Source organism: Mytilus edulis, chromosome 11, assembly GCF_963676685.1.
Source record: "Mytilus edulis chromosome 11, xbMytEdul2.2, whole genome shotgun sequence".
Lineage (NCBI taxonomy): Eukaryota > Metazoa > Mollusca > Bivalvia > Mytilida > Mytilidae > Mytilus > Mytilus edulis.
In genome coordinates this window covers 58,385,952-58,446,899 of record NC_092354.1, presented here as the reverse complement: position 1 = coordinate 58,446,899, position 60,948 = coordinate 58,385,952, and the positions used below count along the sequence as shown (strand labels likewise).

General features: G+C 32.1%; 5 protein-coding genes across 7 annotated transcripts in view; 2 read left to right on the top strand and 3 right to left on the bottom strand.

Annotated features, from left to right (window-relative positions):
* Positions 1 to 954: 954 nt before the first annotated feature.
* On the bottom strand, positions 955 to 4,406 carry LOC139495917 (elastase-like). Its single transcript, XM_071284325.1, has 2 exons — positions 4,202 to 4,406; positions 955 to 2,937 (listed from the first exon to the last, which is right to left on the bottom strand). Exons 1-2 carry the CDS (start codon positions 4,242 to 4,244, stop codon positions 1,100 to 1,102), a joined length of 1,881 nt encoding a protein of 626 aa, XP_071140426.1. The 5' UTR covers positions 4,245 to 4,406; the 3' UTR covers positions 955 to 1,099.
* A 5,581-nt stretch (positions 4,407 to 9,987) lies between these two features.
* LOC139495915 (cathepsin L-like peptidase) lies at positions 9,988 to 17,284 on the top strand. The gene is made up of 8 exons (XM_071284324.1): positions 9,988 to 10,118; positions 11,382 to 11,521; positions 12,042 to 12,147; positions 12,729 to 12,887; positions 13,633 to 13,756; positions 15,673 to 15,773; positions 16,285 to 16,562; positions 17,042 to 17,284. The coding sequence occupies exons 2-8, from the start codon at positions 11,382 to 11,384 to the stop codon at positions 17,139 to 17,141; spliced, it is 1,008 nt and encodes a 335-aa protein (XP_071140425.1). The 5' UTR covers positions 9,988 to 10,118; the 3' UTR covers positions 17,142 to 17,284.
* A 3,121-nt stretch (positions 17,285 to 20,405) lies between these two features.
* LOC139495914 (procathepsin L-like) lies at positions 20,406 to 27,731 on the top strand. Of its 2 annotated transcripts, none has more exons than XM_071284323.1 (8): positions 20,406 to 20,481; positions 22,280 to 22,419; positions 23,186 to 23,291; positions 23,676 to 23,834; positions 24,646 to 24,760; positions 25,337 to 25,437; positions 26,484 to 26,755; positions 27,535 to 27,731. In XM_071284323.1, the coding sequence occupies exons 2-8, from the start codon at positions 22,280 to 22,282 to the stop codon at positions 27,632 to 27,634; spliced, it is 993 nt and encodes a 330-aa protein (XP_071140424.1). In that variant the 5' UTR covers positions 20,406 to 20,481; the 3' UTR covers positions 27,635 to 27,731. The 2 variants fall into 2 exon arrangements, with proteins under 2 accessions (XP_071140424.1, XP_071140423.1); XM_071284322.1 differs by lacking the exon at positions 20,406 to 20,481 and adding an exon at positions 21,019 to 21,124.
* Positions 27,732 to 29,514: 1,783 nt separating this feature from the next.
* On the bottom strand, positions 29,515 to 50,924 carry LOC139495913 (angiopoietin-related protein 7-like). Of its 2 annotated transcripts, XM_071284320.1 has the most exons (12): positions 50,218 to 50,924; positions 49,104 to 49,172; positions 40,278 to 40,352; positions 39,461 to 39,535; positions 38,616 to 38,690; positions 38,317 to 38,391; positions 37,334 to 37,408; positions 36,830 to 36,922; positions 35,612 to 35,769; positions 34,395 to 34,491; positions 33,645 to 33,806; positions 29,515 to 29,902 (listed from the first exon to the last, which is right to left on the bottom strand). In XM_071284320.1, exons 1-12 carry the CDS (start codon positions 50,459 to 50,461, stop codon positions 29,649 to 29,651), a joined length of 1,452 nt encoding a protein of 483 aa, XP_071140421.1. In that variant the 5' UTR covers positions 50,462 to 50,924; the 3' UTR covers positions 29,515 to 29,648. The 2 variants fall into 2 exon arrangements, with proteins under 2 accessions (XP_071140421.1, XP_071140422.1); XM_071284321.1 differs by lacking the exon at positions 38,616 to 38,690 and having other exon boundaries at positions 50,218 to 50,671.
* Positions 50,925 to 55,031: 4,107 nt separating this feature from the next.
* LOC139495912 (angiopoietin-related protein 7-like) overlaps positions 55,032 to 60,948 on the bottom strand; it is an 18,288-nt gene continuing 12,371 nt past the window's right edge. The window contains exons 9-12 of the mRNA XM_071284319.1: positions 60,707 to 60,864; positions 58,887 to 58,983; positions 57,783 to 57,944; positions 55,032 to 55,847 (exon numbers count right to left, since the gene is read on the bottom strand). Coding sequence (XP_071140420.1) covers positions 55,594 to 55,847; positions 57,783 to 57,944; positions 58,887 to 58,983; positions 60,707 to 60,864 — 671 coding nt within the window. The 3' untranslated portion in view covers positions 55,032 to 55,593. The remainder of the gene's footprint in view (positions 55,848 to 57,782; positions 57,945 to 58,886; positions 58,984 to 60,706; positions 60,865 to 60,948) is intronic.

The window sequence follows — 60,948 nt, the reverse complement described above, 5'->3', positions numbered from 1 at the left end:
AGGCTGCTAGTTGGTAAGATAATCTTTCAATTTTTTTTCTCAAAATTATTACTTCGTGATCTATCATGTAATAGAGGGGCGAAATGTATCAGATGGACATTCATACTCATAGATCAAAAATAAACTAACAGCGCCATGGCTAAAAAAGAAAAAGACAAATAGACAAAACAATAGTACACAAAATACAAAATAGAAAACAAAAGAATAAGCAACAAATACCCCACCAAAAACTAGGGGTGATCTCAGGTGCTCCGGACCTGCTCCACATGTGGCATCCGTCGTTTTGCTCATGTTATCACAAATTCGGTAAATAGTCGACGCATAACAAAGCAGCTTATATACATATCCTTATTACATATCATTGTCCTGAATATTCTTGTAATATTTGCCACTGAACGTCAATCAGTTATTCCTATGAAATGAATTAACATTAGAATAACATTTTCAAAGGAAAATTTGGTCAAAACTGGTTTGATGTGTTTGACCTCTCGATTTTGACATGTTATCAGTAGGGGACTTTCCGTTTTGAATTATTTTAGAAGTTCGTTTTTTTTTAATCATTTTTTCTATATTAACAGCCGTATTTTATAAATGAATGTTAAACCCAAAAATGTATGTATAACATCTACTTTTATTTTTTTTCAAAATATGTATTCTTATAATGGAGTATCGATATAGTATTTCTTATAATGAATTATCGATAATTGACGAGTCAACTGATTTTTAGTTTGTTCATTAAATTTTATGCTGTTACATCCCAGAAAATGCGGGTAAGGCGCTTGCACTAAAAGGTTTAGGCTGAATTGTAGGTCAAATAGTGGTAATGCATACCCTGAAATATGTCAGTGAAACTACAAAATATGAAAAATAAGTTAAAACAATTGTATATGTCATTCATAAGCCATGAGTAATGACAAAATTACTCGGCCAAAGTGAATGAAAATTACAAAAACATGTTGTTACAATTAGGTTTATATTCACATAATTACAAAACAAACACTAAAATTGCCGGATGCACAAATGCATATATAATTTAAATCATCGTGTCACATTTAAATTCTACATTGGTTGTTTACAAACTATGCAAGGTCAACATCAGCTAGCGCGCAATTGTTGTTAAAGTAACCCCAGAGAATGATGAATGTTTGGGAACCAAATGAAGAAATGCAGATTGCATTGTTTTTCTGTCTATAAACAAGACTTCTGTATTGCCTTTTCTAATTGAACGATACACATAATCCTCCTTTGAAATTGTTTGATAAAAACTGACATACATATCAACGTCCCCTTCTCCCCTGCTCGTCGTGACTTGGATTCTTTTCACATCGGAACCAGATAATTTATGTAATTTCTTGAAATCAAGCCGAAATAATAGAACGTTATTTGCTGAATTCACTTTAAGGTCTTTTATCTCCATATATTCACTGACCATACGGATATGGTCTTCTACACTACAAATTTCTATTCCAACATTTGAAAGAGCATGAACGATATGAATTAATTGATAACTAAGATCGTAAGCGGCCTTCAAAAGACCACATCCAGCATTATTAAAATCCGAGGTTTCATGCCAGAAAAATCTACTGGCATATGTAAATAAAATAAAAATATCTTTCCATTCTAAATTGTCCCTAAGAACACAAGCAACTCTGTTAAAAATGCCACTAGAATAGTGAACGTTTAAATCTTCAGTGAAGTCTTTGACATGAACAATTGAACGGCCATCTTTATCCTGGTCACATAAATCTCTTACAACCAATTGTTGTTCGTTTGCTACGATTCCATCACCAGCCTTGTTATCCGTAGTTTTTGTTATATACCATTCTGCTGCCTCGCCAATAATGTCAGATATTGATTCACATATGGCTCCTGATTGTCCGCTGTATTCAAGATTTGTATGTTCATCAGTAAACGCGTGACCAATTTCATGACCAATGACGTCAATAACGGCGTACGGATAAAGGACAAATGGTATCCCGTCACCGATTTCAACAGCTACGTTATTTGGGTCAAAGTGCGCAGTTTCATTTTTTCCATAGTGTACACACACTTTGACTGGTGTCTTTGCTACGGGGGGCAAATGTATCCAGTCTCGAAACATTTGAAATATCCTTGTACTATAGTAGTAGACATCACTCAGTGGAGAATATGCATCGTTCACTTCGTCCTTAAATCCATCAGAACATCGAAATGTAAAGGGTAACTCTGGTTTGTCTAAATTGTTATGTAAATGAAACACACGCACATCCTCATTCTGGAGTGAACACTGGTTTCCGTTTTGCTGTACGTGAAGAAATGGCATATCCACTCCGTATTTATGTTGTCCAGTCTTTATATTACCTCCGACTGATTTAAGATTGTAGGATTTTAGTTTAGGTATTTGTTTAATTATTTGCCCAGTTTCTGCTGAAATAAAAAATCCCGGAAGTGACACATGATTGTTTATTTTCAAACGAAAGGAAACATCGTAGACTAAAATTGCCCTTTTATCTAAAGTGTATATAAATATTCGGATATTCTCGCTATCAACTTCAGCCTCTTTATGAAAAACGGTAGCATTTTCCACTGCTATATTGAATGCCTGACTTTCAGAAATTATTTTATTCTCCGTTATATCATCTGGAATCTCGTGGAGTAATTTGCCGTCTGCCTGTCCTGTATATTCGTTAGTAGTTTTATCTGTTTCAATCGAAGCGTAAGCATCATAAACAGGGATTCCGTTAAATTTTTCACGATATTTAACTATGATAGTCCCTTCGGAAGTCACTTCTTTGTCAACCTGTTCGAGTTCTTCGAACTGTTCCAATCCAACAAGATCACGTGGTGATAACCGATGAAGAGATCGTCTGTCACGTGGATTCATAGAAACAGAGAGTCTTTGTGAAATACGTTGTGAAACATCTACCCACTGAACTGAGCAAACACTATCAGAGAAAACTACAATACAAAAAGTACAATAAAGAAAAAAATCTATGTATTTTTTTTATATTTCTTACTGACTTTTACGGAATCTAATTAGTGGACATGTAGTTGTTGTTGTTGTTGTTGTTGTTGTTGTTTGGGGTGGGGGTCTTTGGATGACTAGTTTACATGGATTGAAGGCCTCAAAGTGACTTAGAGATGAAGAACATCAATGACCTTTTGTGTGTGTTTTTTTGTTGTACTGATAATTTGATGAATTTTAAGTGTAAACAGACAGTCTGTATCCCTTTGATTTCTGTTTTCCTTCATATTAAGGAACAAGTTCGATGTATCCATCACATGTTTCACAATTTGTCTTATCAGGGCCTTTTATAGTTAACTACTAGAACACACCCGTGATATCGCGGGTCCGTGACTGAATTAAAGTATATAACTATGCTCAAGCATTATTTTAGTATTAGTATTGTCATCTGATAAAGTCATGCCGATTATAAGATACACAGTTTTCTCTGCTTTTAAATCTTTCTGTTTGAACCCGTCGAACTGGAACTTATCAATTATTGGTAAATTATACATGTATTAATTATTTGGAAAACAAAAGGTTCTGGAATGGAGTATTTTTTAATCAACAGCATTGTCCTATATAAGTCATAAATAAAGTTGAATTCTTTGATTCGCTGTTTTACGTCATGCCCGCTAACAAATTGAAAACTCTACCTATACGCCTTATTTTTAGTCCAGATTTTTAGTATTCGTATTGTTATCATAGAAAGTCTTATTGATTAAAATACTACAATATGTAACAATTCGACAATTTAGTAGTGTCAATCCTGTGATTATGACCCGTGTATATAGCATATTAATCCTGAATACACCGTTTGTTGGTGCGCCTGTCAGATGCGGAACGTACAGATAAGGTAATAGGTAACAGGTGAATATACTATTGGTATCGGTATCGGACTCGACCCGGAACTTCTTAATTATTGGCAATATTAATAAAATGGAAAACAAAAGGGCCTGGAGTGGTGTAATTTTTAATCTACACCTTTGTACTATATTAGTTATATATAAAGTTGAATTCTTTGATTCGTCGTTTTTACGTGATGACGGCTGACAAATTGAACCTCGTAATTTTAGTATTATATAGATGCAATATGGTATCGGCTTTGACCATTGTTGGCATATACATTGATAATTGTCTCATTGGCAATACTGCCATGTCCTACAGTATGTTTTCGTCATATCATATGCAAAAAGAATATCAAAATAAAAGTCTTACCCAAAAGGAGGTACACGCAGCTAAACATGTATATTCTCTCCATTATATATATATATGTTTTATGTTTTGTCCAAGCAGCGGCCTATTTATCAGCTTATCAGCTACCTAGTCAGCTACACGCTCTCCGCTATATATTTGCTTGTTCCCTGTCAATTTAGCTTCTATTTATACCAGCTACATTCCTATTCGTTGCAATTAACCCCACAACATATACTAAAATTGGCTTCATTATAATTCATAAATACCAGGTTAAAGGTTACATGTAGTAAATACAATTACCTCTAATGCCTACAATTTTCTGTATCATTAAGTCTGATGAATATATTATATATATATGCAGAGATGTAAGAATTATAAAGGTCAATTATTGTGAATTGTGAAGGTAACTTTTATTGAGGATAGTCAAAATTACCCATCAAATTGGTTTGAAGTGTCAATTGTTTTGCCATTTGATTTCCTGGAATTTTGCTTATATGGTAAAAAATATTTCAAATGCATTTCGAAATATTTGAAAATGTTAACTGCGCTGAAAAACTTTATGGGTATTATTTTATTGAAGTTTCGTAGGAATCGTTAGTTGAGTTTTATCCAAAGTTTCTTGCGTTTCCTTTGTGTTGTATTTCATAAATTTTTTTGTATGTGTTTTATATAAAAAAAAGATGCGTTTTATAAAGTTTCTATGTGTCTAGTTTGTATTGTGTTTCATTAGCAAATTTCAGAATTTTGATATTTTGATGTTTTATGATAAGCGTTTTGTAGTTTTTTTGTTTGTTCTACTGTCCAATGAAGTTTCTTTGGTTTCAATAGTGTTTCAATAGTGTTTCGATAGTGTTTTGATAGTGTTTCAATAGTGTTTCGATAGTGTTGTGTTTAGTAAAACACTTCATGGATTTCATTACTGATGTGTTTAAATTGTTTTTGGGGTTCGTTAGTGTTGGAGGTTTTTTTGGGTTTGAGTGTTGTAAGATACGTGTTTAATAAGATAATTTTACGTTATGTAAGTACGTGTTCTACAAAGTAGTGCGTTATACGTTGTACCTTTCTTGGTTAATGATGTTTAACTACACAAGGCCTTTTTTTGACATTTTTATGTCCTTGGGGTCAATTTTCATGAATAAGATGAGTTATTGAGACGACATATACAAACAAATTGATAACCCCAACACTCAATGATAAAGAATGTTGATTTTAGTATCTCTTTATTAATGTGATATTTATTTTCAAGATTACAAACACGGCAATTGAAAAAAAGTCAAGAATATACTACGCGGACAAACATGCTTCAAGAGGGTCCAAAGTTTTATTGATACGAGATCCTTAATGTGTCACCAACCATGGATATACTGTGTAATTTATTACAAAGACCGCTGATATATTTTCCAGTCTGCCCTTTCTGTACAGATTTTCATTGTACGCTCTTGCATGTACCTATTTTTGTTAAACTCAACAAGGATACCAGGCGTAAAATTTGGTGCGCAAGACGTGCGTGTCGTCTTGATTAAACTCGTTACTCGTTACTTTCGCCCGAATCAAATAGTCAAAAGGTCAAACTAAGGAAGATTTAAAACAGTTATCTTTTATTCCGAATAAGCTAGTTTCCTCTACACCGACGTATGAAGTTCAAGATTTATGGCAATCATGTTGCCTACCAGTTTCATAATCAGTTCCCATGTGCATGGCTATTACGTAAATTGTATGAGAATCAAGATTAACGGTAATCATGTTGCATACAAGTCTTAATCAGAACCAAGATTAACAGTAATCATGTTGCATACATCATGTACATGTACCAGTCTTGATATCAGTACGAATGCGCTTGGCCTGTGTACGTGTAAATAAAGACCACATATATTTAGTGCATATACATGTACAATATACGAACATTTAAAAGTAGTCCATAAACACATTCTATGTAGTAAGCAAATCAAATTGAACAAATGCAGTGTTCACTGTACACTTTTTACACGTGACGTAATATTAGCTTTAAGTTAACTTAAAGATATAAACAAATGAACTAAGTAAATAATTTCATAGAGAATTCGTGTAAATGTAATCGAAATAGTTTTGAATTTAATTGGACATTTGCAAACACTGTGCTCACATATTTTCGGGTTTTTCCCTTAACTTGTAAGAAATGTTTAATATGCCTTTCCGATGTACATTTGGTTTATATATGTTGCAAAAAACATTGGTGACAACAACATACAGGTGAATGACAAACACCCAAGTATAGAAGCTATAAGTAATAAATACTTAAACGGGTCAACATCAAATAAACTTATTTTTCAGCCTATAAATGAGGAATTTGTTTCTAAAAGAATTGGTAAAATAAATGTTAAAAAGGCTACTAGTATAGATGATATATCACCAAAAATTTTACACGCTGCTAAACCTGTAGTGATTAAACCTATCACACAGCTTGTAAATTTATCATTATCCACTTCCATTTTTCCAGACTCATTAAAAATTGCCCAAGTGGCACCTGTTCACAAAAAAAAAACAGTGTTCTTGAAAAGGGTAATTATAGACCAGTTAGTGTTTTACCTGCTATATCTAAAATTTTTGAAACAGCCATAGAAAATCAACTTACTAAATACTTTGATATTTTCGACCATTTTCTTGCGGCATTTCGAGCTGGTTATGGCTGCCAGTCAACAATACTCAAAATTTTGGAAGATTGGAAAAAGGCACTGGAAAACAATAAATATTTAGCGGCTATATTAATGGACCTAAGTAAAGCCTTTGACTGTCTCCCACATGATTTACTTCTTTTGAAATTGGAAAAATATGGCCTTAGTCCATCTGCTCTGGAATTACTCAAAAGCTATCTGACTGCAAGAAAACAGTGTGTAAAAATAGGCCAGAGTATCAGTCAGATGCAAGATATATATATAAAGGTGTTCCTCAGGGAAATATACTAGGCCCTGTATTATTTAATGTTTTCATAAATGATATTTTTCTTTTTGTCAAACACTGTGATTTATACAACTATGCTGATGATAACACCCTCTCAAAAACAGGTACTACTTTGGAATCAGTCATTAAACCCTTAGAGGAAGATAGTAATTCCCTAATCTCATGGTTCTCTTTCAACAAAATGCAGGCAAACCCAGAAAAATTCCAGGCAATTTCCATAGGTAAAAAAACACACACTCAAAATATTATTTTCAACCTAAATGGATTCAACATAAAATGTGACGACGAAGTGAAACTTCTCGGTGTAACAATAGACTTTAAACTGGATTTCAACACTCACATCTCAAATATTTGCAAAAAAGCTGCACGACAACTAAACGTTCTAAAAAGAATTGGCACTCATCTCACCAGACTTTCAAAACTTACAATATACCACTCATTTATCATGTCAAACCTCAGCTATTGTCCTCTTACATGGCACTTCTGCAGTGAACAAAACACAAAGAAAATAGAAAAAATACAAGAAATAGCACTCAGATTTAATTATGACGATTACACAAATTCTTACAATACACTTCTTGAACAATCCAAGCTACCAGCACTAAAAATCAGAAGATTGAGAACCATGGCATTAGAGACATATAAAATAATAAATAAATCAAGTCCAGAATTCCTACATAATTTAGTAAATATTAAAGAAAATTCATATAACTTCAGGTACAAAGGCATAGCAGATATACCACGGCCAAAAACAACAAGGTATGGTAAGAAAAGCTTTAGTTATGAGGCAGTAAAACTCTGGAACTCCTTGCCAAATGAGGCAAGGAGCTTATCAACTTTTGGCCAGTTTAAAAATTTTATCTCCACCTGGTGTTTTTCAGAAAAATGTACATGCAGTTCTTGTAAATAATGTACTTACTTGCTGCCCCATAACTTGATCTCGAAGCCTGCTGTTTGTTTGTTTTTTTTATGTTTTATCTTTTTGCAGTTATTTTTATTTTTTATTTAGCCATTTATTTCTTTTGCTTATGCATTACCTTTGCTATAGCTGCATGCAGTCTTTTGTTTGTGCTTAATGTGTTTAAGTTTGCATGTGCTACTCTTATATAAATACTATGTGCTACTATATATGTGCTGATATTAGACATTTGTTTTAATATATCTTGCTTAGCTTTTATTCTGCATGTGCTATCTATGTATTAATATATATATGTGATGTCTGTATGTTTGTGTTGTATGTGTATCTGATGTTATTACATGTATGTTTTGTTTATTAATATCAGTCGGTTAAAGAGCTCTTAAGAGCTCATGTTCTTTGTTATTATGTATATATGCAACCCGACTTTAAATAAAGATTACTTTACTTTACTTTACTTTACATATATCGGCCAATTAAGTTATATTGTTTGTTTCACGAATGTTCTGATATTTGGTACTTCAAGATAACACAAGACTTCAGTCCTATTTCAAAATACCAACAAGAACTAATGTCATCAGAAATGGATTGACCGACTTATTCATAGGAAAGCAAATTAAATTATTTATGTAAATTTCGCCATGTAAAAATAATTTTACCCTTCCTAAATGTCAAATACACTTTAAATGTAATTTTTGAATATAAAATAGTTTAAAATTAAATGGTTGTTAAAGTACAGGAGGGGATCAAGGCCATTTATGATAAACGATAACTACATTATTGTAGTATTAAAAGTTAAAATAGTTTCGAATTTCATTCATACTTATAAATAGGATGGAATGGTATGGTCGCGAGAGAATAGAAAAAAAAATGAAGCGATATAAAAGAGGCCATAATCGGATTGAAAAGAGACCCATTTTGATTAAAATAATGAAAAACGGTAAAGAGACATACTGCAATCCGCAAAACTCTACACTTTAAAGTATAGATTAAGTAATATGACCAATCAAAAATAAGAGTTGAAAACAGGTGCTCCGGAAGGGTAAGCAGTGTTACAATAACGTTGATAAGTCTGTTCCAGTCATAAAAGAAGGTCTGGGACAGAACAGAGAATATTGGGCAACACAAATATTTAAAACAACACGTTATTAATTTCATGCGTTCGAACCTGTTTTTCTGGATTGACCTTCATTAGGAACGCTCAAAGCCAAACATTTGAAATCCAAAGATGTATACGTTATAAAGGCAACATTTGGTTCGTTACAAAGAATAGTGAAGAATAGACAAAAAATTTAAAATGAATAAAAAATACCAGTATCATGAGTATGATAGGGTGCTGTAATAAAAAGAATAAAGAATATTTTTTGGGAAAATAAAGAATAGAGAATAATGGCATAACAAATTGAAGAATGCAGTGATGAATGATCCCTATCTAGACACTCTTTACCATTATACAGAATCAGAACAGTATTGTCTCTAGTGTAACTTTAAAATAAGACATAACCTAGTTTATAAGCAAACGCTAATGTTAGGAAATTCCTAAGATCTGTCGGTTTGTGAAAGTGCGCATACGATACGTCTTTAGAAAAAATCAAGCATTCACAAATTTAACGAACTCTTGGGAAAATTCCAAACGGAAAGTCTGCAAACAAATGGGAAAAAACCAAAAGCTCAAACACATAAAATGATTTGATAACAAGCATTTTCTGCTGAAGAGAATGATGGGTTTTATAGCTAGCCAATGCTCTCACTTGTATGATTCTATCATATTGAGAAACATGTCTAAAAAAAAACAAAGACATACTTGAGGTAAAAATATCAAATATTAAACCACAAAGTTCAACAAATAGTACAAGATAGTACAATCTACTTTTCGAACGAAAAAAAGTGAATTATAATATATGCAGATCATTGTTTAAACATTACATAAAAATGTCCATATTCTATGACATACATGTACTAGTATTAACGAAATCATATGAATTTTTGTACCACGTGGAATACCTCGGGATTCATCACCTATAGCGTATGATATAAAAAGATAAACAAAGTTATCTGACATTACTGTGTCTCTAAACAACCAAGGTAAGTGGATCAACTTTAGTTAAGGTTAACTCAAATTTTAGATACATGTAGTTTTTATGTTCAATATTTCTTGATGCAATTCAGCAGTTTTTCGTTTGGGTTTTATTCGCCAATTTTTTCCAATTTTTCCACATAAACTTAATTGTCAAAACTTTTGGAATAAATAAATAGTTAAACATATTAAAACATGTGACCGCAAAAACAAACTAATTAATAAATATGCGTAGCAAATGCATTATAATACAATGCTATTTGATCGCGAATTTTGAGATTTTTTTACTTCATATATAATTGCTAACTTAGTCTTTTCATTAAATGGACGATTGAATAAACAAACAAAGACAAAGAGACGTTAAAGTAGTGGAAATACGGGATTTATTTTGTATGTAAAATATAGCTTTTATATGTATATCAATGTAAAACCGCATATTCCCAAAATAAAATGTTGTTTTCTGTAGTAGTATAGCTACTTAGAGAGAAGGTTTACATTTGGAAAAATATGACCTTGGTTTCAATCTTTTTCATGAAATATAATTAAACAAGGTCAATATTTGATTATTAAATGGTTATATTTGACAACACCTGATAGGTTAAACAATTCTTTTCCAAGGAGTACTGTATGGTGTTCAGATCTTGACAATACATAAGGAATGTCAGTTGTACATTATGTAAAAAAAAATAGTTCTAAACTAACGATACAAAAATGCACTTTTATGTATGACAGTAGACGTGGCACATAAATGTACACGAAAAAGAGGGAAAGACACGATTTTTAGAATATGAGATATTGGTGGTAGAAAAATGTTCATTCGGGATGCTATATTGAGTTAAAAAAGTGGAATCTTGAAAAATGGAAACATTTTACACATAAATAAAATGCATGACAAACTTGAACAATTCACCGTGCATTCTTCTTGCACGAATAAAAATTGACCTGTCCAAGATGTAGAAATATGAGGCCCACCGAGTACTTCTATCTTGTTTTGTGTCGAGTACATGCATGTATATAATAAAAATGAGAATGGACATGGGGAATGTGTCAAAGCGACAACAACCCGACCATAGAGTAGACAACAGCCGAAGGCCACCGATCGGTCTTCAATGTAGCGAGAAACTCCCGCACCCGAATCTTTATTCGAGACTATGCCGCAGACCCGACTTTTATCATAACTATTTGAAATAAGAACACCGTGTTACCTTTCGCAACTTCAATTAATGTTTTATATACATGTACGTAATATTTTCTTTTTATTCTATCCCTAGATGTTCCGTTTGATGATAATCGCCGCTGTCACTGTTGCTGCCCTGGCCTCTACACTGGTAACACCAGAACTAGATGACCAATGGGAGAGCTTCAAAGACTTGTACAACAAACAATATGGCGAACAGGAACATTTAATGAGGTTAATATACGTTAATTTATTCACTACATGGAATGAATAAATTAAAACAAGGTCAAATATAATAGTTAAAATTATCTTTTTTTCAATATTCCAATAGGGAACATACTTTATATAATTGTAAATTGGTTTATTGATACAATTAGTTAAAATTATGTCAAAGGATGATATTGAACTAAATTTTTATAAACATGTTTTGCTCTATTTCGCCTGGGTTTAACACGTCCTTTTGTTTTCTATTTTGAATTACTCAATATTGACATGTGTTATAAATGCTGTGGTCTGCTATCTTAATCTACATGTTAAAAATTTTGCTTAGTGTTGATGGCCGCATTTAAAGGTTAATACAAAATTTGTTCAAGAATGATATCACACGACCTATTGTTGTTTATGCATTTTCGTCCTTTTGTCACGGGTGAATTGTTACCTCACTGACAATCATACTAGCTCTCCTGAACAATTTCAAAAAAATGCTGTAAATTATTTTCACCAATATTTGACCTCATTTGTGATATATTTTTAGGCGTTTAATTTGGGAGAGCAACTTGAGATACATACAAAAACACAACCTGGATGCAGACAAAGGTCTTCATTCATATATTCTTGGAGAAAATGAATATTCTGATATGGTTAGTATTATATACTGTGTACATTGGATGTTTGTTATGGGGTTAGAATATTAAACATTCAAGAACAAGACTATTAAAGTTAAATACGCTTTTCATAGTGTCGAGGAAAATAAAGCCTTATTAGTACCACAATTTATATTTAGATGTGAATAGGAAATATTAAAAGATCTTGATTTCAAAGTATCTTAAATGATCTAAAGTAATTGCCAAAAAATAAACAACAATAGAAAGGGTATGATTAGAACAATGTTTTTGCTGCCTTACATATTTGAAACATTCAAATTACATTTTGTAAGTACAAGTTCCAAACTAGGTAGAAATGTACTGAACCTAAAATAATTTAAAGTTCAATATTTCTATGAGTATATAGATCCTATGTGTAACAATTTATTATGCATAACTGCATGCCAGATCTTAACATGACACATTCTTGTACTATTTTAAGCAACATAAAATGGGATTACAGGCATGCATGTAACTGTAAAGATTGTATGACAGGGCAAATATGTAGAAAAAAATCCTAATTCAGAAAAAAACCTCTATTAGTTTGGTACAATAACTATTTATTTTTATTTTTGCAGACACACAAAGAATTTGTATCAGTAATGAATGGATATATTATGCCAAATGGTAGCAAGAAAGGAGACACATTCATGGCACCAATTGGAGTAGAACTGAAGGATGTCCCTACATCTGTTGATTGGAGAACCAAGGGTTACGTCACTGAGGTCAAAAACCAGGTATGTGTTCTTCCTCAAATGGATAAAAAAAATCACTGCATATAAACATGACAAAAATGTTGTATATTAAGTAGCCAATCTAGCAACAAAAACTTCTATCTGGCACTGTTGTAATTTTTAAAATTATTTAAGATAATCTTTTCCTTTACAGACAATTAGCTTTTTAGTTTACCGGAGTTCTACTAGATTATTTCTTTTAGTGTAGATTGATGGTATGGCGTTATTGAAACACAAATTATTTTGTTGGTACTTGCAATGACAGAATGTATACATAATGACGAGGAAAATATATAATCTTCTAACTTGAACCTTTTTAAAAGTGCTTACTCAAAATATATAAGAGGAAAACAATTACCTGCAATAATGAGCAATTCACCATAAACCTAACAAACCGTAGATAAAGTTAGGTAATTCACCATAAACCTAACAAACCGTAGATAAAGTTAGGTAATTCACTATAAACCTAACAAACCGTAAATAAAGTTAGGTAATCTAAAAAAAAAATAATCAGCAATTGTAAACTTACCTTCTTATGCGTACCTATTATAAACTGTTTGTCCTGTGAAGTTCTTGTCCTAAACATGCATGAAATATTTACCACTGAACGTTATTAAGTAACCAACAATCAATCAGTCAACCCTGTGGGATTCTCCTTTAAATGCATATGAATTTTCAAAATATTTAATTTTCCTTGTGTTTGTTATCTTCTCACACGATCTTTTAAGATTGTTTTCTTTTACCACAGGGACAATGTGGATCATGTTGGGCCTTTTCAACAACCGGTTCCCTGGAAGGTCAGACGTTCAAGAAAACACAGAAACTAGTGTCACTTTCTGAACAGAACTTAGTGGACTGCTCATCAAAAGAAGGTTAGCTTTTAATGCCCCAATTATGGGCATTATCTTTTCTGGTCTATGGGTCCGTTCATCCGTCTGTTCGTTCGTTCGTCCCGCTTCGGGTTCAAGTTTTTGGTTGAGGTCGTTTTTTATGAAGTTGAAGTCCAATCAACTTGAAACTTAGTACACATGTTCCTTATGATATTGTCTTTCTAATTTTAATGCCAAATCAGAGGGTTTCCCCCATTTTTACGGTCCATTGAAAATAGAAAATGATAGTGCGGATGGGGCATCCGTGTACTATGAACACATTCTTGTTTATCAATATGTCGTCTAACAACATTCTGTCTTCTTTGGTCGCTATCTGTTTTTTAAGCGTCACAGTTTGTTATCCTACAAATCCTTGTAAATGTCTGAAACTGCCTATCGTAATAATTACTTTATTTGCTTTGTTCACACATTGTTGTTTATATGTTGGAATTATAAGCCACTGCCATATAAGTAAGATGTTTAGCTAGCCTCCCTTTTCTACCCGAGGAAATGCATTTAGTGCTAACTATGATAATTATTTTTACCTGTTTATAAACTTTTAAACATATATCAATATGCTTTTAAATGTGCTATGCTATGATTTTTATACGCCCGTCAAAATTTTGACGGGACGTATTACGGTATACAAATGTCCGGTGTCCATCCGTCCGTCCGTCTGTCCGGCGTAAACATGTCGCACCGTAACTTGAGAACGACTTATCCAAATTTCATGAAACTTAATATAGTTGTTTCTTATGATGGTCAAATGATCTGTATACTTTTTGGTGAAAATAAGATTTAAACTTATTGAGTTACGGCACTTTGTAACTAAAACAGGGGTGTGTGTTTTTTTCACATGTCGCACCGTATCTCAAAAACGTTTCTTGATTATTGCTTAAAACTTTACACACTTCTTAGTTATATTAATCTTAATATCTGTATACTTTTTGGTGATGATTCAAAATTTCATTATTGAGTTTTTGAGTATTTTGTAAAAAAGGGGGAGGGTTTTTTTACATGTCGCGCCGTATCTCAAAAACGATTTATGATTATTGCTTAAAACTTTACACACTTCTTTGTTATATTAATCTAAAGATCTGTATACTTTTTGGTGATGATTCAAAATTTCATTTTTGAGTTATTGAGTATTTTGTAAAAAAGAGGGAGGGTTTTTTAACATGTTGTGCCGTATCTCAAAAACGATTTATGATTATTGCTTAAAACTTTACACACTTCTTTGTTATATTAATCATAAGATCTGTATTCTTTTTGGTGATGACTCAAAATTTTATTTTTGAGTTATTGAGTATTTTGTAAAAAAGGGGAGGTTTTTTTTTACATGTCGCGCCGTATCTCAAAAACAATTTATGATTATTGCTTGAAACTGTACACACTTCTTTGTTATACTAATTTAAAGATCTGTATACCTTTTGGTTTGATTCAAAATTTTATTTTAGTGATATTTGTAAAAAAAACAGGGGGGGGGGTCACATGTCCCGCCGTGTCTCAAAAACAATAAATGGTTATTGCTTAAAACTTCCTCAGAAACTATTTATGATTATTGCATAAAACTTCCACACAAGACGTCGGGCGTATCATGCGCTCATGGCGCAGCTGTTTATTAAACTTTTAACTCTGCTAGGTCAAACCTGCCGTTCCCGGATAAAAGAGGAGGATAGTCATTCAAACCAAATATTACAAAAGCGAAAAGGTCCTATTTTAAAAAGCGCAAATGTCCTATGATTTGAAGCGCAAGTGTCCAAAAAAAAAAAGAAAGCGCAAAAGTCCTATGAAAAAATGCAAAGTCCCGCCCGTGATTGATTAAGTTTTTAGTCTTTAGTCTGTTAAATGAAATGCAAAATTAAAAAAAAAAAAAAATTACTTTGTATTTTTTAACAAATATCGACATTTTTTTTCAGGTAATAAGGGATGTCAAGGAGGATTAATGGACAATGGCTTCACATACATTAAAGTTAATAATGGCATTGATACTGAGCAGTCATATCCATACAAAGCCAGGGTAACCGGTTTATACATTTTAGCGTGTCCTTTCATCGTAATTCTCAGTAAAATATTATAAACTTATTTTTTTGTTTTCTCGTTGTTTGAAAGTACATTTAATTTGTTCAGAGTTTACTCCTTTTACATGCTTTTTAGTTAGCCTTGACTTAGTTTTATTGTTTATTTATTTGTTGGGGTATTTTAATAAATATATTTATTCTTTTGTCAACTGCAAAATTACAATTTTCACAGTTATGATCTAGGATATTTATATGTAAGATAAAAGGTGGCATAAAAATTGGCGGTCAAAATTAAGAAAAATGTGCCAAAAAAACCCAAAAAACATCGGCCATAATTTACGTAGAAAAAGACATTGAAACAATGTTAAGATCATTCTTATTATGTTGATTTATAATCCAAAAGTGAACTTTCAAATTGAATATGTCGGCCATATAACTAAGGTTAAGTAATTAGCTACACGTGTACAAGTATTGTACCTTGTCTCTAATACTATTTATTCTCACTTTTAGACAGGATTTTTCTGTAGATTTAAAAAGGCTGACATAGGAGCAACAGATACCGGATATGTTGACATCAAAAGAGGAAGCGAGGATGAATTGCAAATGGCGGTTGCCACAGTTGGACCCATTTCCGTTGCTATGGATGCTGGTCACCCATCATTCCAACATTATAAAACTGGAGTATACAGTGAAGCAAAATGTAGTTCATCACAATTGGATCATGGTGTGTTGGCTGTAGGTTATGGTAGCAGTGATTCAAGTGAAGATTACTGGATTGTTAAAAACAGGTAACAAATAAAACAAGTTTTTAGCTGTTGTCTGCTCTATGATCGGTGTTGTTGTCACTTTGACAAATTCCCCATTTCCATTCACAATTTTATTTCGGTGGTATATATTTATTGATGTTTTCGTGATAAGTTATATAGTGATTTACTTTTTGTATAATAAGAATTAAAATTATACGTTTGACTTTTCTATATTTTGTTTTAAATGTATACATGGTATATGCTTTTATTTCTTTTATATGCCGATGGAGAGTTTACATTTCGGAAAAACAAAAGCTCTTTAAAGTTTCTATTTTGTTTTTTACAAACACTTTGTTGATCTGTTTTCCGGGTATATTTTTTAGGTACATTTAAACGTTTGATTGGTTTTCAAAGCTGACTATGTTAATGCTTTTTTCTAAAGATATATTCAAATGTGCTGTTTTTAAAGATTTTGTAATATACGTTTTTATTAAGGCCTAATCTTTTTTTTTACTTTACAGTTGGGGTACTACCTGGGGTATGAAAGGATATTTTGAAATGTCCAGAAATAAAGAAAACATGTGTGGAATTGCAACCCAAGCCAGTTATCCTAAAGTATAGAAGACTAGTTACTGCAATGCACAATGTCATATATCATACTAGTGCCATTTAGTTTCGAACAGCAACAAATAGTGTTATCTTGAAAAGGAGCAAAAGAACATAGTTTTGCATGTTCATAATACGACGAAGAAATAAATGTTTTATGAAGTGAAATGTATTGTTTATTTTATTTGAATTAAAAAAGTTAAACGAACGAACCAATTATAAAACAATATTTCAAAATTACTTGCATTATAACTATTAATGTTAAACATGTAGGCAGATCATTGGTTGTCTTCGTTAAATGCTTATTCAATTAGAGGAGGAAGGGAAACATAAATGGTTGATAATGTATATTGTAGTCTACATGTCTTGGCTTACTGGATGTATACCTCGGTCATGCATGAAATTCCAATTAACAAAATGATATATCATAAACTTGTGCCATGCGTTCTGAAATTGGTATTATATTCTGATGCTTAGGTATAGCAATAATAACTGTAACTTACACAAAACAGAAAGACATAAAGGACAAGTAGTCAAATGAAGCTTTGTCTGATAAAATGATAGGATTGGAACAGTTAGTTTACTTCATTTTCACACACATCTGCGAATATGGTTATTAGATATAAGAAGATATGGTTTGAGTGCCAATGAGACAATTCTCCATTCAAATCACGATTTGCAAAAGAAAAACACATTATAGGTCACAGTACGGTCTTTAACACGAAGCCTTGGCTCACACCGAACAGAAAACTATAAAGGGCTCCACAAATGACTACTGTTAAACCATTCAAGCGGGAAATGAGTTTGAACTAGAACTATGGAAATCCCATACTTTTTATCCAAAGCAATGAAAAGAGTCCAAACATACAATCGAATGAAAACAACTGTTCTGCTGCAAAAACACAGAATTGTTGATTAATGTTCATTAGATCCTTGTTGTGCTCAACGTTTGTAATTATGCATAACTATTTCTGCTTTGATGTTATAATACAAAAAGGTACATATATGAACTAACAACTTGTAGCTCATTATCCATATGGAAAAATATGATTGGTTGTTAGTTTTATCAGTATCTATTCGAATTCCCATGTATAGCAGTAAAGTTTATAGAATAACTGTTCTGTTGCACCTGAATGTCCTACTTATATCAATGTCGATCAATTTAGGTAATATTGTGCCAAACCTATTCTATCAATATGGTTCATGAACTAAAACCAACAACCGTATCGTGCGCTAATTTCAACTTGAAACGAATTTAGAGGAACGTATTTGTATACTGCTTACATTGGGCATTTTGATGCTTTCATTAATGAATCATTTACGAATTTTCCTTGAACTAGTATTTTACCGTAATGAAACACCACCGACTATTCAGATATAATACGATGTTGTATGAGTGCCGATGAGACTACTCTCCAGTCAATTCTCAATTGGTGAAACACAAACCATTATAGGCTAATGAACAACCTTCACCATGAAGCATTTTCTCACACCGAACAGCAACCAATAAAAAAAAACAACACCACTAGTGTAAATCTACTAATATTTGACATCAACTGCCTAATCTATATGAAAAATGAGAAACACACATGCACCAAATCAATACAAGACAACCACTGAACAACATGTTCCTGATTTAGGATAGATGCAAACAAATGCTGCAACTGGTTTAAGCGTGTCAATAGGCGACAACCGTCACCTTTAGCTGAAGTTGTGGTGTAACATTACAGTATAGAAAGACTATAAAATATTAATTAAAATGGGTTACCTCAAATAAAAACACACATGTGCCAAAAAACTAAAAATACAGTACTGTTTACTCTGGCATTGTTTTATTGAGCAGGTCAATTGCAGCGAATATACATTTTTAGACAAGGACTGTTAATTGCTGGTAGCTAGCTACGTCTATCAATTTATTGCTCCACATTTTTAGTGCACAAATTAAATAAACATGAATGTTCTTGCATGATTATCTGTTGTCTATGTTTTAATTATCTAAGATTCATAATTTATGTTTGATTTAATATTAATATCTAAAACTTTATTTTGATGTTTTCTGAACAATTGCAAATCATTTGGAATTACAAAATTATCTTCGTCACGCAAAATGCAGATCACTTGTCCGCGTGTTGTCCTTTTTTATTATATCAACTCATCAACAGTTGGATACATTTAAAAGGTGTTTTCCTCGGTCAACGCCCTAAAAGACATGAATTATCGTTATGCGCATATGATGCAGTGAAACGAATAATTTAAATGTATTTAATGAATGTCAATAACTTATTTTGAATTTATTGAACCATAAAATTAACTTTTGACTCTTCACATTGAATAATCCGCGACAATTTATTGCCATTCATTATAAATAAATTTCTATCAAAAATAAGGCTCAAAGAACTTTTTATATTATTTATATTAATAATAAGAACGTACATATATGTTGGCGTATGATTACAAAATGTCAGAGTGGGCGTGTCGCCATAAAAATTGACAACATTGAAAATTAAAGTAATACTTTTAACCAATCGGAAGTCATAAAATACACCAAATTTATTTATTTTATGATATTGTCAGTATACAACGTTTCATTTAACGTCAGACGGTGTAAACTTCCTTAAGTGTATTTTAAGTTGAATCCATTATACGAAGGGGTAAAAATGTGGTATTCAATAACACAAAAAGAACTTCTTTAACGTTTATGGGGACCCTTTGATTAAAATGGCTGACTTTACAACACAAGGTTATACACCTCTGCATTTGTACAAGTTTTAAAGCAAAGCATGCTCCATAACTATAAAGATTCAATGCATTTTTTATGTTTTAAATATAATCAGCTCTATTTGCTTCTTTTAGAGATAAACACAGTTATTTCTTTGGAAATACCTATCCTTTTAACAGACTTTTCTAACTTTTATCAACATTTGATTCAAAAGATAAAAAACGGTAGTTTTTGTAAAAGCATATGAAATGTAGTCCAAACAAAATATATATAAGAAAATGTTTTTATAAGTGCCAATAAAATAACTCTCTATCCAAGTCACCATTTGTAAAAAGTAAACCATTATAAATAAAAAAAAACAGCCTTCATCACGGAGCATGGGCCCACAACAAACAACAAGCTATGAATGGCTAAAAATGACTAGTGTAAACAACAAGCTATGAATGGCTAAAAATGACTAGTGTAAAAATAATTCAAAAAGAAAAACCAACTCTAATATAGATAAAAAAAAAAGAGAAACGAAAAACACTTAGGAACCACACGAACAAACGACACCCATTTAACAACAGGTTCATGACTTAGAACAGGTTCACACAAATGCAGCGTGTTTTAACAGGAACTAACATTCACCCTTAAGTAAGTATGCTATAAATTTGTGTAACATCTTACTGGAAAAAAACTAATTCATATAATTTAATTGCCATTTGATTAGGGACTTTCCGTTTTGAGTTCTGTATTTTTGGGATTGTACATTTCATTAAAAAAACCAGCAGTTTGTACTATATATTTATTTATTTAAAAAACATTCATCGGAAATTTGGTTCTACATGTATAAATTGATACATTAAAATGCTTTCACAACCAAGCCAAATGTAATGTTTAGAAAGAAGGAAACATCTGTTCGTTGTCGGGCTCTTTGCTAAATCAGTTAAAAATGTATCTTATCCCGATATTAAACAGTTGGACGCCATGATAAAAACAATTTTACGTTAGCAACGTCATTATCTCCCATGTAACTGTACCGTATACCCTTAAGCAACATAACATTACTAACCTAAGACGTAATATTATTTGATGTTTGATATCTAAGTAAACAAGCCTTGACAAACCTGAACAACTTTGTCTCACGAAACATATACATGTACATATATGTTGCACTTTTAATCGCTTCAATATTAAAACTATGTAGAACGACGTTTGTAACATCTCATATTGTATACATGTAGTATAAATAAACGTCAAAGTAGATCTGACAAACCAGTTTATCTTTAATACGAAGGTAAGCGTATCATGTAAACTATATGTTTGTTCTAAAATTGATAAATTTAATGTATGTACCAAGTCAGAAATATGACAGTTGATATCCATTCGATTGATGTGTTTGAGCTTTTGATTTTTCTATTTAATTACGGACTTTTCGTTTTGGATTTCCGTAGGTATTCGGAATTTGTAAATTTACTTAAAAAAAGAATACACTTTTAAGTGAAAAACATATTTAAATCTGACTGAAATGTCGTTTTGTAATTCGTAGTAACCTTAGATGTATATCATTTATTGATGTCCCAATTGCTAAATTGTTTTTTAAATTTTGTTAAATAAACGAAAAGTGTAACAGAAAATATATATTTTAATGTTTGTTGTTTCCGTGTTATCACAATGAAGAAAGAAATTGTTCTTGCTCATTCTTTGTCTAAGTGTATTAAACATGCAATTATTAAACATACTACCATCATGAACAAAATATATAGAAATATATAATAGACTTATAATTCATTGAAGCAGCAATCAAAAAACCCAATAAATTCACACAGATATTTAGATTTTATCACATGGTATGCAGTACATAGACACATTTCGACATCACATGCCTTCCAGTTTTAGGATCTTTTAAATTTAGTAATGATCTGAAGATAAAATTAGGACAGCAGATTCTTTTGAAACACTGCTTTGAAGCTTGCAACAAAAATTCATAGATTCACCAAATATTCGATCATTGGTCATAAGTTGTTTACATATATTAAAGCTAGACTAATCACCTAATCTACAGGAATAAACCAGCATACCCTTTACACACGTAACACTGTAGTTATGGCTGCCATTCTTCCGAACAAAAATCATATATCAACACAAATAATAGTTAAGGAAAAATACTTCTTAAATCTTTTGAGATAATTATCTTAAGTAGTATATTTGAAATTGTTTTCATGGATTCATATTTATATTTAAAGGCTACAAACTCAAATTATTCAAGCCGTAACAAGTAAAAAGTAAAACTGAACTGAACTCCGAGGAAAATTCAAAACGAAAAGTCCGTAATCAAATAACAAAATCAAATGATAAAACACATCAAACGAATGGACAACAACTGTCCTAAATGGTCCTTTGAAATAAAGCATAACTTGATAGGATTTAGATATTTTGTTTTATTTTGTAGATGTTTCGTTTGTGTATACTGGTAGCAATCGGTGTTGCAGCTCTGGCTTCTTCTCTGATCACACCAGAGCTTGACAATCAATGGGAGGAATTCAAATTGACGTACAAGAAAACATATAGTCCTTCGGAACATCAGCAGAGGTACTTTTCCAAGATTTCTTTAAACGATTATATTTCGGTTTGTTTGGTCTTTAAAAAACCAACAACCAATGCTTCTACCATAGTTGTAAGTTATGTAAATGAGTTAATTTAGCACTCTTTAATTCATATATCTCTGTACATATCATTTGAAACACTATTAATTTTGTTTCCTATTTTATATTACCAAGTACAATATTTTTTTATAAATTGCAATACATGTATGCCATAGATAATCATTCTCAAAAATCGGTTACATGTGATAAACTTTTTATTATGGCACGGTATAATCCAAATTATTAAAGCGGTAACAATTTTACTCATCAAAAAATATTTCCGCAAATAACATATAATAATATTTCTGTACCGAATCTGTGTTTCTAAATTAATTATATTGCGTAAAAAAGATTGCATCCTAACACACCTAATCCCTTCTTAGAAAACAAAACCTGTTACCTATAACGTCCTGTCGGGATCAAGTGTCGCGAAAACAAATGTCTTCAATGATGAGCCAAGGGTAGATTATTTTTTAAAAAGTAAAATAAACATGCCTCTTTGCATATATTTGCAATTTTGTGCACAATACTAGTTTAAATAGGGATGCCGTTAGTTTCAATTGATTTGTGACGTCATGAAAAAGCTGTTTAACTGATTGGAATAAATAGAAACAATTTAAGGTATTTGCTTTTATTGTGAGAGGTAGACATTTTATTACATAAAAAGGTATATGACTGTGATCTTTGTGGTAAATCAATTATTGTTTATTCAGACGTATAATATGGGAGAGTAACCTACGATACATTAGAAAACACAACATTGATGCTGAAAAAGGACTGCACACATATATTCTTGGCGAGAATGAATACTCTGATATGGTAAATAACGTCAAATATATTATGAATATTCATAATTTGATCACACATTGTTTCTTCATAACTAGAGACATAAGCTGATGGACTGGTGTATTGTCATCATTTGTGAACTAAATAAAAAAAAAGAATGAATATTCTCCAAAACACAGGTTATTAAATTTAATAATTAATATAAATAAATAAAAGTGTGTATCTACTTATTGAACGTCACATCGAATGCCACATTTATATTAAATCGTTTAACTATCGTAATTATTCAGATTAATGCACGAAATGTTATAATAGTACAGTTAACACTATTGATGGTTTAATTATAACATTCAGATATATTTCAAAATACTTTTTAAACAAATTATCAAATGAAATTTCGCATAATTTAATCTACAGACAAACAAGGAGTTTGTATCAGTAATGAATGGATTCAGAATGCGTAATTCAAGACGAGATGGTAACACTTTCCTAGCACCAGATGGTGTCACAGTTAACAGTCTACCATCTACTGTAGATTGGAGAACCAAGGGCTACGTTACTAAAGTTAAAAATCAGGTTTGCATTATTTATATCTTTCAAAGTGGGTTCATGATCTTAGCTTGTCCTGGGTAATACACATTGGGAATGCATGTGAGGGATCATGCCATAATGTGTTGTTTCATAGGTAAATAAGGAAAGTCCGATTATATCTAACACTCAGGGAGATTAAGATCCTGATATGTTTGTAATTTTATGCGAGTCTCACAAGTGAGATGTTAATTAGCTACCTGTAAAACCAGGTTTAGTCCATCATTTTCAACATAGGATTAAACCTTTTTGCTGTTTGACATAACTGCTTACATCCACTTCATTTAACTTTGGTGGATTAATGTCTCATTGGCACGTCTTCTATTTTTATATCATTGATACATTGTATCTGTTTGTTTGTAAACCAGTTGATGAAGAACCTGACTAAGTTTTGATCAATCAAAACATTCGCCCGAGGTTTTTCATTTGGTACAATATAAAACAAAACATTATATTATTGCCAATGAGACAACTCTCTATAACAATTTCATACCATTAATGTTTTCGTTTTACACAGCTTATACCTTTTCGTGGGGTTCTGTGCGTAAATACTGCATGATGGTATGTTATTTGGTTCCAAATAAACTATAAATTCCTGATTATGCTGCTATTACTTGACTGATTTATAGTAGGTCATTGCACTTTTTTTGTAAAACTGGGTTTTGTAATTTTCATCGTATTAATTCTAATAGATAATGTCATATCAAGATATACTAGTTGTTAGTTGCTCTGATCGTGATTCTGTACATGTTTTGAACTTACATGTAACAGTCAGTCATGTTATTCTATATTTTCATAGAAAGCCTGTGGATCATGTTGGGCATTTTCAGCAGTTGGATCAGTAGAGGGACAATGGTTCAAGAAGACACAAACTTTAGTATCACTCTCTGAACAGAACATACTTGATTGTTTAGGTATAGTAGCTTATATGTTCTAATTGTGTATGATAAAAACTTTAATCAATAAAGTCAACAGTAGTATACCGCTGTTCGAAAGTCATAAATCGATTGAGAGAAAACAAATCTTCTTACAAACTAAAACCGAAGGAAACACCTCAACTATAAAGGATAACGACAAAACAATATAAACGCTGAAGTGCAGCAAAAGAACCAACGACAATGCAACACACACAGAAACAAGTATAAGATAACAATTGCGATATTTCGTATAAACAAAGACTAAGCTCATCAAATATTTCGCCCACAAGTTGATATCAGATGAGAATAACCTCAATATAAAACAGATACAATGAATGCGAAAGGTAACAAAGGGAAAACCAAATTTCCGAAACGCCCGAAACCGCGTTTTGGTAGGTTTTGTATCGCACTAAGCATGCTAAGCTTAAGTATATTGTTATTATGCCATTTTCAATTTGTTTTTGACTAGTAAATTTCAAAAATTCTATTGGTATCCTTCACCCCTCATTTACTTCAAAAGACGATTAACAAATATTTATGTTTTGAAGTGACAGACATTTTATTGTTTGATAGGTCAAGGTAATTGTCTTGGTGGATGGATCGATGATGCATTTCAGTACATAAAAAATAACAGTGGAATAGATTCTGAAGAATCGTATCCATACAGAGACCACGTAAGATTTTGATACTGTTACTTAACTGAATTAGTATGATAATGTTAACGTATTTCTTCGTTTTAAGTAGAAAATAAGAGCACGCAATTTCGAAATATAAACAAAAACAAACCACACAATATTATCCGAAAATTGGTATGCAGTACACATTGTTTACGTAATGTCTTCGTTTTAAGTAAAAAATAAGATCACACAATTTCGAAATATAAACAAAAACAAACCACACAATATTATCCGAAAATTGGTATGCAGTACACACTGTGTACGTAATGTCTTCGTTTTAAGTAAAAATAAGATCACACTATTTCGAAATATAAACAAAAACCACACAGTATTATCCGAAAATTGGTATGCAGTACACACTGTTTACGTAATGTCTTCGTTTTAAGTAAAAAATAAGATCACACAATTTCGAAATATAAACAAAAACAAACCACACAATATTATCCGAAAATTGGTATGCAGTACACATTGTTTACGTAATGTCTTCGTTTTAAGTAAAAAATAAGATCACACAATTTCGAAATATAAACAAAAACAAACCACACAATATTATCCGAAAATTGGTATGCAGTACACACTGTGTACGTAATGTCTTCGTTTTAAGTAAAAATAAGATCACACTATTTCGAAATATAAACAAAAACCACACAGTATTATCCGAAGATTGGTATGCAGTACACACTGTTTACGTAATGTCTTCGTTTTAAGTAAAAAATAAGATCACACAATTTCGAAATATAAACAAAAACAAACCACACAGTATTATCCAAAAATTGGTATGCAGTACACACTTACGTATACACCTACAACTAACAATTAAATTTTCCTTTCGAATAAGCTGTTCTTTTTTTTACCAGTAATGTTTATTCTAGATGAGCTACCAATACATATTTTGATCTAATATTCAATTTACTATTGATTTTTAAACATTTCGGCAAATTTTCTGAAAAATCTATCTTGATTTACTCTCGTAAGAATCCCTATTTTATACAGAACTGTTATATGGTATTGATAGTTAATGGCAATTTACAATGATATTACAGAAATGGTTTTGTAGATTCAATCGAGATAATATTCGCGCAACAATAACCGGATATGTCGATCTAACTGCACAAAGCGAGGAAGAAGTGCAAATGGCTGTTGCTTCAGTTGGACCAATATCAGTGGCAATTGATGCATCTGGACCGCCATTTCAACATTACAAAAGTGGAATATACAACTATAAATATTGCAGTTCAACGGTATTAGATCACGCAGTACTTACCGTTGGATATGGAGCAAGTGGGGCAGATAACTACTGGATTATTAAAAACAGGTTGGTATAGATATAAGAATACGAAGCTGATAACATGGGATGAAATTTGTTTATATTCCTTATTACAACCATTATTCAATTTATGTAGCCGATCTTTTGTATAGAAAACAAATTAAAGTCACTGCAGAAATATTTACCGTTCTGATTTTATAACTTTTGTTCTATGTACGATTTGTTTACCCACAATGGCATTTTCAAATATACGACAGATAAAAAAATATATATTTTTTAACTCCCAAAACGGTGTGATTGGTGGACAACTAACACAAATTAAGTTATATTCCTGTTCCCCAAAGGTTATAAGTTTTAGCGACCAAAATTGAATTATATTCCCGTTACCCAAAGGTTATAAATTTTACGGACGCCATCACCAGTTGGTTGACCGTTATGGAATAACCGTTTCACAAATGATATCGGATATGTTCCTTACGTCGTAACTACAATCCCCTTCCCTTTCATGAATGTGACCTACCGAATTAGACTATTTGCCGGATTTGTTATCACATAAGCAACACGACGGGTGCCACATGTGGAGCAGGATCTGCTTACCCTTCCGGAGCACCTGAGATCACCCCTAGTTTTTGGTGGGGTTCGTGTTGTTTATTCTTTAGTTTTCTATGTTGTGTTTTGTGTACTATTGTTTGTCTGTTTGTCTTTTTCATTTTTAGCCATGACGTTGTCAGTTTATTTTAGATTTCTGAGTTTGACTGTCCCTTTGGTATCTTACGTCACTCTTGTAAGACAGTTCTTACTATGCAAATATTATTTGACTATTTCAGCTGGGGAACATCATGGGGGATGGAAGGATATTTCAATATGGTGAGAAACAATAACAACACATGTGGAATTGCAACGCAGGCGAGTTTTCCTACTGTATAAACAGTTATAACACTAAAAATACCTGTTATTTTATATTTACAACCATGATTATTGAATTTATTATGTGAATAAAAACGAACGCACGTTTTGTAACTCATTCTGCACATTTGTACTTTGAGAGATCTATTATACCTAAACTGTTGTATTGTTGTATGGCCTGTGTTATCCTTTTTTTGTCTTTTGTTTTATTATATTCATTTGTATCTGCAGGGCCGGATCAAGCCATTTTCAAAAAAGGGGGGAAGGTCCCATTCCAGAGTAAAGGGGGGGTTCCAGCTATATGCTCCCATTCAAATGCATTTGCAATTGCGTCCAAAAAAAAGGGGGTGGGGTTCCAACTCACCGGACCCCCCCCCTTGGTTCCGCCAATGATCTAAACTGAACTATATACAAAGTAAGATGTTATATACCTTTCAGTAATGCCACGTGCAAGTGTATCAAAACCAGGATTGAAGAGAGAAATTTTGTATTTGCACTAGACGCCAGTTTCGTCTAGAAAAATATTCACAAATGACGCTCAAATAAAAACAAATAAAATGACCAAATAAAAAATGAAGATGAAGAGCGCTGAGGACCAAACAAATACCATGTGTCCTTTTTGTTTGTTTCAAGGCATAATCTCAAAAAAAAGAAACAATGTGAAATGAACGATTAATATCAACAAAATCAATGATCGTAGAATTTTCACGCATGTGTATACTTTTGTTTTCAATCATACATGTATATGATAGTACCAGCAGCTTATAATTACTTTGACACATATGCAAAATATACATTTATTGCATAGAGTCAACAAAACATCAACCATAATCAATTAAATACATTTAAACACAGTTAATACCGCAGCGGTCTTTTACATAAGTAAAGTATAGATAGCTTACATACATTATGTTCCCTAGAATGCCTCTTTGAGCTACCTTTCATAGTGAGTGACTTGAAACGTTCAGCAGGATTCTTAATTCGAACACGCTCATGCCGATGAAGATTAAGCAGATTTGAAAAAAGTGCTAACGCCATGACACAACATAGTGAAAACAAACCACAAAACAAACCACTGTTTACAACACAGAACAGAGGAAACTTACGACTTAGCAACACACAATCCCCTCCCCAACCGCACAAAATATCGCAGATGAAATATTAATTTGCAAGTAAATAATTCGACCTCAATGAAACCATATTCATGTGACATTTACTTAACTTAGCTGGTGATCTGTTACGCATGTTTTCAGCTACAAAAAGGAAAGCGAGTGTCAACATGGTGAACATAGAAATAAAGCAAAGATGAACCATTTGGAATCAATCCTCAAAATCATACTTATACAAGAAAACACAAGAATAAATATATATTTTAACATACATTATGAAATCAATTATGAAAACTTCAATGCACGTGATAGCTATCTAATCATATATTTATATTTTTGTTTATATCGGGTTATATGATTGTTTAAAGTTTTCTGATTTCATCTCTTTATTCACTTTGACAGCATTTAGTCAAAATTAAACTAAATACAGATGAAAATAATCGAGTTCATATATTTTTATTATTTTAGAAAATTTTGTAATTTGTTATACATTTTCATTATGTTCTATATCAAATTTTAGAATTTGAACCAAATCTGTGAACATTAACTTGACAGCTATTGCCCTTTAAAAAAATACCGATGAGCCATTTAAAAATAGTTCTGAGCTAAAATGATAATATAGGTTCTTAAAGTGTGTAAACAAATATGTGGGTCCACCAGGGTAAATTGTATATTATTTCAAAAACACTAATTTGTAATTAAATGTTATGTAAATAAATGTATATTCCTTTACATATTTAGGACTGCTCTGTACCGATGTTTCTGTAATGGCCGGGTATGAAAATAAAGATATTGCATTGCATAAACTATTGTGTTATAAAACATTGTAAAAGGAACAATATAGGTTTAATAGATTGAAAACATGTAATTAGTTTAATCACACACAGTTTTCATGACTTCAGGGCCTCAAGGTCAAACAATGCTTTTTATGTCTTCCTACGAAGCATCATGGAGCTTCCTTTTAATGAGTAGCGGTCTCCTTTGAATTTTTCCCAGTTGATTCCCATATTTTGATCTGCTCTACCATTGGTCTTGAGATATTCCCCATTCAGAGAGGAGTGACTACATGCTTTATACCACCATGCTCCCTTGTTTCTGGCAGCGCATGTTGTACTTGTTTGTGTATTATCCTGATCATGGGTACTGAACTTCAGTCCATGATGATAAGCTAAACCATCACCTGAAAAGAAAATTGTTAAAATAATTGAAAGCATATCCTAAATTCGAGCTACGTTTGCATAAAACTGACAACGCCTATTTTTAAAATTTGTTCTGATGATTGTTGTAGCAGTTTTTTTAACTTTAGAAGATGTGTATCATAAAGACGAATCAAAACAAATAGACGAGGTCATTAAAATGCCAAACATAGCTAATGGAATTTTTTTTTCAGAGACGTCCAAAAAGTATTCGGTCACAATTGCGTCGTGTTTAGGTTTGTACAGGTGACTGACTTTTAATGGCCTTGCCCCACGTCAATCACGTCACTGAGTAGCACTGTACTAGTCTTTTAGCGTTTTGTATCACATGGGCTACCGTCATGTGACGATTGTTGTCGTCTGCCATTGTAGTTTTGTTTAAACAAGTAAAATAACAAGATGGGTAGAAAAGGTCAAGAATTGTCAACGGATGTTAAAAACATGATTGTGGAAATGTTCCAGAATGGATTTTCACGCCTAAAATCGCTGACATACTTAAAATTCCAAAGTCAACAGATATTGACAATATTCGAAAATGTATTGACACAGAATCTGTGGAGAATAATCCAATAAGTGGCCGACCATTGTTTGTACAACCACGCGACTACCACAAGCTTAAACGCATTGTAAAGACAAGTCGGAGGAGTTCTTTATGTGACATAACAAACAAGTTTAATGAGGAAAATTGTGTTCCGTGCCTAAACGTACCATCCAGCACCATTTACATAAACATGGGTCTCACAGGTGTGTAAATACGAAAACAATCATGATCCGGGAAGTCAATCGGAAAAAAAGACTTTCATGGTGCAGAGAACTAGAGGCTCTAAAGAGCCTGTGTCGCTCACCTTGGTCTATGTGAATATTAAAGGAGGCAGATGGATTCATGACAAAATTGTGTTTTGGTGATGGTGATGTGTTTGTACATCTTACTTTACTGAACATTCTTGCTGCTTAAAATTATCTCTATCTATAATGAACTTAGCCCATTAGTTTCAGTGGAAAATGTTAGTAAAAATTTACAAATTTTATGAAAATTGTTAAAAATTGACTATAAAAAACAATAACTCCTAAGGGGGTCAATTGACCATTTCGGTCATGTTGACTTATTTGTAAATCTTACTTTGCTGAACATTATTGTTGTTTACAGTTTATCTCTATCAATAATAATATTCAAGATAATGACCAAAAACAGCAAAATTTCCTTAAAACTAACAATTCAGGGTCAGCAACCCAACAACGGGTTGTCCGATTCATCTGAAATTTCAGAGCAGATAAATGTTGACCTGATAAATAATTTTACCCCATGTCAGATTTGCTCTAAATGCTTTGGGTTTTGAGTTATAAGCCAAAAACTGCATTTTACCCCATGTTCTATTTTTAGCCATGGCGGCCATCTTGGTTAGATGGCCGGGTCAACGGACACATTTTTCAAACTACTAACCCAAAAGATGATTGTGGCCAAGTTTGGATTAATTTGGCCCAGTAGTTTCAGAGGAGAAGATTTTTGTAAAATATTACTAAGATTTACGAAAAATGGTTAAAAATTGACTATAAAGGGCAATAACTCCTCAAGGGGTCAACTGACCATTTCAGTCATATTGACTTATTTGTAAATCTTACTTTGCTGAACATTATTGCTGTTTACTGTTTATCTCTATCTATAATAATATTCAAGATAATAAACAAAAACAGCAAAATTTCCTTAAAATTACTAATTCAGGGGCAGCAACCCAACAACAGGTTATCCGATTCATCTGAAAATTTCAGGACAGATAGATCTTCACCTGTTTACCAATTCTACCTCATGTCAGATTTGCTCTAAATGCTTTGGTTTTTGAGTTATAAGCCAAAAACTGCATTTTACCCCTATGTTCTATTTTTAGCCATGGCGGCCATCTTGGATGGTTGGCCGGGTCGCCGGACACATTTTTTAAACTAGATACCCCATTGATGATTGTGGCCAAGTTTGGATTAATTTGGCCCAGTAGTTTCAGAGGAGAAGATTTTTGTAAAAGTTAACGACGACGACGACGGACGACGGACGACGGACGACGCCGGACGCCGGACGCCAAGTGATGAGAAAAGCTCACTTGGCCTTTTAGGCCAGGTGAGCTAAAAAAGGAAATGGACGGTTAATAACAACTGGAAAAGGGTTATTTTCTCTGATGAGTAAAATCATGATAAACCATGATGAACGTGTGTACGTATGGCGAAAAAGAGACGAGGGGTGGAGACCGGACCTTGTGCAACAGCGGACTTCACAAACTAAATATCAAGTCATAATTTGGGGTTCTATTTGCTGGAATGGCGTCGGTACACTTACTCCTGTAGAAGGCAACATTAATGCTGTCAAATGACAAGACATACTTGATGAACATTTGTGGCCAGTGATAGGTCGGCATTTTCCGAGAGGAAATTATTTATTCCAGGATGACAACGCCCCTGTCCATCGTGCACGGTCCACCCAAGAGGTTGTAGCTCGGAACGGAATAAACGGTATGAGCTAGCCTGCACAGTTCCCCGACTTGAAAATAAAAGAAAACGTTTGGTTACATGTAAAAAGAAAACTTCAAACACGTACTGGGATGATTAAATCTCAAAATCATTGTTCTAAGAAATCAATCGTATTTGGGTCAGTATTACCCCTGCCTTTATTCAGTGCTTATACAAGTCGATTTCGAAAAGGATATTAAATGTAATCAGGCTAAAAGGACACTTAACAAAGTATTAGAGGTAGTTTTTATTTTTGTTGAATATGATTGGTTGATTTATTTACAGTGCAAGCATGAACTTTGCAACTTTCGTTTTGAAACGTAAACACGACGCCATTGTGACTGAATACTTTTTGCACGTCTCTGTATTAACAACAATATACGATTTTTTTCAAAATGGATCCTGTCAAATACGAAAAGTTCAACTTTAATGACTATAACTTATCTTTAAGATGAAATGTGAAACGGGTGAGCGAATACATTTTATCCATCATTTCCGGAATTACAAAAATCAATTATTGCATGATGAGTTTCATTCCGACGAAAAGTATTCCAACTTTAAAGACTTTTTTTAAGACTATGTCAAAAACAGAGATTGCATGCGATTTTTTAACATATTTTTTCCCTTAAAAAGAGAGGCGTAAGATACCATAGCTACATTCAGACTCATACGTGGAAAATAAACTGACAACACCATTGCTAAAATAGAAAACGACAAACAAACAAACACTAATTTAGGAGTTCAGTGTGACGTAAATTTTCACTGAACAAGTACACAATTTTATTAAGGAGCCAGTTGGGGACCACCTCCGGATGCGGGAATTTCTCGCTGCGGTGAAGACCCATAGGTGGCCTTCGACTGTAATTTGCTCTTTGGTCAGGTTGTTGTTTCTTTGACATATTTCTCATTTCCATTCACAATTGTTATAGTCCAGAAGACAGAGCAACACGAAAACGATCATTAAATGGGGGTGATCTCTTGTGATCCAGAAGAATGAGCAGATTCTGCTCCACATGTGCCACCCGTCGTGCTGCGCATGTAAGTACAAACCTGATCAAAAATCCAGATCGGTACGTCACATGTAGTTTATGTAAGTCGTGGAAAAGAAATCCGCATAAATATGACCTTATTTTTTACCAAAAATTGCGAAATTTAAGTACTTATCCAATATTTGTATTGACGATGGTAAAAAATAAAATCGGAATAGTTGTAGAGCTGTATAATGGTAGTTACCTGCATTTCCCCCAAATCCATCAACAGATAGAGTATACTTTGAATGAGCATCACCAATTACGAAGGAAGAGTACTTTGCATATCTCTTCTGTCCATCCCATGCCTCTAAGTCGATGCGAAGTTCTGTAGGGACTTGTGTTAAGATATGGAGATATTTATTTCCTGAAGTTTGCGAACAAATGAAATATGTATTACTTTTATGATTGCAAAATGCTGCCGAAATATTGTTATGTTTGGCTGAATACGTTAAATATTTTCAACGTTTTTTTCTTGTCGATTCGGAGCAATTTAGTGCACAACATTTAGTCTTTTAAGTTTCTCTCGTCTTTCATTTTTGCTCAAAACACAAACGAGGGTAAAAGATAAAACTCTTTGAAAGACAGTTACATGATATTGACCAATATATATCATTTACATTATTTAGTTGTATTTTGTCGTTATGTTACTGTTGCAAGGTTAATATTTTTATCGGTTTTTATTAATCATGTTCATAAGATATGCTAAATATGTCTGGGACTGCTCTTACTATATTGCAAGTCTTTATTATTTTGAATAAAATGTATAGATGTCATTATAATATATGTATTAAACGTTCTTGACTATATGCTAATACTTACAATAAGTATTCTTCGTAAAATGAATTCGATAGTTATAAAAAAAAAACATGGTAAATGGTCTTCTAATATTAATTCATGTCCAATCCGTGTGTCTTACTTAGTTATAATTTTAAACAAATCAATAAAATATAACCTATCCAAAATTCTCCGTGGAGGGTTCCAAAACCATCTTCATACGCCTGCCAGTCCCTGAAGAAATTTTCGCTGCCATCAAATCGCCTCTGGAACACCTTGAATATATACAAATAAAAATAAAAAATGGTCGTTGCTTGCATTGCGGTTTTATTTTAATCATCATCATCATTTTCGATTTACACCAATCAAAATATATTTCACTCATACTGTACCGATTGTTATCTTTAATTCATACAATTCACATGTCAGTGACATCTGGTTCAAGTATAACATACTTGTAGATAATTGTTAATAATTATTGTAAGACCTTTGATCCTGTAGAATCATTCTCAAGTATTTCAAGTTGACGATAGTTATCTGGAGTGTTGTTTTGACAAGTTATGGTGAAGTTTGATTTTGTGATCTTCATCAACTGTTATACCAAAAAATGTCACGTAGTAACACAATATATAGCAGATACAGATCTTTTGATTAGTTTTCATTTGTTTCAAAGATCCAAATTACTCATATTCAAAATCATTCTTAAAGTTTACAAAAAAACGTACATTAGGTATACATAATAAGTTTTCGTCTAAATCAGTTATAAATGAGACAGCGCGGGAAATGATCTAATCTTGGTAAAAATTACGAGCTGGAAACACATGTTCTATAGAGCATAATTCGTTCAGCATGAACTGCAACGTCAAGGAATAGTGAATCATAGTTCTCCATCTAGTAACAACTGTCATATTGTTCGCGTGCACAGTAAGCATTTGGTGAAAAGGCGCTATAGGTATTGTCAACATAGCGAACGGTTGCATTAGTACAAGTAAAACATATGCGTTGTAAAACATGTAGCTTTTTAACAAGTGAGAGGTTTAGCTACCTATAAAACCAGGTTCAATCCACCATTTTCTACATAAGAAATTGCCTGTAACAAGTCATGAATATGACAGTTGTTATCCAGTCGTTTGATGCGTTTGAGCCTTTGATTTTTCCATTTGATTAGGGATTTTCTTTTTAAATCTTCCTCGGAGTTCAGTATTTTTCTGATTTTACTTTTTATATCGTTCAAAAATCGAAACTTAAAAAAGAGAAAATGAATTTTACACTCAATTTATCAAAACTTCAGTAAAGACTTACTTTTACAGCTAACCTGGTTGACCAACCATAACACATTTGTCAAAAATAAATACCTACGCTGGAAAAAAGTTATCTGTGAAAGCTTATACTTACAACCCAACCACCGCCGTCTGTTGTCATGTCACAGTATACATTTAGTATCGTCTTATCATCAGGACTAATACTATATATCCCATTGGTCAAGCTACCACTCTGTTTCCATGCTAGACAATCCCGATGTGTGCTAACATTATCTGTAGGTTGTGTTGGCTCTGAAAATCAATATATAAAATGATGATGATATTGTGTGTATCACAAATTACATTTTCTTTCAATTTACAATAAGTAAGGAAATATATAAATTTGAATTAGGGTTCTTTAACATAAGCCATCTGTCTGGGGTTCAAATCATGATAACACATTTTGATAATTGTTAAGATCTAGTAAGTATAAATTAATGGTCAAAGCATTTGTGTCTACTATTATTTTTTCATAAATTATCAATCAACATAACCAACATATAAAGTTTGACATATTGAACAAATTTCAAGCAGGCAATTATTATCGTACATGGAATAGAATCACTGCTTAATAATTATGAACATTATAAATTCTACAGATGGATACAAAATAAAATAAACAAAAGTGTGAAAACGGGACAATGTTACCACCATGATACAAAGTTTTGACTTTATCATAATACAGGTAGATATTATTAGTTACATAGTGTGCTAGTGACCTAATACGGTATATATGGGACCAGTAAATTCCGGAATTTACTGACCCCATATATACCGTATTACGTCACTAGCACACTATGTAACGAATTTATCTTTTGGACTATCTTAACGTGTGAAATTTAGACTAGTGACCTATCAAAATGAGCAAGTCTTTAATACTGTTAGCATTAAGAAACTATTTCCATTGATCCTACAAAAACAGATGCCAACAATAACAACTTTTAATCATCAATTTCGTCGTCTGTTGAAACCTTTAAGATTTTCCCTCAGTATTGTTTTGTTTTTATAAAGAGACGTAACACCACTACAAACCGTGTATGAAATAAGCCTCTCCTTCATACTAACCTAAAATGAAATATACACGGTCTCCACGTGGCCGCTTTTAATCAATCTTATTTCTAGAAATGTATAGAAGGTAAGATAAAAAAAAAGTTATGGTATGAGTGCCAATAAGACAACTCTGCATCCAAGTAAAAATTTGTAGAAAAAGTTTGACAAAACGTGTTGACTTTTGTTTTTATTTTTTACTTACTTACTTCACAGACACAGTTATGTATTCAATAAAGAGGTAAACAAAATAGATAGTTATTACCTGTCATATTGAAAGTTTCATTTCGCACACACATGTCAGTAGCTGCTAGGACTTTCAATATATCATATCTCATTTTCTGAAAGGACATGAGATCTGAAAGGAAAAAAATAATTAATAAAGAGTTGACACTGAACCTTTGCATAGTTCAACTGAAACTTGAAATATAAAATCTTACAGACCAACAAAATAGGTTTCAATTCCATAAACATAAAAAGAAATGATTAAAATTTTGCATTCCGACTTAAACGCCATATGCATTTGGAACATTGTACTAAAGAACGTTTCTAATATCTAATCAAATTATGACATTTTGCCGTGTTGACTACAATAAAAAAAAAGATCTGTTTACAGCTTTCAATTTCATTTAAATTTATTTTTCACAAGAAAATGTTCGGTAAAACTCACACAAAACATTTGAATAGTTAGTTGCTAGTATATAAACTGTTAAATGTCGTTATCAAAGAGTTGAGATGTACATTTTATATTAATGAAACGTCTTAATACCTTGTTGACTTTTTCTCCGAAACTCTCGATATCGTACCTTACTTTCATTTCTCCACTGTTGAATGATTCTTGTTTCTGTAAAAATGGAATGTTGACAAAATTAAGTGGTATCAAAACTAAAATTATAATTCAATTTGTATAACTATAGCACCAACAGAAAACAAGCCAAAAAAATAGAGAAAAAAAATAAATAAGCGAAATATTTAAAAAACTATTTTTTTCAGTTACATGTACATGTGACTATATTATAATTAAAAAGATACGGTTTGATAAACAAATGACTTGCTATATACGTATAGTTCATTTCATGTCCTACACGTATATGTACATTTTTTCCTATTTAACAATTAAGTGTGCTACATACACATGTAAGTCTAAAAAGGAAAACCTAAAAAGATGATCGTTTATTGTGTTTTCAAATTCAATTACGCGTATAATTCATTTTTTATTTCCATCATCAATAATAGGCTTTATTGTCTGATTCTCCACTGTACTGATATGTAATGTTATGTGTTATTATAATTTTTGAATGGAACCTTTAATTTATGTACACAATTATAGGCATATTTTTTTGTTTATCGGTCTTTATTTTTGTCACAATTTTGTGTTTTTAAAAATAAAAAACAAAAACAAAAACAAATTAATCAATACTTCAATAGCTTTGATCAAAATAGTCTATGTTCGATATATAATTAAAATTACACGCTGGCGCTAAAAAGATTTAATGCAGTAAAATTATAGAAAATAGCAATGCATTTAAGGAGTAATGATCATATGTTTGGTACGCTTGGGCAATATTTTTGAATTTTGTTTTATTGATATACACCAACATTGCACGATTTCTTTTGATATTTACAATTACTGAATACAAAATAATAATAATAAAACAATACAGATTACGTTAAACACATTTCGACAACAAATGTAGCTAAATTCACTATGTCAACTATCAGGAGACTGCTGAACAGGTACATTTCACTTACCATTAAAATTCATATTTCGCATTTCTGTACGAAATTCCAATAACTGGTTTGTTGATTGCATCCTGCTTAACTGCTCTAAAAAATAAATAAATCGATCAATTAAATGTCTTCATAATTATATCAACAATTCATTCAAAAACTACATATTGCAAGAAAATATTGTTTAATATTGCCTTTTTTACTAGTGTATGCCCTATAACATACTCAATAAGATATATATTCCATACAACTTCATTTTATGGTTTTGTAAGACGTCATGAACACCCACATATGTATACATACATGTTAATCCTACATACCAGTTTTACTTTTATTTCGGAATTCTGCATAAAATTGCCACGCTATGTTTCTTGTTTCGTTTATTTTTGAAAGCTCTGAAAAAGAAATAATGTAAATTTATAGTCTCTTTCATAATGCCCTATATCATTATCAATAACCTTCACATTGCCTGAAATTTGTATAAACGGTTTTCTGCTCCAACCATACTAACATGTTGTTGTAGATCGTGAATGCGGATCCTCAATGCTCTTCAACGTTTTACTTGTTTGGCTTTATAAATATTTCGATTTGAGCGTCACTGATGACTCTTATGTAGACGAAACGCGCGTCTGCCGTACTCAATTATAGTCCTGGTACTTATGATAACTATTGTATAAGTTAAATCAATTAAAAAAAATCAGTTTTTATGATAAGGGAAAGAAAAAATAACATATGTATAAAGTATGTTAGAACTTAGAACATATCAGTTGAGGTAAAAAAAGTTCATTATATAGATCAAGTTGTGACTATAAAGACTTACAAAGTAAAATATCAAAAACAACCGAGGAAAATTCAAAATGGAAAGTTTCTTATCAAATGGCAATATCAAAAGCTCAAACACATCAAACGATTGGTTGGCAACGTATATATTCCTGACTTGGTAAAGCCATTTTTATGTAGAAAATTGTGGAATTAACCTGATGGTGTAGCTAGCTCAACCTCTCACTTATTTTACATTCGCATAAAAATCCATTATATTGACAATAATTTGTGAAGAAAAAACTAACAGATATAAAAGGTAATGATGTCAATAATAGGTGTACATTCATGTACCACAATGACGGGACGTATAAGTACAGAATCAAACCACAGAATGAAAGCTTACCCTGTTGACTTGTCTGACGTATCTCATTAAGTAGTTGCAAAGTCGAATCAAAAGACGTCTTCACTATCAAAAGTTCTACAAGTAAAGAGATAAAAACAGCATCATAAAACAAAAGTAATGTTTCAAGACTTTTGTGGTTGCTTTAGAACTTTGATAATTGAGGCTCCTCATCGAAGTACTTACATAATTTCGAATTTTTTTTTGGCTAATATAATCACGTCCTCAATGATTATTTGTTTTAATAAGTTTATCAAATAATCAAAAATACAGTCCCAGTTTATTCATTAAAATAAAAAAATCTTGAAATATTTGGTCTGGTTATTAAATAATCACTATACGACAGCAAATTTATCACATAATCGAAAAATCCAAAGAGGAGCTTATAATTTGAATTGTTTTTCAAGTTATTAAGCCAAGTTATTAAGCGATTTTCAAATAATGTTTTGGCACATTTTGAAATACTATACACTGACAACAAGATGTAAGTTGTTACGGTGTGTCTTGATGTATCTGTCAGAGTGAAATATATCTCAACGTCGCCATTTATCAATGATATATATTTCCAAAAATAGAACCATATCAAATGCTGTCTGTGAAGTATATCATGTAAAATGTAATTGGGAATTTAATAGTTTCCACGCACGTATGATAGCGTTACGTGAGTTATCGACAAATCCTGCCACATTCAATGGTTCTAAAATGTGACATGTAATTCTGCCCTTACCGGGGTAACTGATTTCAGTCATCAGTTTTCAATCGGTTTTCTGGCTATTACAAACATGTAAACCTTGGATATGAGTACTAGTATATAAAATACCTTTACGAGTAGTGTTTTTTATATCCGTCAGATAGTCCACCAATTCTTTTCTCATATCGTGAATAACCATAAGATCTAGAAAGAAAAGAAAATCTTGAACATGAATTAATTTCAATTATATTGTATTACACACAAACAAAGCCACAACAATCAGAACACATTTATGTCTTATATCTATGTATACATGATATCAGAATTAATATTTTTGGGGGCATTATTGTTGTGTAAATAAATGAAATAAACAGTAAAAATGCTATGCGTTTTCAGCGCTTTTTGATGATTTACCCGTATTATGAACCCTTAAAGATGTTTTTAAACCTTGGAAATATACATGGAGATGATTTGATTTTGATTTTTGGTGTTTAACGCCACTTGTAAGCACCGCATTTTGGCTATTTCCTGGCGGCCAGTTTTTATTGGCGGAGGAAGCCGGAGTGCCTGGAGAAAACCACTGACCTGCAACAGGAAAACTGACAATCCTAGCCAATTAAGATTAAAGTCAAGTGCACCCGCATACATGGAGATGTAATAGAAATGTAAATTGTCTTGAATCATTAATGTGAAAAAAGTGAAATGTTGGTATTCATTAATCAATTCAACATTAGGGCCGGATTGTATCAAATGTACTTGACAAAAAAACCCACCTGCATGCACGTTATGGTTTAGGTTTATTGTATACATAAAGGCAAAAGTAGTATACCGCTGTTCAAAACTCATAAATATATGGACAAAAAACAAAATCGGGGTAACAAACTAAAACTCAGGGAAACGCATAAGTTATTAGAGGAGAACAACGACACAACATTAAAATGTAACACACACAGCAACGGACTAAGCATTAGACAAAATTCGATGAGAATAACCAATATAACATCAAAACCAAATACATGAATTTGGGATAGAAAAGTACCGTGACACGTCTTTCAGTAATGTGAATTCACACTCAAATATACATGTAGGAGAAAACAAACGACACAACGAAAACACAACGTAAAAATGTTACACACACAGAAACGAACTATGATATAACAATGGCCATTTTCGTGACTTGGTACAGGACAGTTTTAAAGAAAAAAATGGTGGGTTGAACCTGGTTTTGTGGCATGCCAAACCTCGCACTTTGATGGCATTGTTAAATATAACATTAAAATGACAACATAATAATACAGGACTACAATACAAATAAATAGGAGAACGTATTAGGCACATGAATAATAGATAACAAAAGGCATCAGGTTTAAAATTCATTACGTCAAAAACGCGCCTCGTCCAAACAAGAATTACCAGTGACGCCCAGATATAAAAGTTGGAAAGTCAACAAAAAGGGTATCTTAGTTAATTTTATTGCCTCACATTCTCATTAAGAAAAAATTCACACACCTAATTAAGTACAGCTCTTTATAAGAACCAGGCAGAGTGCCATATACATGTGATATATGGGGGGTTCCAGATTTTATCTATAATTGGACTAATAGAAGCAATAAATGAATAAAGCTCAAAAAATAGTTTTGAGTGTAAAAATATGAGTGGTTGCCATGGTAACGGACACACTATTTTTGGGTTGTTAAGCATTGAAAAATCATTAAAAAATCAGCTAAATCACCACATTTTAGAGCCTGATTATGAATAGAATCATGCATTTTTCATTAATGTTCATATGTAACATTTATACAACTTGGTTTAAGCTTCATTTTAGTGAAGATTGCATGTCAACCAAGTTTGTATATTTTTTGAAAAATTTTGCGAAAAAATGCATATTTTCAACATTTCTGAAATTGGGATTTTTTCGAAATTATCAAATTTTCTCATGTGTTTTTAAAAAAGTGCAAATGTGTACAGAATAGTTAGCACTGTAGTAATGAAGTTTGGATACTACTTTACCAAATTAAATAGAAAAATGCGTGGGATTTTTTTTAGTTTTATCACCATAGCAACCGATTTTTCCTTGGAAACAGAGTTTTTATTTGCAGAATATTGCAGTTTTAGAGCTTAAATGTCCTGAATTGTTTTATAACCAATAAGAAAATACATAAAAGCCAACTCAAACTTTAAACTCCTATCGTCAAGTGTTGTTGACTTCAATTGTTACCACGGAAACACATATTATCCATAGCAACATCCACTTAAAAACTGCAAAAATAGAAATTTATGTAAAAAAATACATAAATAGAGGGTGTTTATTTTCAAATTGGAATATGGCTTCATTCTTTGCTTCACTCACAGTCTTGTCTGGTTTTTTTTTCCTTCAGATTGTTCAATAAATGTAATATATAATGTAACATTGGGGTTGGAGAGGGTTGGAGGGGATAGGGGGGTATGTTGATTTTTTAAAAGTTCATCATCTGATTATCAATTTTTGGAAGTTAGCAGATGATGAACTTCATGGGTTTACAATAACTGGGCCAACCTGGCTTATGGCAAGGCAAGATAGATATGTCCCTATCAATTGTAAGAAATTCTTAATTTCTTATGGCACACACCCGTCTAAGATGTGATTCCAGCATATATCACAAAATTGACCTGTAACATAATATTAACAAACCAATAATAGAATCATTTGGTCAAAGCATTTCTAAACTGAAACTTAAGTGTGATGGACGGACGGATAGACGGACAGGCAAATTGAACACATTTTAAGTTGGTGGTGACTTAAAAAAAATAATAATAGTCAATTGTTGATCGCTAATATCAGAAGTCCAGTATAATGGAATCCTCTTTAAATATACATGTAGCTATTAACATATCATTAATAACTCCTTTGTTGTACTACTATCCCGCAATTAAAATTCAGGATCTCCGAGATAGACAAATAAAATACATCTGCTAAGTTGGAATTGTGCTAATCCCGGTAAAATAATTATGCTATTACCGGCAAGATTATCATATCAAAATTATCAAGCAAAATAATTGTATCAATTATGAATTATTCCTTACTATGCGTCGTTCTACATACATCTCATAAGTTCAAGATTCCGATAACATATCTTGTTTTGTGTGTGTGTGTGTGTATGTGTGTGTGTGTGTCAAAAGGAAGGTTGGGATTGATTTTTGGAGTGTTGGTCACAACAGTTTAGGAATTAGGGGCCAAAAAGGGCCCAAATAAGCATTTTCTTGGTTTTCGCATTATAACTTTAGTTTAAGTAAATAGAAATCTATGAAATTTTTACACAAGGTTTGTGACCACAAAAGGAAGGTTGGGATTGATTTAGGGAGTTTTGGTTCCAAAAGTTTGGGAATTAGGGGCCAAAAAAAGGCCCAAATAAGCATTATTCTTGGTTTTCGCATAATAATATTAGTATAAGTGAATAGAAATCAATAAAACTTAAACAAAAGGTTTTTTGACCACAAAAGGAAGGTTGGGATTGATTTTGGGAGTTAAGGTCCCAACAGTTTAGGAATAAGGGGCCAAAGAGGGGCCCAAATAAGCATTGTTCTTGGTTTTCTCGCCCTAACTTCAGTATAAGTAAATAGAAATCTATGAAATTTAAACACAAGGTTTATGACCATAAAAGGAAGGTTGGGATTGATTTTGGGAGTTTTGGTCCAAACGGTTTAGGAATAAGGGGCCCAAAGGGTCCAAAATTAAACTTTGTTTGATTTCATCAAAAATTGAATAATTGGGGTTCTTTGATATGCCGAATCTAACTGTGTATGTAGATTCTTAATTTTTTGTCACGTTTTTAAATTGATCAACATTAAGGTCCAAAGGGTCCAAAATTAAACTAAGTTTGATTTTAACAAAAATTGAATCCTTGGGGTTCTTTGATAATTATGCTGAATCTAAACATGTACTTAGATTTTTCATTATGGGCCCAGTTTTCAAGTTTGTCCAAATTGTGGTCCAAAATTTAACTTTGTTTGATATCAATAAAAATTGAATCCTTGTGGTTCGTTGATATGCTGAATCTAAACATGTACTTAGATTTTTGATTATAGGCCCAGTTTTCAAGTTGGTCCAAATTGGGGTTCAAAATTAAACTTTGTTTGATTTCAACAAAAATTGTATATTTGGGGTTCTTTGATATATGCTTAATCTAATCATGTATTTAGATTTTTGATGTTTGGGACCGGTTATCAAATTGGTCCACATTGAGGTATAAAGGGTCCAAAATTGAACTTTATTTGATTTAAAAAAAATTGAATTCTTGGGGTTCTTTGATATGCTGAATCTTACCATGTATTTTGATTTTGGATATTGGACCATAATAGGTAATGTCCAATTTAAAATTTAAAGCTTTTAAGTTTAAGTTCTGAGACCACATTCATTATGTGTCAGAAACCTTTGTTGTGTCAACTATTTAATCACAATCCAAATTCAGAGCTGTATCAAGCTTGAATGTTGTGTCCATACTTGCCCCAATGTTCAGGGTTCGAACTCTGCGGTCGTATAAAGCTGCTCCCTGCGGAGCATCTTGTTTCAGGTTCAAAGAAGTAGGTCCGGTAAGACCCCTTTTTGGCCCCAAAATATAGCAGTTTTACAAAATTGTTAAAATGTAAACGTTTAGTTATTTATTGGACAGTAGAATGCTTCTGCTACATAAATATGGGCTGTTTTTGACAATACAATGCACATATATCGGGTACTAGCACCATTAAGTCATGCTTAATTACTGAAATCTTCACAATTCTAGAATTTTAGTTAAATTTTAGCTATTCGTGTAAAACAAAAGTGGCCGCATTCGTGTTCATCCTTAATATTGAAATGTCAGTTGTATTTTATGATAATACATAACATATATAAAGGTTGGGGATGAACACGGATGCGGCCACTTTCATTTTTGACAAAAACCATCTGAAAAGTGACATTTTTCGGATTATTTGGTAGATTTTTCATATTTAAGCTTGAATCGGATCGTTTTTAATGACTAAATCAGTTAAAATCTTTCACATAAACTAATTGATTCAAATGAAATTGACACTTAAGTGTTTAAAAAGTGGTCAAAATCTTTCGTCAGATGAACCTGAAATTTGAGACCAAAATCGGTCCATACCGGACCTACTCCTTTCAAAAATAATATTTTGCTATTCTCAACGTTTTTTTAACCTTTACATGAATTACGCCCCTATTTTCTGTATCTGTCACTGTAACCATTATAAAAGACTGCATTAATCCCGAGATTTGGAATGAAACCACTAAGCTGAGAATATTTGCATAAATACAAGATTAATAACAGTAATAATTTGAAGACAAATTCCACACATGGTCTTATTTAATTAAATGCAACACTAGAAACAGCGCAGTACATACCAATGTTATTTTTCTTTGTAATTATCAATGTTTTCTAGTCCCAACAAGTTGTAATCATTCATGAATACAAGACTTTAGTGTCCCATGTGTAAAAAAATAATAAATTTCCGATGTCCCACGCGTTGTGCACACATTTGATCGATTCAAGGTACAATGGCAAAAACTAAAATAAACACTTTTATGGCCGCGCCGCAATTTGGGAGGGGGAGGGGGCGTTGTAGTAGGTTTAATCCATGTCCGTCAGTACATTAGTCGTCACAAAGTTGGTTTCTATTTTGCAATTATAGTTTGCCTCAATCAAATCATATGAAACATGTATACACAATGCTTATTACCACAAAACAGAGATCAAGTTTGAATGTTGTTGGTTAACTATAAAGAAATTTCTAAAAGTGACCATTTGATCTTAAGATAGTATCCAGAAGTAAATTTTGTAAAAATAAAATTCTATTTTTTTCCGTATTTTACTTATAAATGGACTTACTTTTTTTCTGCGGGGAAACATTACATTTACTCTGTGGTTAAAGTTTTTAGAATTTTAATCACTTTCTCAAACTATCCTGGGCATGCTGGGTTTGTACCAAACTTGGACAGAAGCTTATTTATGATCATAAGATAGTATCAAGAAGTAAATTTTGTAAAAAGATAAATCCATTTTTTCCGTATTTTACTTTTAAATGGACTTATATTTTCTTCCAGTTAACATGACATACAGTCTGCAGTAAAAGTTTTTAAAACATTTATTAGATTCATAAACTATCCTGGATTTTTACCAAACTTGGACAGAAGCTTCTTACAATCAAAAGATAGTATCAAGAGGAATATTTTTACCGATTTTTTTTCTCATTTCTGTTGAGCCTGCGATTTACGGCAAAAGTAGGCAAGACACTGGGTTCCGCAGAACCCTTACAAATTTATTATCAAGGCATTCAAATGAATAAAACTTGAGGTTTCCCAAAATCTGACAAAAATCCCAAAACATGACAACTACCTTAACTTAGCTCTGAAGCTAAAACCAAGTTATATCTATGTTATATAAGAAATTTCTGAGAGAAAAAAATGATTCTATTTATAATCAGGCTCGCCGACCAAACGTTATCTTTTAAAAAATCTTCATGTAAGATATCTTTAAAAAAAAATGAACCTACCCCCCCCCCCCCTTTTACCTTCTAACCCCAATATTACATTATATATTACATTTATTGAAAAATCTGAAGGAAAAAAAACAGACAAGACTGTGAATGAAGCAAAGCATGCAGCCATGTTCCAATTTGAAAATAAACACCCTCTATTTATGTATTTTTTTACATAAATTTCTATTTATGCAGTTTCAGAGTGAATGTTGCTATGGTTAATATGTGTTTCTGTGGTAATTGAAGTCAACAACACTTGATGATAGTAATTTAAAGTTTTTATGTATTTTCTTATCGGTTATGAAAAAATCCAAGACATTGAAGCTCTTAAACTGCAATATTCTGCAAATAAAACTCCGTTTCGAAGGAAAAAATTGGTTGCTATGGTGATAAAACTGAAAAAAATCCCACGCATTTTTCCATTCAATTTGGTAAAGTAGTATCCAAACTTCATAACTACAGTGCTAACTATTCTGTACACATTTGCACTTTTTTGAAAAACACCAGAGAAAATTTGTTAATTTCGAAAAAATCCCAATTTCAGAAATGTTGAAAATATGCATTTTTTCGCAAAATTTTTCAAAAAGATTACAAATTTGGTTGACATGCAATCTTCACTAAAATGAAGCTTAAACCAAGTTCTATCAATGTCAGGTTTGAACATTAATGAAAAATGCATGATTCTATTCATAAGCAGGCTCTGAATTGTGGTGATTTAGCTGTTTTTTGAAAGATTTTACCAAGCTTAAAGACCAAAAAATAGAGTGTCCGTTACCATGACAACCACTCATATTTTCCCACTTAAATTTTTTTTTGAGCAATATTCATTTACTGCTTCTTCTAGGCCAATTATAGATAAAATCTGAAACCATCATGTATCGCACTCTGCCTGGTTCTTACAAAGAGCTGTACTTAAATGGGCATTTAAAAAGTCAGAATGTGAATATACATGTTCAAACTCTTTTAGGTCATTTTTTAGTAGCAATAAACAAAAAAACTATGTCAATTGGACATGCTTTGATACTATATATGCCATTGAATTTTTACTAGATAACATTTTTGTTCGCTTTGGGGATTCCGAATATCGTCAGATTATCGGAATTCCAATGGGGACTAACTGTGCACCACTTATTGCGGACCTGTTTTTGTATTGCTATGAAATTTATGACAAAAATAAGCAAAGACCAATCGAAACAACATCTGCTAAACAAATTTAATAATACTTTTAGATATTTGGATGATATTTTGGCTCTCAATAATGACGACTTCAGTATGTATATTAAAGAAATTTATCCTGTTGAACTTACTTAAAATAAAGCTAATGCTAACAATGACCACTGCCCTTTCCTCGATCTTGATATCTATATCACTAACGGAAAGCTGAATACTAAAATTTATGATAAAAGAGATGATTTTTCATTTCCTATCGTTAATTATCCATTTTTAGATGATGACGTTCCCTTGTCACCATCTTACGGTGTTTGTAAATCTCAACTTGTACGATTCGCTCGTGTATGTAACAATGTTTTAGATTTTAACGAGAGAAATTTATGTATTACTGAAAAATTATTACACCAGGGTTTTCGATATCACAAACTAGTCAAAACATTTACTAAATTTTATCATCGGTATAAGGACATCATTCGTAAATATAGCTCAACATGCAGACTACTTATACGTTCAGGTATTTCACATCCAATTTTGTATGGAAATATTCTTTATAAAGCACAAAGGTGTTAGTATTCACCTCAAAAACTAACAAACCTTTGAATAGACTTATTAAGAAGGGATATAGTTACGATACTGTTGTCAGGTCATTAAAGATTGCATATTTTGGCGTTAATATTGATTCACTTATAGGGTCTTTGCATCGGAACTAAACACATTTATTCAAAAACCAGTTGTTGGCATAACACGGGTTATGTTCTTCTCATATATTTTATGATGGTATGATACTAAACCCCTAACGGGACGGATTGTGCCTGATGTTCGTATGATAAAATCATAATCTTTCAGTCAGTTTAATTGAAGTCTGGAGCTGGCATGTCAGTTAACTGCTAGTAGTCTGTTGTTATTTATGTATTATTGTCATTTTGTTTATTTTCTTTGGTTAGTGGCTAGAGGTATAGGGGGAGGGTTGAGATCTCACAAACATGTTTAACCCCGCCGCATTTTTGTGCCTGTCCCAAGTCAGGAGCCTCTGGCCTTTGTTAGTCTTGTATTATTTTAATTTTAGTTTCTTGTGTACAATTTGGAAATTAGTATGGCGTTCATTATCACTGAACTAGTATATATTTGTTTAGGGGCCAGTTGAAGGACGCCTCCGGGTGCGGGAATTTCTCGCTACATTGAAGACCTGTTGGTGACCTTCTGCTGTTGGTTTTTTCTATGGTCGGGTTGTTGTCTCTTTGGCACATTCCCCATTTCCATTCTCAATTTTATTACCTTCTTTAGTCTTGTTAACATCTTCAATCATTCGGGAAATTTGATTGTCGTACTGTTTACTAGCACCAACTATAAAAAAAAGAATTTTTAATATCGTTAAAAAAGTTTTTATTCAGATATTTTTGTGATACAATATCTACGTTTTTAGGAGAAAAAATATATCATTATAGTAGATAATTGATAATAAGACTCATTATCCTTGAAAATTTAAAATCGTAAACTTTCTTACAATCTATAATTATACTAAAAACAATCATCGTCCTTTGTATTTCAATGTGGTGACCGAAGATTATTTTAGTGAATTTTTGACCCAAGGGGAAACCTTAATAGAGTTTCTTATTTAATCCATGTCAAATTAAACTATAATCGTAACATTTGACATTTAAACAATATATAAACCTTGACATATACAAATAAAATTACATATAGTAATTAATGAGCATCAATCCAGATTTACATTACAATTGTAGCTCTGAAGTTATCTATTTTACACGAGGTTGACATTTCGATGATAATCATCGTTTCACTTATACTTATGTGTTTGTTATATATATATTGTGTGTTATAAGCTGGTTACAAGAATACCGAACTCCGGGGTAAATTCTTAATTGACGAATTATTTATCAGGAGGTTTGTGTAAATACTAATAACACATAGCAGTTGTAACACTGTAGATTTATTAATATTCGTTGGATATCGATTGTTGTGGATACAGGGGAAACACGAATTTAAATGTTCCACGGAATAAAAATGTTCTAAATGAATTTATGCAGACTTTTTAGAAACAACGAAATTAAATATCCACGAATATACAAGTTTTTCTAAACCACGTAAATTGGTACCCACGAAAAAAAATGTATCCACAGTAAATTAAATATTAGTTCATCGATAAGTAAAAGTAAAATGTACATTGACTACAAGTACTGATCCATATGTATTTCAAAAAGTAACCTTCAGTAGTATTTTTTAACTAAGTATACGAGAAAATATCTCGATTTGATTATCCATATTTAACATATGTTTTTGTAATATGTTTAATATTTGATTCGAATAAAATGTGCTTCATGTGTAATTAGATTAATATATGTATTATGTAAGGTAATACAATACTTACCACTTGATTGAACATTTCTGCAGTTTTGTTTATTTCCTAAATTAAAGAAGAGATAACAAAATCCAACAGTAACAAAGCAACCAACTAACAAACCACCAACAACGCACAGAAACGAACGATATTTAGTACGGAATGATTCCCTTTTAAGCGAACGGTCGAACATAGTCATAGATTCTACAGTGTTATTAACGTTGGGTTCTTCAAGTTCAGAATCAAGATTTTCTCTATAAAGCGGATTGTCCATCGTTTGTAGCACACATGTATTCTAAACCATGTCTTAAATGTGCACACTATTTTTAAAGAGATATTGCATCCACAAAGTTTGATTAGTAATAACAACATATAATGCAAAACACTTAAATTTCACTTCAAGTTGTAAATTGTAATTAAGTAGCACGGGACTAAGGTTTCAAATAATTACATGTATATACTTATTCATGTAGTGTGCGAATTAACTTTGTAACGTGTACTGAGGTGTACAATTGTACTTTGTTCGATTGGATTAATTTGGAAATTCCCTGTTGGATGACATCTTCCGTATTCGTAATTCATGATTCATGTACAGTCGGATTTTTATATGTGATTACATGTATTTAATATATTCCTTCCAAGTAACGGATAGTTTAGAAAAATGTATATACTATGACATTTAGAGCGAAGAAAATCCAAAATCGGATTGGTACAAGCAAAAACATGTGTACGTTGTGTTTATGCATATAATTATTCTTTTCCAATTTGGAGGTTATAGTCATGAGGGTCTGGATAGGAGTATTTTACCATTTCATTCTTTTTGAAATACCATTATTCTCTATGTTTCATACTATAACACCGGTTTATTATCTAGTTATATGTTCTGCCTTTTTTCCTGTATCATTTGAGTCATTTATTCTTCACAGTGTGCCCAGTATTCTCTATTATATGAATAATACGGGTCAGATCCTACGTAATACTAACAGTCAACTGATATACTTGAAAAGAAATGCGACATGTTGTGTTGTAAAAATTAGATCAATAAAATTTAAATTTGTAAGCAACGAGGGCAAATTGCAAATCATATCATCTTCAAGTTTGATTTATTCCTGATAAAATGGCAACAGTTCAGTCCTTAGAATAACGTTATATGTATTTGACTGCTGTTTATTTTATAAGAAAACATTCCTAACAATACGTTTGTTAATGCAAATTTGTTTTTCTAATGACATACAAGAACTCTATCTATTGATTTCATACTTTGTGGTCTACAATCAAAACGTTACATTATAGGTTTATATGTGAATTTTACTTTTGTTTTTGTTTAGATCAAAACAAAAGCATGTGATTTGAATGATTGTGTCAGTGTATCAATGAGTGACTTTGTACACTTCGATATGAAAATATGGTTAACCTACCAGTGAAGTTGGATGTCACACGATTGTATAAAAAATTTTATTTATAAAAAATGTAATTGGCTAGTAATCAATGCATAAGGAAGGGAAACAAATTTCCTCAAACTAGTAGACTAATCAAATCAAACTCTTGTTAATAATTCATAACATAGGAAATACTCAATATTTTATTTCATTTTCAAGTTCTTCCTATATAACACGTTTATTCTTATTGTCTATGACAATTCAAATATGTATCAGGCACGTTTTTCAATCATTGTTACGGTAATGAAAATTCCTCGTTCAAACACATGAATTTAGAACTTTAAAAGTTTAACAGTGTTATTGCTTTTCAACGTTTATATTTAGAAAATTATATTGAATATGTCTCATGCCGTGGGATTTAAGGAGGGGATTACCTATTCACATTATATTTTGTAACATTTATTAAAAAACAACGCGATTTCCGTCTACAAAATTCTGAGGTAACACAGAAGCAAAAACACAAGTAATTGATTTTTAAATCCTTTGTAGAAAATAGGGCAAAACCTAAAGGTACCAGATAATCAAGATCAAATTTTGATAATTTATGAAGAAAGTTATTTTATCGAACCACATATCTAGTAGAATCAGCATAACTGTACATAGGGAACATTATTAATAAACTTCAAACATCAACAACTGTCCAAGATCTTTTCTGAGTCATTTTTTATTACAAATGTTCGGATTATGGCGTCAAATCCCTGTCGTGTGACTACTTCTTTTGTCATGGCATTGTCAGTTTATTTTTCCCCCTCCTTTGTGTTATGACTCATAGATATATAGTTATCACAACAAAAACTAAGACATCAAAATTAGGGTATCATAAATGGTCAAAAGTGTTTCCTCTGTGGTACCAAGAGTTTCAAATGGTGAAGTTGAAATCATCCCTTCGTAAATTTTATGGACGCCATCACGAGTTGGTTGACCGTTATGGAAAAAGCATTTCTCAGATGATATCCGATATGTTTCTTACGTCGTCACTACAATCCCCTTCCTTTTCATGAATGGGAACGAACTATTTACCGGGTTTGTAATAACATGAGCAACACGACGGGTGCCACATGAGGAGCAGGATCTTCTTACCCATTCTTAGCAACTGAGATCACCCCCAGTTTTTGGTGGGGTTCGCGTTGCTAAGATTTTAGTTTTCTATGTTGTTTCTTGTGAACTATTATTTAAAATTGAGAAAGGAAATGGGGAATGTGTCAAAGCGAGAACACCCTGACCATAGAGCAGACAACAGCCGAAGGCCACCAATGGGTCTTCAATGTAGCGAAAAACTCCCGCACCCGTAGGCGTCATTCAGCTGGCCCCTTAAAAAATGTGTATACTAGTACAGTGATAATGGACGTCATACTAAACTCCGAATTATACACAAGAAACTAAAATTAAAAATCATATTGTCTGTTTGTCTTTTTCATTTTTAGCCATGGCGTTGTCAGTTATTTTCAATTTATGAGTTGGACTGTTCCTCTGTTATTTTTCGCCCCTTTTTTTACTTTCCTCAATATAGCGACAGGAATGGTTTTATTAAGAAGTCATATATCCCTGTTAGTTAAAGCATTCGAGCCAGATTAGCATAAGCATTTGTTGCATATTTCTAAATTCTATTTGTCAATGTGAATTTATTTTGTATAAGATGTATGTTATAATAAATAAAAAAATAATTAACACTGAATAAATCAATAATTTGAAATGCTAGATCGTTTGATATATGCTTTTTTGGATAGTGACACTAACTGTTCTATTTCCAGAAGAAGCAGTTGTGTTTTAAATTTATTCATCAACACAGATAGCCATTGAGAGAGTTACGGTTAAAAAGATGTGAACAATAACGTATCAAAACTATAATAGTTCACAGGACGTAATACAATGAAACAATTTACAAAGAAATCCAACCGAATGGTATACAATGCAACTAAACAGTAAACACGTAACTATAAAGATAAACGCCAAAAAACAATCACTTGATCACAGACCCTTTGGCCATGCACTTTGGTGGTATTGAAAGTAAAGTTTATTAGTATTATAGTATCTGTGATGAGTTTATTTATTTGTATTATTTGTTGTCATTCTCCGCCGATGATACAAACTGTTTGTAATTATAAAACATGTATGTAATTATTCACTAATTATATTTGTATATGTAAATTCTATAAGCTGTATTGCTTCTGAATGAAATACTATTATCTAAAGCTATACATCCACGCTCATTTGTGATAGCAGTAGTGTTATAAAATAAAATTTAAAAGAAAAACTATAATTCAGTAGGATTAGGATGAACCCATCAAACCAGTACTAAATGAAAGATTAAAATCAGAAAGACAAATGTACAATATTAGGGTTGGTGCGTTCAAACATGTTTAGCCCGCCACATTACATACATGTATGTGCCTGTCTTAAGATTCTCAAAAGATCGATCCACCTCAAATTTGATATCTCATTTAATACGTGACGCTTGTGCATGTTCCAACTATACGGGCCTTTGTTAGTCTTGTTTGTTTTTGTTTTTTTACTTTGGTTCATTTATATGTTTTGAAGTTTAGTATGACGTCCATTTTGCTGAAATAGTACACATTTTTGTTACGGGATCAACTGGAGACCGTCTCCGTGTGAGGGACTTTCACGCTGTGTTGGAAACTAATTGGTGGCCATGAGGTGTTTCCAGCTCTTTGGTTGTCTCTTTGACACATTCCGTGTTTCCATTCTCAGTTTTATTAACAGGGGGTGTGCGCCTCACACAAAAGAATGTTCTTCTACTTATGAAGAATAAATGGCTGAACTCGACACGATATAGTTTTACGGTCATCATCACGATTTGATTGACCGATAGGTGTATCGGTATCTCAAGTTGCTAGCGACACGTGACTTCGTTCTTTGATCTTTTTATACCAGTAATGTCGTCTGATCTGTAATTTTAGCGATTGTGTGTCACATTCATAAATGTTAGATTTATATTTAGTTTATCTTGTCGTTGATGAATGGATAGCAGAATCTTTTTATGCAATCGACGCATCCGGTCTCGCCGCTTTTTGGATAGCCTGCGATTTCCTCAGTTTTAGTTTGTTGTCTTGACTTGTCTAATCCCAATCGACTTGTGAAATTTGAAGTAAACTTACTGTTTACCTTATTTCACAACCCCGGTTTGACGAAGGCTAAATATTTATATATTCTAGACGACAAAGTGGTTAAGGTTGACTGACACAGTCCATATGGTTTCCCTAGATGTCACAAACATAGTTCAGTTCAGTTGATGGGAGTTGAATAATATACAATTTTTGGACTCAATTTCAGACCTACTGCATTGGTAATTAGTCCTGTATAAGCAAAGGTTAGACGATAAAGAAGTTCATAATTAAGTGATAAAAAACATTGTCGGGGAAAATGTTTTCATAAAAAATAGCAAACTCCTAGCTTTGATTTATTAAAAACAATATAAAAAATGTGAATTTATCAATTGTTTCCTATAAATTATGCAGTCAATCACATCTTAATTTTCCAACCTGTTCCATTCTTTTATGCCATCCAATTATGATCTTGTAACTTATCCAATCGGTTCCCGCCTTTTTTTTACATCAAATTATGATTTTGTTAATAACGATGTTGTCGAGCGTAACTTGACATCATGATCAACAATAAAACATAACGTTTCTGCACATGAAAACTAAATAGTTATGAATAAAAATATGTCGTATGAAAGCCGATGAGATAAGTCACTAACTAAGTCACAATGTATAAAAAAATGTTTGTTTTCGGCTGTAATTTTCAAAGTTGTTTCTTCATACTTACATTTCATACACAAATATTTAGAAATGAAAAGATGAAATCATGAAACGATAATAAAAACAAAGCTAAAACGAAATTATAACAGACACAATTATAGAGCTTGCTAATGAAAATCACGTGTGAAAAAGTTTAATTGAACACATGTTATACATGACTAAATTCTCATAATTTCCACCATACGTTATTATATTTTTCTACGAAGCATCATGGAGGCTGATTTTAATGAGTAATGATCTCCTTTGAATTTTTCCCAGTTGATACCCATATTTTGGTCAGCTCTGCCATTGGTTTTAAGGTATTCTCCGTTCAACGAGGAGAAGCTACAATCATCGTACCACCACGCTCCCTTGTTTCTGGCCGCGCATTTTGATCCTGTTTTTGTATTATCCTGATCAAAAGTACTAAACTTCAGTCCATGATGATAATTTAAACCATCACCTGAAATAATAAAAAAACCCAGATGTGAATCTTATTGAAATACACATCTTGTACCCAGATGACGTTCGCGTGAATCTGACAACGCTTCATTCTAATAACTGTTCAGGTGACTATTGTATCGACTAAAAAATCCATGCATTTAAAGTTATGAAGGTATGTATCATTACGACAAACCCCGAACATACTGTAGAGACCTTTAAAATTTAAAGCGAAGCGATCACAGATCAATATCAAAGAGGATTAAATACAAGGCTGTTGTCTGCTCTATGGTCGGGTTGTTGTCGCTTTGACATTTGGCATTTCCTTTCTCAATTTTAAGATCTATAAGGTCCGAGAACACAATTATTTCGTAGTGCATTTCTTTTAGAACATAAATGAAAATAAAAAAAAAATCCCACCTGCGCTTTCTCAAATAAACTTTTACAGTGTGTTGTACTACTTTTGGGACAAATTATATCAAAATTATAGAAAACTTCATCGGCTCTAACTCAAAATATGGACAATTTTATATTTAGGGCGTCTTGAAATCTATTGACAGCTTCCGAAGTGCTAATTTTCAACCTTTTTCAGCTGGACCAAATCACTACTTTCCTTTAAAATTCTGGACCTAAATTTTTTTACAGTGTAATTTCATCCCCCTACTTGCAATTTGAGGCATTAAACATGGAGAAATAAATTTGGAAGGGGTATAAAAATTAATGGCAAGTAACCCACTGTCAACACTAGGGACTATATTCGTGAACAACGAAAATCAAGGGACGACAATGGTGGTCTTGGACCATAATGTTATCCAATTGCAAAAGATATACATGTACAATTAATACAAATTGATCCATTTAGAAAGCAATGTTACCCTTTAAATGATTAGTTTAAATTACTTCTATTCTTAATCCCACCTGAAACAGGTTCAACTGATTTTTATAATTCGTTCTTATGTTGTTACACCACTGTCCAGGTAAAAAGGGGGGAGGTTTGATCCCGCTGACATGTTTAACCCGTCACATTCTGTATGTATGAGCCTTTAATTCAGTGGTTGTCGTTTGTTGATGTGCTACATATTTGTGTTTCGTTTATTTTCTGTACATAAATTAGGCCACTAGTTTTACATTTGTCATTTCCCGGGACTCTTATAGCTAACTATGCGGTATGGGCTTTGCTCATTGTTGATGGCCGTACGGTAACCTATAATTGTTAATTTCTGCGTCATTTGGTCTCGTGTGGGGAGTTGTCTCATTTACAAGCATACCATCTTCTTTTTTAATATATATTCAATCCACCATCATATAAGGAATCATTTCATTGAAAAGTGTAGAACATAATCACGTAATTTTTAATGCAATCTTAGTACAGGTAATTGAATGTAGCACTCATTATGCTCATTCTGGTGTTAATTATTCCTCCTTTACCTGTTGACTTCATATCTAAAGGCTCTATTCAAAGTATTGATCAGAATACATAATTCATGCGTTCCTTTTGCATTTTAACACGTTAAAACTACTGATAAGTTATAGGAATCTACAAGGGATTCAGATATAAATTAACTAGTCAAACGTATCATGTTATTATTTTGAACTATGCAAAATCTGATCAGTGATGCTTGAATATAATAAAAAAAAAAGAATAAAGGCAAAGTAAAGTAAACACTTGAAGAGCTAAAAGCACCAAAATTCTGAAAAAATCATGATAATGCATGTCACATAAAAAAAGTCTGACTTCTGGGATGGAAACTTCCATCAGCAGTGTCATCGATACAATGCTTGTTAGAAAAACTCTCGATAAATAAAAGACTAAGACTTTTTATTTCGTCTACAATAAATTCATCAGTGACGCTCAAATTTCAAACTATATCTTCAACGAACAAGAAATACACAACAACAAACAGACGATAAATTCTAAAAAAAAAATAAAAAAAAAATAATTTAATTAAGTATTTACCAGAATCTCCACTGAATCTCCCCACAGATAGAGTATACTTTGATTCAGCATCACCAATGACGAATGTGGAATACTTTGCATATCTCTTTTCGTTATCCCAAGCCATTAAGTCAATACGTAGCTCCGTTGGGACTTGTGTTAAGATATGAAGGTTTTTATTTCCTGAAATATGCGAAGAAATTTTAAAACATTTTAAATTTTATTTTTTTATACTTTTTTCAAATTGTAAATAAAGTTATCATTGACACCAGGTTTAAAGCTTGTAATTTTGTTATTTCACAAATATGGCCATTTCAATGATAATCCATATCAACAAAAAAAAGCTGACTACTGGGATGATGACATTAAGACTTATCAGTGACAGTTGAATAACAAAAATACTGTTCATGTGAACATTTCCTTTTACTTCATGTTAATTTGGTAATGCATGCAATGTATTTACAGTTTTTGTCGATTCAGGACAGGTCAAAGATCCACTTATTGTTTTGAAATCAGATTTCTGGGGGTTGCTTCATGCTAAACCAATGTGTCCTTTGGTTAATTCATATCGTCAGACTGCTGTCTCATTGATTATTATAATTTTTATATCTTTATAATTATTTGAATTATTTGATATGCAAAATCTGTCAGGAATAATATAAATACATTGCTAGTATTTTTATTTTTTAAATATGTTTACAGATGTATTTAGTATGCTTAGTATCCAATGTTCTTTATCAATTGTAAGTAGTTCATATAAATATTTTTCATTAAAAGTAGATGATAGATCTATAACTTTAAGCATGAAAAGGGATTTTCTAAACTATATGCTTGCCATTAATGGTCAGCAATTCGTATGTAACCAAAAAAGGATATTTGTGTTGTGTGTTTTAATATGGATATTATTATATTTTGAAACAAAATATGACATGCTATAGTTATGTAGCGTAAAAAGATACGGATGGCACGGAGTACATTTGAAAGCAATAAGTCGAATAACTGACACGGATACGAGTGCATAATTGTATATCAATACTATATTTAGGTGTGTGACAAGTGGAAAAAAAAAATAATAAGTAGGGATTATGAAATCCCTGAAAATAGAATAAATCAATGTAAGATAACCTATCCAAAATTCTTCGTTGAGTTCTCCAAAACCATCTTCATACGCCTGCCATCCCCTAAGGAAATTTTCGCTGCCATCATATCGCCTCTGGAACACCTATAGAGAGGAATACAATTGGAGTATTTCATGTTTTTGTTGTTTTCAATGCATTTATATATGTGTTTTTCTATAAACTAATTTGGTAGGAATAGAATCATATTATCTCAGAGGGCACAGAAACACAAATTGATGTCACCACATTATCTAGATTTCACAATATAAGTATAATGATTGTTAGTTTATAAAATGTACATGTTAGTAACATCTAGTTCAAGTACATTATACGTGTAGATAATTGATCATAACTGTTAATTGAAAAACGTTTGATCGTGTAGAGTCATTGATAAGTATTTAAAGTTGGGGATAGTTATTTTAAGTGTTTTTAAGGCGAAGCTTGATTTAGTGGTCTGCATCAACAGTGTTTTATATATACCAATGATTTCATGTAATAACAAAATATTCTTTCTCGTTTCATAATGATAAAAAATAAGTCGTTTTTAGATTACAATTCATACCCTCATATAAACAACATCCAATTAATCTTTTTTCTGTAAACATAAATTGGTTTAGATTAGACAACAATGTGATTAAATGCATTCCTCTGTAAAAGAAATATTTATCGGATAACGGGTATCAACAGTACACCACATTTACGTTGCACATGCCCAGGGTTTTGAATGAATTTAAACAAGTGACAATGCTTGCAGAAACAAAAAGGATATACAGTAATGTATTCACAAACTTCACCTAGTAGCATGTTTAGATGCATCCCCATTTAGAAATGTGTTATTTGTGACCGATTCATGCATTCCCCTACCGGTTGAATATGTTTTGAATCAACATGTTTGTTCATTCCAATTCTTCATTTAGTCAAAATTCAATAATGACGTAAACTGTTCATGTTTTCTTCTGAATTCGCCATTACGACGTCGCGGAAAAGGCGACCATGCATAATAACATCACGTCGCAAAAACATCTTTTTACGGTACATTCAAAACAGACAATTTTTTCAGTATACAATGTACATATATTTACCACAACTATTATAGAAAATAAGGTGTGGAATACTGCAACTTATTAAATGCAGTGATTTAATCTTTATATATTTCGCAAAACAATAAACTGCAATAAACGTAGGCGATCCTAATAGAGTGAAAGAAGATACAAAGGCAAATACAAAAACCATAAATTCCACATAAACTTGAGATACTATAAAAATAATGTCGAAATGACAATTTGAAAGTGTTTAAACAGTCCACACTGCAATACACATCCAACTCAATATTGAGCAATAAAAACCCTACCAAAGACTGGAGCAGATTCAGCTGTTTTGGGAAGGCAAACATTTCAGCTCACCTTCGAACAACTGCAGTATACTTTCTTAGTCATACCGTCATATCGTAACACATTGCATCTGGTGTTTAGATACAATAGCTGTTTGGTTGATGTCTCACTTGTCTAATTTTAAGACACCGACAAAATATAAGATATGGGTTACGACAATATCTAAATCCTAGAACTTTATTCAATGTAACATTTGGAAATGGATCGAGTAAACAATGGACAATATTGTTACTAATAACACAAACCATTGTAAATATAATCAATATGTATTAAAAACTAGAGCAAAACCATTTTCTCCGTCAAGCTATTTAAACCTTCTTGCAAGATCATCAGAATTATCTGACGAAAAACCTGTTATTTTAACTATCACAACCGTGTAAACATTTCCATTTCCTTATCGTTTGTAAACATGTTCTCTGTTTATGTGTATACTTACAACCCAACCACCGCCGTCTGTTGTCATATCACAGTATACATCTAATATATCTGCATCATCAGGGCTAACACTATATACCCCATCCGTCCATTTACTATTCTGTTTCCACGCTAAACAATCCTGCATAGTGCCACTTATATACGTAGGTTGTGTTGGTTCTGATAAATCAAGTGTTGAGGATATTATGTTTTTGGATAGATGTTTTTGAAACGATTAATAATATAAATGTTTTCCCGAAGTTT

Bases quoted from the DNA above. Each gene is read 5' to 3' on its own strand.
- LOC139495917 (XM_071284325.1), bottom strand. From the start codon at position 4,244: ATGGAGAGAATATACATGTTTAGCTGCGTGTACCTCCTTTTGG. The intron at 2,938-4,201 runs GTAAGACTTTTA...TTTGTATTGTAG, and splicing joins CTGCGTGTACCTCCTTTTGG to TTTTCTCTGATAGTGTTTGC.
- LOC139495914 (XM_071284323.1), top strand. From the start codon at position 22,280: ATGTTTCGTTTGTGTATACTGGTAGCAATCGGTGTTGCAGCTCTGGCT. The intron at 25,438-26,483 runs GTAAGATTTTGA...ATGATATTACAG, and splicing joins CGTATCCATACAGAGACCAC to AAATGGTTTTGTAGATTCAA. The intron at 26,756-27,534 runs GTTGGTATAGAT...TGACTATTTCAG, and splicing joins TACTGGATTATTAAAAACAG to CTGGGGAACATCATGGGGGA.
- LOC139495913 (XM_071284320.1), bottom strand. From the start codon at position 50,461: ATGGACAATCCGCTTTATAGAGAAAATCTTGATTCTGAACTTGAAGAA. The intron at 49,173-50,217 runs GTAAGTATTGTA...TTTTTTTTATAG, and splicing joins CAGAAATGTTCAATCAAGTG to TTGGTGCTAGTAAACAGTAC. The intron at 29,903-33,644 runs GTAACTACCATT...TTTTCTTTTCAG, and splicing joins TGGATTTGGGGGAAATGCAG to GTGATGGTTTAGCTTATCAT.
- LOC139495915 (XM_071284324.1), top strand. From the start codon at position 11,382: ATGTTCCGTTTGATGATAATCGCCGCTGTCACTGTTGCTGCCCTGGCC. The intron at 12,148-12,728 runs GTTAGTATTATA...TTATTTTTGCAG, and splicing joins AAAATGAATATTCTGATATG to ACACACAAAGAATTTGTATC. The intron at 15,774-16,284 runs GTAACCGGTTTA...TCTCACTTTTAG, and splicing joins CATATCCATACAAAGCCAGG to ACAGGATTTTTCTGTAGATT.